The sequence below is a fragment of the Phyllopteryx taeniolatus genome, chromosome 1 (assembly GCF_024500385.1).
Source record: "Phyllopteryx taeniolatus isolate TA_2022b chromosome 1, UOR_Ptae_1.2, whole genome shotgun sequence".
Lineage (NCBI taxonomy): Eukaryota > Metazoa > Chordata > Actinopteri > Syngnathiformes > Syngnathidae > Phyllopteryx > Phyllopteryx taeniolatus.
The window spans coordinates 3,425,761-3,486,708 of NC_084502.1; the positions used below are offsets into that span (position 1 = coordinate 3,425,761).

General features: G+C 42.7%; 2 protein-coding genes across 7 annotated transcripts; one reads left to right on the forward strand and one right to left on the reverse strand.

Moving 5' to 3' along the window:
- Nucleotides 1-31,612: 31,612 nt before the first annotated feature.
- Nucleotides 31,613-41,576, reverse strand: rnf114 (ring finger protein 114). 2 transcript variants are annotated; one of them, XM_061752994.1, is made up of 6 exons: nucleotides 41,389-41,576; nucleotides 38,862-39,012; nucleotides 34,114-34,259; nucleotides 33,252-33,366; nucleotides 33,067-33,174; nucleotides 31,613-32,923 (listed from the first exon to the last, which is right to left on the reverse strand). In XM_061752994.1, the coding sequence occupies exons 1-6, from the start codon at nucleotides 41,523-41,525 to the stop codon at nucleotides 32,858-32,860; spliced, it is 723 nt and encodes a 240-aa protein (XP_061608978.1). In that variant the 5' UTR covers nucleotides 41,526-41,576; the 3' UTR covers nucleotides 31,613-32,857. The 2 variants fall into 2 exon arrangements, with proteins under 2 accessions (XP_061608978.1, XP_061609062.1); XM_061753078.1 differs by having other exon boundaries at nucleotides 34,153-34,259; nucleotides 41,389-41,574.
- Nucleotides 41,577-43,611: 2,035 nt separating this feature from the next.
- On the forward strand, nucleotides 43,612-48,175 carry spata2 (spermatogenesis associated 2). 5 transcript variants are annotated; one of them, XM_061753467.1, is made up of 4 exons: nucleotides 43,612-43,689; nucleotides 44,457-44,549; nucleotides 44,634-45,273; nucleotides 46,370-48,175. In XM_061753467.1, exons 3-4 carry the CDS (start codon nucleotides 44,923-44,925, stop codon nucleotides 47,723-47,725), a joined length of 1,707 nt encoding a protein of 568 aa, XP_061609451.1. In that variant the 5' UTR covers nucleotides 43,612-43,689; nucleotides 44,457-44,549; nucleotides 44,634-44,922; the 3' UTR covers nucleotides 47,726-48,175. The 5 variants fall into 5 exon arrangements, with proteins under 5 accessions (XP_061609451.1, XP_061609196.1, XP_061609370.1 ...); XM_061753386.1 differs by lacking the exon at nucleotides 43,612-43,689 and adding an exon at nucleotides 43,744-44,027; XM_061753550.1 differs by lacking the exon at nucleotides 43,612-43,689 and adding an exon at nucleotides 44,056-44,157.
- The last annotated feature ends 12,773 nt before the right edge of the window (nucleotides 48,176-60,948 follow it).

The window sequence follows — 60,948 nt, forward strand, 5'->3', positions numbered from 1 at the left end:
TTTTTCCATTTGGCCTTTGAACATAAAACTTTATCAGGATAATCAGCAAGAACGCATCAGAAGTAAAGATGAAAGGGTTCTTACACATGGTGATGAAGAATAAACTATTAGTGAATTAAATCTCATATTTGGTAGACAGGGTCCAGCCAGAGGTTAAACCTTTTTGTACAGGTATAGAACCGCAGCACCTCCTGCACTTTTAGTGTGTGTGCGTATGTGTGTGTGGTGTAATAATGGAAAGCTAATTGCCCACCTCCCGTGTCCCTGGACAGCGCCGCAATGTCTGGGTTAGATCTGTGTGTGGGATGGTTCATAGTGGTAATTAGCTTCATACGCGCACACGCGCACAGACAAGATAAATGAAGGCTGGGTGGGTGTCTGTTGTTGGACAGTTGATTGGGCAGGTACTAGAGGAGCGTCTCGGGTCTCCAGAGCATGTCCGCTCTGATAATTGCGCCTGCGCGCGTGTTTGTGTGCGCACAAAGGAGCACTTAGCCCAAATTGCTGTCTCTTGCCTTATTGTCAGAGTGATTATGAAATATTGTTTAATTTACTGGACGGCAGAGCCGTGCGCGATTTTGATGAATCTGAGCTTTTATTGTTTTGTTCACTTTATTGTCTGGTGGTTAAGTGTCATGCGCTCGTGCTCTCGAGCGTGTCGACGAGCTGCATGAACAAAAAGTACTGCATGTTACACGGCAGCACCCTGATAGATATGTATGTAAATTGAGTGGATATTGATCTTTCTGAAGGAATTTGGTGATTCGTTGCACACAAACATTTGTATGAGTAGGCTGGAAGCTGGGGGAAAGAAGGAAACTGTATAGTTTTTGGTGTAAACCAGCGACTTGTCTTCGCAAATTTTTCAAACCCATTTCGGATGGCACACACGTTATTGTGAAGTATAATTAAATTCAGCAATTTTTCTCTTCCGCATAGAGAAGAACCAGATGAGGTGGCTCGGGCATCTGGTTAGGTGGTGGGCACCTCCCACCAGGAGGAGACCCAGGAAACGCTGGATGGACTACGTCTCTCGTCTGCCCTGGGAACGCCGCGGGATACCCTCGGAAGAGGTGGACGAAGTGGCTGGGGACAAGGAAAGTCTGAGCTTCTCTGCTTAAGCTGCTGCACCTGTGACCCGACCTTGGATAAGCGCAAGTAGAGGGACGGGTGGATGAAACTGCAAACTCATCCTTTAAATGGTGCTGATTGGTTGAGATTGGACAGTAGGCATAGGAATCGGTATACAGGAGTATAATGCTAAAATGATGACTGTGGCTGTCCTCCATCGTAGTTTTTTGTTTACGGTCACAAGCTTTGATATCACAATATTTACGTAAATTATATTACTAGCTAGATCAGTGTTTACCATTGCCAAACATTCTGTGGTGAGCTTGAGCTGCACTGCTTGGTGGAAAAAAAAATTGGAAGTGTGTGTGGTAGAAAGTGAGACGGGAGGAAGGTCTTGGCCCACTCACACTGATTATACAGCTATCGACAGGGACCCAGAAAACAGGCACTCTCTTTCCTCTTGATTGAATTAAACACCTTTTATGGGGCAAATCGATGTGATGGAGATGATGAGGGGGCTGGGGGAGTGTGTGTGGGGATGGGGGGGGGGCGTCTGGGCAAGCAGTGGTATAAAACGAGAAGAGAGCCAAGTGTTATGATATGTGGAGGTGAGATTTGTCTTTACCCCCCCCCCCCCAGCATTTACCAAGTCACACTCTCGCAGAGACAGTTGAGAGGTCTGGGTTAGGGTTAGGCAAATCAATGCTTTTAAACCATTTAGCCATGACTTGTGATGAAGTACAGTCAGGGCCCGCCAAGTGTGCATGTCCAAGACCCAAATCAATCAAAATTACAGTGCCAGGCTGGGATGGTGAAGTGAGTGGGCAGAGGGAAGACTGGGCTACAAAGCACATTCACAGCTTTTATGGCGTATAATAAACATGACCGCTCCACAGTTGTCGAGATTTCTTTCAGTAGAAGATCAAACATTTTGTCACACGTTCACATCTACGAAATGTGCCCTCTGCTTTTTACCCATCGCCGCAGGGAAATACGGCAAAAATACACAGCGACACGAACGGCAGCTGAGAACCACTTCCTTTAGTGTCGTTGTCAAGTTGCCCTGTGCGTGTGTCTGTAATCCACAAGCAGTTCAAATCAATTGTAATATTGGTGCGATGAAGAAAGTTGTTTGATTCTCCCGACAGTTGGGTAGGATTGAAAAGAGATTAAAAAATGTCCAGAACCATAGAAAGGGGACACTGTAAAAAATTGTGGGGACTACTTTCTAAGCAGTTCAGAGACATTAAAGTAGCATAACCAAAGCTTGCATCTCGTTATCAACACTCCTCACTCCTTCATAGAGCCTCATACGCCATCAGAATCTGAAAGAGGTTTTAATCAGTAAGTACGCCAAGCTAGCAAAAGCGAGTACAAAAATATATATGTTCAGAGCGCTTCTTCCAAATGGTTAAGAAGCAGAACAATGAGATCAAAGAAGAGCCTGCAAATTTCAAGAAAAAGAAATCCGCATTTAAGAGACAAAATATGGGCAGTCCAATTTAAGGTACAGACTGAAGATTGCTAGTTGGGTTGCATGCACCGAACACCGCTCTGCTTAAAATGTCCAGATGGGCTCGCAAATGAGGCAAAGAAGCCATCAAAACTGCCTCGCCACTTGCAGGCCAAGCACCCAACATTGAAAGACAAGCCTTTAGCACTTTTTTGAAGGAAAAAAAAGATGGCCCCAAGATGGTATTGGCTTATTGAAGAAAAACAAGTGCAGAGCTCCCAATAATTACTACAAACTACATTCAGCATAATGGTGCGCTGCTTATATAATCATTTCTTTTTATCATTTTTTTTGATCCGTTAAAATATGTCTTTACATGATTCAAGTCCATGGCACAAAAAAACTTTTTTGTTTGTTTTTTTTAAATAGCCCACTTAAGCAAATCAACTGTGTCTACCTCATGTTTCTTGCTAAATGGACTTGTTCTTTTCATTATGGCAGAAAATCTGTAGAAAATTTGCAATTTATTTCTTCGTGTTTTATAGGTATTACAAGCATTTTTTCATTGTTGTCGCCAAATCTCTTCTCAATCTAAATTAAACAATCATATTTATATTTGGTTGTCACTGATTTCCATGACTTCTGATAGCAAAGCTCAATTAGTTTTAAAAATATATATATATGTACATAATAAAAGTTAAATATATGGAAGAAAATTTAAAAAAAAGAAAAAATGGAGGAAAAAAAAAGAAAAAGAAATTGGAAAAGAAAATCTGCGGATTCAGCCAGACTGCGAGTATGCGGGCTCCACTATAATAGAAAATTCTAAGTAGCACTTAAAACCTGGTCCTGGAGCTAATAGCAAATCCACTGCGAAACAGGACAAAGTTTCAGCATCCTAACACACTGGCACCATCGCTACCAAGCAGGAGGCAGAATAATCTGAAATCCGTTTTCCTAATTAGCGCACGCTGACCTCCCTTCCGCAGACCCTCACTCGGACAGTATGACCTCATGTTGCCACGGTGCGACCCCCACTCGCCGCCTGTCGAAATCAGCCATTCAGCCCGGACGTAGCGTCCCCTATGACCGCATTAGTCGCCAACAGGGCCGAGCCTAACCCCGCAAACCGCCGCGCTAACGTCGGACCAATCGACACTGCCGTCAACAGCGGCCAAACCAATTCAAGTGTCTAATGAGCGTCTTGTATAACACTAACATGGCCATTAAAGAGCGTTTAAAGAGAGCACCGAGGTATCAGGTGGAGGGCTGCGGGTTATGGTGTCATGCCTTATTAGTATTCAACTTGCGTTTGGCTTCCATTAATGCGCCATTCACCGACGTATGGACCCGACGCATCCGAGACTCTATAAACAGCTTTCACGCTGATGACAACAATCTCCCCTCATAGCGAGAGCACTGTCGATATGCAAGAAAGATAAATAAATACTCCGCATGTGGAGTGCGTTTGAGAAAACTGTGAGTTTGACAGTATTACACAGGCACTCAGTTTAATACCCAGCCATAATATTGCTGAGGGAACAGGCCCAAGGCACTACTTTCTTTTATTAGTCATTCACTGGGATTATGGACACATTGCTTCCATTACCTGAGAGAGAGGAGCAGAAGCCTTGGCCTCTGGGGACGACCAAATAACTCTCTCTCTCTCCACATTAACATACACTCTGGTTTAAACAGATCCCGGCATCCACGCACAGACGCACGCACATGTAATTGCACACAGTCCATCATGAAGACAAACACAGACTTCGATGAAACCTTTTTACCAGCAGGAAGAGAAGAATCAATAGAGCGTTTAAATAAATGGCGACTAAATAGATCCATAATAAAGTTGCTGAAAGACGTTAACTCAAAAAGACTCCACGAATAACCTTTTTGCACGCATGTTCATCGCTGCGTCCTTCGGTGTCCATCATTTTCATGTGTGACTTGATTTGCTCTTAAATCGGCACCTTGCTCCGAGATAGGTGGAGGTTGCTAGGTCAAGTTTGTGCACATATATACACACACACACATCAGTTTTGTCAGCAGTGATGCAATGAGGCTGATGGATGAGCAGCGGGAGAAAGGACGGATGGATGAATTTGATTTGTCTTAATGCAGGGGGGCTGCGAGGCGGCTGCGAGTGTCACCGCGACAGTTGTGAACGTGTGCGGCAAAGTAAACGAATTACAAATCAATAGGTAATTCTGCTATTTGCATAACTCAATCGCCGTTGTTTCCGCCGTCTCTTCGTAGGTCCACCGTCGCTCCCAGCTGCCCGCGAAGCATCATGTTCAGTTCAGAATAATTCTGGCCGCCCACAGCCATTTCTCTTTTTTTTTTTCAAATTTCAACAATCCGTTTTGACTTGATGAATAAAAAGCGAAGTGGATGCAAGACTAAAGGTGCAAGATGAAACTAAAACAAGATGTTGCTACCAGCTAGCAGGGAGTATTCAGTGATTAGACAGAAGTAGCTGTCAAATATTGAATAACTTCACATCATGAGGGTGGGGAAAAAAAGCAACAATGAAAAAAAGTCAGAGCATATTTACAAAACAGAACATTGTACTTTGAAGACAACCACACGCTAACTTGACTTCATGGATTCATAACCTCCTGCACGACTTTAACAATTTCCTATTGTTGCAAAGTCGCAATCCAATTTGATCAACGTTAAGAACAATAAAGCATTGTTTTTGTTAAAATTTTTTTTTTTTTAAAAAGCCCCTGAAAACAGACATTCAGTAATTTAGGGTTTTAAATGCCGTTTCAAAATGAGTTTGGCATGCCACCAAAAGCCTTTTGCTAGCCACGTTCCCCGCTAGCCAGTGGCTGAGCTGCACCGTGTTTGTTTATGGCGTAAACTAGTGACAAGAGCACAAGTGACTAACACTTACTGTCGCTTATAATATGTTCCATGAACCGTGAACTTGGTACGCCTCTGCACTGTAACGAAAGAAGTCAGAATATGAATACGACAACGTAATACTTACGAGCTGTCCGCGCCCCACACAAAATGGGTCCGTGCTCACCACTCACGCAAACTGGAGATAAGAGCACTTTATATGATGGTGGCACTAAACACAATTCAACTCCCTTTACAATAAGCAGCACTTTAACAAATTGTGAACATTTAATGAAAAAATAAATAAAAATTGACAGTCTCGGTTTTAGAACCCTTTTAAGCAACAGGTATTTGAACGCATATGGTGAAACAACACATATAAAGAGCTAATATAACAATACTCACATGCATTTTGTATTCTTCACCTTCAACAAAAAAATTACGGATTTTACAGCATCTTACTGAGCGGAACAACAGCAGAAGAAGAACAAAGGTATTCTTCTTCGTTTGTCTGCATGTGTGTACAGTATTATATGTAGCTACTGCCACCTGATGGCCAAAGCGGGCACAGCAGAAGATGCAGCGCACTCATGGATGAACCACAAACTGCTTCATGCTTTACATTCTCTTATTCTTCTTTTCGCCACAGCGCGTCATCCTTTTCCATGCTTTAACATTCTATTTCATTATTTGATTGCTCTGTGTTTGTATAAAGTACAATATTATCCATCCATCCATATTCCGTACCGCTTCATCCTCACTAGGGCGTGCTGGATCCTATCCCATCCGTCTTCGGGCGAGAGGCGGGGTACACCCTGAACTGGTCGCCATCCAATCGCAGGGTACATATAAACAAACAAACCATTCGCGCACACATTCACACTTACGGGCAATTTTAGAGTCTTCAATCAACCTACCACGCATGTTTTTGGGATGTGGGAGGAAACCGGAGTGCCCGGAGAAAAGCCACGCATGCACGGGGAGAACATGCAAACCCCACACAGGCGGGGCCTGATGATGTGCTCTTTTATTTCCTTTCAATTAATTGTGGCGATTGAAGCTCAACATTTGTCCTTTCATAGTCAGATAGGCTCAGAAAGGGGCAGGACCTTTCTGTTAAGAGCAATTCGGAGAATGAAGGTGTTTTATTCCTGCCAGTGCCTCCATTATGCACTTTGAGTCATTTTGCGTTAATACTTCATGATTGACAGCAAGTTAAAGTGCACCTTCAGTCCATTGCTCATCATGACCTGCGATGTGCGCACATACCGCTGGGCATGCACACATATTATTCATTTTTACTCTCCTGAACACACACAAACACCACCAGGCGCCCACTCTCCTAACACCCAACGTGGGCATAAATTTTTCCACTGCGACTTAAAAGACAAATCGCCAATAAAAACGCCAAGGGTGTCCACGCATGCGTTTCTGGCACAATCGAATCAATTTCATTTAAGTAGCCATAAACATGTTCTCTTGCAAAACGAGTGAGAGGGGTGCCATTATCCCCGGGGCCCCCCTGGGCTACCCCAGCCCAGAGGTCGCTCCATACGGGTCAAGCACCAAGACCTAATCTGTCTCAGTCCGCTAGACTAGGACCTCGGCCACGTCCGAGCCTTCTGATCACAAGACGACGTCCATTAATCAGTAGCGAGAAGCACAGTCACAAAGAGGAGGTCTGGCTGGGGGGCAGTCAGTCAGGGGAGGCACCCCGGTCCTGGTGCAGGGCCCTGGCAATGCTCCAGGGCTACATCAAGGACCAGACAAGGAGTTCTGTTTACGTTTTGCTGTGATTAATTACCAAATGTCACAACTGAGGTTTGAGTTCACAAATCCAATGGACCTTCTACATCTTGGCGGTAAATGCTTATTTTGATTTGCGCCATTGTAATACAATTTCTGCTGAGGCTTCAAGGCGGGTACGTCTCCAATGTGACTGATTGTAATTGTAATTGACTATAACCACTTTTGACATGCAACCGCTATGTAAAATACACCCCCCCCCCCCTCCCCCCCACACACACACACACACTTTTCAGATCTGTCCCCCATTTTCTCCATCGCTTACACTCATGGGAGCTGACACTCAGCTTCTACTAATCCAGTTAATATTCATTGGCTCATTAAAGATTGATAGTGAGCTGAAAAGAGGGAAATCACACACATGTACCAACACAAAATCCCGCCTTTCGCTTGTAATTGTACTTTGCAGAGGAGCTCCAGGCCGGGTTCTCCCTGGGTCCTTGTTAGTGAAGGTTAGGGAGATGTGGACCCGAATGTTGGAGGACAGTGACCTCACCAAAGCAAACCCAAACTCACCGTGTCGGAAACGCTAGGCCAGGGCAACCGGGTGCAGGATTGCCCCCCCGGGGCCTCAGTTCATTTCTACTGCTGAAATATTTAAAAGTCTGTGCCCAAAGAGACCTGAAGTAGGAAATCTTCAACAAAGCCGTGGATATATGCTGGTTGTGGGTGATCCTCACAAATTCTGGTCCATATGAGCTTTGCTGATACTAATTAGACATGCCAATGTAATTTTATGCTCAAAAATAATAATTATTATTGAGACAATTTCCAACCATGTCTTGATTGTTTCCCCTTCTCCACATCTCATTTTTGTCGCGACACCGCCGTTTTCCCAAGAGTCTCGGGCCTGGGAAACACAGCAAACACAATTTTGGTAATGTCGTTTGCCGCGCGGTTGAAGGAGAGAAAGTCGCGGCTGTCAAAAGCACCTCAGCGCTTCAGCGTGGAAAACGTGACCCGACACATGACAGATTCTTAGGTTTGTACGAATGGACATCTCCCCAGCTCCCCTCCGTCTTTGCCCAAACCTTTCACCTCCTCCTTCTGCTAGCCAGGAGTGCTTAATTCTTCTCCCTCCCACTTTTTTTTTTTTTTTTGACTCCCCCATCAAAGCATACGTTGCTCGCTGTCGCTCGTTCACTCTCCTCGTGTCAAGTGGGCAGAAATCACTGCATTATTAAGTGTGCGTGGACAGCCAAGTCATCTCATCAAATCTAATTTAATCATGCTGCCACATGACCCCTTCTTATGGACTTGGTGCAAAAACAAAGTTAAAAAAAATACAAAAAACTCTTGTACGGCTTCTTTTTTTAAACACGTGTAACCTCTAACTAATAGTAAGTGAGCGCATTGTGAGAGAATGAACAGTAAATCCAAGCTTTGATGTATTTTCTTCTTACATCAGCCTTCTCCCGCTGGCATCGTAAAAGAAAGGTAAGACCCTCTCAATCATTGGCTCAATCAATGGAGATGATTGGACCAGTGAACAGGAACACATTGGGTTAACACCACCAACCTGCTCCACACCCGACGTGACTCACAGCCTCCCGGGGTGCGCTCACATCCCATTTGTCACCGCAGTTTTTTTTCCCAGAGCCGGGGCCAAAGATTGAACGGGCCGGCATGGAAATATGATTTTTCAGAAGGCATTGTTAACTCACTGGGGAGAGGGCTTTGCCAAATTCTATCAAAGCGTGCAACTGTGTATTAAATGACTATCAAAAGGCCAGCCCTCATTTTTCATGCCATAACCATGACGTGCCCTGGGACTAACCCTTCTGCAATCACAAGCAGGGCTATTGCTATTGATCCAGCGGCAATGGCTATTGCGGAAGTGTCGACACAGTGTGTAACGGTCCCGCACACACACTAGAGTGGAAAAATGATGGTTTTTCAATAATGTGTTTGTTTTATGTATACGCACATGCGTGGAAGAACTCCGAGTTGCTTTCTTCCCACGCTACGGCCCAAAGTTTGGTGTTTCACCATAGTGATCCATATGGAAGCAGGGGCAGTGAGTGGGCGAAAGGGGGTCCCGGTGAACGGCGGGTCACGGATCTTGGTTGACGAAACATCAGAATCTCCCCGCATCACAGAATGTGATCTTCGGTGTGTAGGAAGAGAGCCGGTTAAAGTTTAACCAGCCCCATCCTGTTCTCCGTAACCCTCCATCAGCCAGGCCAATCGCCACCACCACCCCCACTGACCCCCACCCTGTTAGAGACAGACGTGATGGATCGCTGCTGTCACTGTGCTCTGTGAGGGGACCACAGCAAAGAGGGAGCCGGGCTCCTTGTTAATCTGACCCTCTGAGCCGGAGTGGACGACACATTATGACAACACCCTTCCAAAAAGACACAAAAAAAGAACACATGGCATGTCGCTAAACTCGTCCGCCTACGCGTGACACGCGACATTCTTATCCTTTTTACGTAGTTCAGTTTGACGCTTAACCACAGGACGCCCCCCGAAAAGCTGCAGGCATCCAAGACACCAGAGAAAGTCGGTCAGAAAGAGAAAAATGAGCGACCGAGGAGGAGGGAGAGATGGCGAGCAGCTGTGTGGAGTGACAGCACGCCACGCTCATGACTAATGATGCTGCATGAACTTGTGTTATTGACGAGTGATCAGTCATGTACAGATGCAATCTCTGCCCTCAACCATAAGGTTATGGCACAGGGTGTCTTTTTTTGTTTTTTTGCATTGGGATTGGAAGAAAAAAACAACAACACGATGACAAAACAAGAGGTCGGCAAATGATTGCATGTAAATGACACACAAGTCACCAATCGCAGCAGCCTTGCGATATCGATAATGCTCAATTTTGATTAACATTGTCAGAGATGTATTAATGAAAAAAATATATTATTAATGTTGTTGCATTTTGCAGTGATATACTGTAAGTGACATACTGTAAGCTGTTTTCGCTAGTTTTCCACTTTCAAGTAGCTGAATGTAAAAAAAATATTTTTTTCATATAAATGATTATATTCATCTATCTTCTATCGCAGATTGCAGGTGGGCTGGAGTTGATGCGAGCTGACTTTAGGCGAGAGGTACAACCTGAACTTGTCCCATAAATACATTCCATTATTATTTTAGAAATATCTTATTCGGCTTGTTAAGCTTCAGGACAATGGGCAAATATTTTAAATATTTTCATCATGCACCATCTGTGAATTTTATTATAATGCGGAAGTTTACCGAAAAATATGTAAATTCTTTAAATATTAGAAGGATTCAGAAAGTACATTGAATGTGTGTACCATTCCTATTTAAGATATATTTGCAATCAAATGCATCATTTCCGGTATAGGTGCTGAGTAAACATTTTGTTATTGATTGTATTACCAATAATTCCACATCATAAACCAACAGCAATGACCCGTCGAGCAAAATTACTATTCAAAAGATTAGCAAATGAAAAGAGTGTGACAAAAGAAAGCAAATCAGGCCCTCCGCTTGATTGGGGCACGCTTCCCACGGGATGTGCTTGCAGTTAATTTGACCAGTTTCTTAAGGGAACAAGGTGTCACGCCCTCAGTAGGAAATGTACGGATGTGAAGGACATGGGTCAATTTCACCATTTACTGGGGAAAAAAAAAAAAAAAAAGTGAATCTGTTTTTCACAGGCTCTGCAACAGTGGGGTCAGAGCTCCACCCATTGGGGTCCAGACGTGTTGTCAAGGAGAGCACCGGAGACGAGATCACGGGTGGACATGGCGGGCGTGAGCCTGTGTGTGGGTGGAGTCTTTGACACGCGCGTGCCGCACCTCTCTCAGCTGACGCGTATAATATGTTTGTGTGGGACAAGTCCACCAAGACCCATCCATCAAGCGTGCCCAAATACGGCGTGCGCCACTGTTGACACAAGGTTAACAACTTGACACTGACAGAGGTAGGCGACGCCCGCGGCAAGTCGCAGAAGATGGATTGGACAGTGATAGACATTCAATTTGTAAAATATTTCCGTTTAGCGGAAAATTGAGTACATAATAAAGTGTGCAAGCTGGCGGATGAGGATTTAAACTCAGGCGCTGCTCACTATTATTATCACGCAGTACCGTTCTCTAGTATTTGTTCAATGAAAACAAACATTTGTTTTTCTTTTCATGCACTCTTATCAGACAAGACAATATTACTTGATGTCCGAATAGACAAGCTTGTCAAACAACCTAACGTTACGATTAAATTGCTCCTGAAGACATTTAACTTCCTCTCTGCCTCTCTCGGTAATCACCATACATTATTATGCATTAAACATGCACTAATGTACAACTAATCAATTCTGTGGTATGGCAACAACCAGACAGTGATTACAACTTTTAAGGTGCATTGATTTATAAACTACTTTGTAGGCTTTGTGGGAAAAGTCCAAGCTTCACGGACAGTTTCGAGCATGCCAGGAAAGCTCTGACGGAGGCCAGGGGAGCTGCAGGAGGTGCGGCGGGCGGAGATGTGCAGGTGGAGGAAAACGCCAGGGAAATGTAGCGTAATCTCATCCCCAGCCATGTTATCGGCTGGGCTTTTTAACACAGGGGCCAATTTAATTGCACTTAAAGCAGAATGGCAGAACATCAATCTTGATGAGTGGATCTGCATCACGGTTCTCCCAGGCCAATCTATCACTATCTCGGCCTCTGGGTAGCCCCCCCCCCCCCCCCCCCCCCCCCCCCCCCTAACACAATCGTATGTGTCTGTACACCATCTGCATGTTCCCTTCATGGAGGGCATTTCCTCACGGAATCATGTTGGATGTCTGCTTCAAGTACTTTGGGCAACGTACAGTATAGCGGGTTTATTTTATTTTAAATGTTGCTCTTATAGTTTACTCCATTTTGTCCTGTAAAATTCCACTGAAGGAGTACAAAATAACAGTTGATCTTTCTGTATGTTCTCACCGTTTGCAGTGCTTGTGGCCCAAGTCAGTTAGGGATCACTTGGTGAGCTCTTCAAGATTGCTGTAGTGTTTTAGCAAATGTTATTTATCGCTGGACTGTTAGTGTTATAGGGGCAGAATTGTTGTATATTTACAGCTGTTTGGTGTGTGTATATGAGATTTACTCCTATACGGTATATTGTTTGACATCAGTACAAATAAGCAACACATCAAGCAGTGATATGCTGAAGTTTTTACATCTTCAAACGCTCCACAAACCAAAATGTGTCAGTAGTCGTAAAACAAGCCTTAAAAGCAACAAAAGTGACCTTGCATGAATTGAAGTCAGATGTGTGGCTTGCACAACATACAGTGATGTCATTGGGACAGGCTAAATAATCTATATCACCATAAAATGCCTTTGAATGCAGCCCTATGGGGGGCACAAGCCAGTGCAAACTGTAGGCCGGTCCCAAACCCGGATAAATGCAGAGGGTTGCGTCAGGAAGGGCATCCGGCTTAAAACTTTGCCAAACAAATATGAGCGTTCATCCAAAGAATTCCATACCGGATTGGTCGTGGCACAGGTTAACAACGTCCGCCACTGGCGCCGTCAACCTGCAGGGCGCCGGTGGAAATTCAGCTACTATGGGTCGAAGTCGAAGAAGAAGAAGAGGTGGAAAGCGGGTTCTTCGGCAGAAAGAGAAGAGGAAAGCACAGAGCCTAGAACTGAATGTGGGGACTTTGAATGTTGGGACTATGACAGGAAAATCTCGGGAGTTGTTTGACATGATGATCAGGAGAAAGGTTGATACATTGTGTGTCCAGGAGACCAGGTGGAAAGGCAGTAAGGCTAGAAGTTTAGGGGCAGGGTTTAAATTATTTTACCATGGTGTAGATGGGAAGAGAAATGGAGTCTGTGTTATTTTAAAAGAAGAGTTGGCTAAGAATGTCTTGGAGGTGAAAAGAGTATCAGATCGAGTGATGAGGCTGAAATTTGAAATTGAGGGTGTTATGTATAATGTGATTAGTGGCTATGCCCCACAGGTGGGATGTGACCTAGAGGTGAAAGAGAAATTCTGGAAGGAGCTAGACGAAGTAGTTCTGAGCATCCCAGACAGCGAGAGAGTCGTGATTGGTGCAGATTGTAATGGACATGTTGGTGAAGGAAATAGGGGTGATGAAGAAGTGATGTTTAAGTACAGCATCCAGGAAAGGAACTTGGAGGGACAGATGGTGGTAGACTTTGCAAAAAGGATGCAAATGGCTGTAGTGAACACTTTTTTCCAGAAGAGGCAGGAACATAGGGTGACCTACAAGAGCGGAGGTAGAAGCACGCAGGTGGATTACATCTTGTGCAGACGATGTAATCTGAAGGAGGTTACCGACTGTAAGGTTGTTGGTCGGGGAGAGTGTGGCTAGACAGCATAGGATGGTGGTGTGTACGATGACTCTGGTGTTGGGGAGGAAGATTAGGAAGACAAAGGCAGAGCAGAGAACCATGTGGTGGAAGCTGAGACAGGACGAGCGTTGTGCAGCTTTTTGGGAAGAGGTGAGACAGGCTCTCGGTGGACAGGAGGACCTTCCATAAGACTGGACCACTGCAGCTAAGGTGATCAGAGTCAGGCAGGAGAGTACTCGGTGTATTTTCTGGCAGGAAAGGAGAGAAGGAGACTTGGTGGTGGAACCTCACAGTACAGGAAATCATACAAGGAAAAAGGTTAGCTAAGAAGAAGTGGGACACTGAGAGGACCGAGGAGAGGCGAAAGGAATACATTGCGATGTGACACAGGGCAAAGGTAGAGGTGGCAAAGGCCAAACAAGAGGCATATGATAACATATATGCCAGGTTGGACACGAAAGAAGGAGAAAAGGATCTATACAGGCTGGCCAGACAGAGGGATAGAGATGGGAAGGATGTGCAGCAGGTTAGGGTAATTAAGGATAGAGATGTAAATATTTTGACTGGTGCCAGCAGTGTGCTAGATAGATGGAAAGAATACTTCGAGGAGTTGATGAATGAGGAAAATGAGAGAGAAGGGAGATTAGAAAAGGCAAGTGTGGTGGACCAGGAAGTGGCAATTATTAGTAAGGGGGAAGTTAGAAAGGCATTTAAGAGGATGAAAAATGGAAAGGCAGTTGGTCCGGATGACATTCATGTGGAGGTATGGAAGAATCCAGGAGAGGTGGCTGTGGAGTTTTTGACCAGCTTGTTCCATAGAATTCTAGTGGGTAAGAAGATGCCTGAGGAATGGAGGAAAAGTGTGCTGGTGCCCATTTTTAAGAACAAGGGTGATGTGCAGAGCTGTGGCAACTATAGAGGAATAAAGTTGATGAGCCACGCAATGAAGTTATGGGAAAGAGTAGTGGAGGCTAGATTCAGGACAGAAGTGAGTATTTGCGAGCAACAGTATGGTTTCATGCCTAGAAAAAGTAGCACAGATGCATTAATTGCCTTGAGGATGTTGATGGAAAAGTACAAAGAAGGTCAGAAGGACCTACATTGTGTCTTTGTAGATCTAGAGAAGGCCTATAACAGAGTACCCAGAGAGGAACTGTGGTACTGCAGGCGGAAGTCTGGAGTGGGAGAGAAGTATGTTAGAATAATACAGGACATGTACGAGGGCAGCAGAACAGCGGTGAGGTGTGCGGTAGGTGTGACAGACGAATTAAAGGTGGAGGTGGGACTGCATCAGGGATCAGCCCTGAGTCCCTTCCTGTTTGCAGTGGTGATGGATAGGCTGACAGATGAGGTTAGACTGGAATCCCCCTGGACCGTGATGTTTGCAGATGACATTGTGATCTGCAGTGAAAGCAGGGAGCTGGTGGAGGAACAGTTAGAAAGATGGAGGCATGCACTGGAAAGCAGAGTAATGAAGATTAGCCGAAGTAAGACAGAATATATGTGCATGAATGAGAGGGGTGGTGGGGGAAGAGTGAGGCTGCAGGGAGAAGAGATAGCAAGGGTGGAGAACTTTATATACTTGGGGTCAACCGTCCAGAGCAATGGTGAACGTGGTCAGGAAGTGAAGAAAGGGCCCAAGCAGGTTGTAACGGGTGGAGGAAGGTTTCAGGTGTGTTATGTGACAGAAGAGTCTCTAATAGAATGAAGGGCAAAGTTTATAAAACAGTGGTGAGGCCAGCCATGATGTATGGATTAGAGACAGTGGCACTGAAGAGACAAAAGGAAGCAGAGCTGGAGGTGGCGGAAATGAAGATGTTGAGGTTCGCTCTCGGAGTGACCAGGTTGGATAAAATTAGAAATGAGCTCATCATAGGGTCAGCCAAGGTTCGATGTCTTGGAGACAAAGTTAGAGAGAGCAGACTTCGATGGTTTGGACACGTCCAGAGGAGAAATAGTGAGTATTTTGGTCGAAGGATAATGAGGATGGAGCTGCTAGGCAAGAGAGCTCGAGGAATACCAAAGTGAAGGTTGATGAATGTGGTGAGGGAAGACATGAGGGCAATTGGTGTTCGAGAGGAGGATGCAGGGGATAGACTTAACATGGAAAAGGATGACGCGCTGTGGTGACCCCTAAAGGGACAAGCCGAAAGGGAAAGAAGAAGACCATAAGATGCATTTTAAACAACAAAAGTTTGGAATTTCCTTTGAGCTTCATATTCATTGTATTAAGTTGATATTCTGCTGGTAGAAATGCTAAATATCAAACTATCTGTCAGGGTTTGCGACACAGACCCCAAAGCCGCAAAGGACAAATCTAAAAAAAGAGTTTATTTACAAAAAGCCAAAAGAGACAAACAACAAAATACTTAATTCACAAAAGTCTCAAAAAACAAGGTTCAAATGAATAAAAAACACCAGGCCTAAACTCACCACGGCATAAAACCAAACATGATCCCTCAGGCGGCACTGCATCAAAAACCGACATCAATGTGTAAAGGATATACCCACATGGGCTCAGGAACACTTCAGAAAAAACAATGTCAGTAAATACAGTTTGGCGCTACATCCATAAGTGCAACTTGAAACTCTACTATACAAAGCATAAGCCATTTATCAACAAAACACCCAGAAACACCGCCGTCTTCTCTGGGCCGAGCTCATCTAAGATGGACTGATTCAAAGTGGAAAAGTGTTCTGTGGTCCAACGAGTCCACATTTCATATTGTTTTTGGAAATTGTGGACGTCGTGTCCTTCGGGCCAAAGAAGAAAAGAACCACCTGGACTGTTACGGACGCAAAGTTCAAAAGCCAGCATCTGTGATGGTATGGGGCTGTGTTATTGCCAATGGCATAGGTAACGTACACATCTGTGAAGGCACCATTCATGTTGAAAGGTACATACAGGTTTTGGAGAAACATATGCTGCCATCCAAGCAACGTCTTTTTCATGGGCGCCCCTTCTTATTTCAGCAAGACAATGCCAAACCACATTTTGCACATGTTACAACAGCGTGGCTTCGTAGTAAAAGAGTGCGGGTACTAGACTGGACTGCCTGCAGTCCGGACCTGTCTCCCATTGAAAATGTGTGGCACATTATGAAGAGTAAAATACGACAACGGAGACTCCGGACTGTTGAACAACTGAAGCTGTACATTAAGCAAGAATGGGAAAGAATTCGACCTACAAAGCTTCAACAATTAGTGTCCTCAGTTCCCAAACGTTTATTGAATGTTGTTAAAAGAAAAGGTGATATAACACAGTGGTAAATATGACCCTGTCCCAGCTTTTTTGGAACTTGTTGCAGCCATAAAATTCTAAGTTAATGATTATTTTCTAAAAACAATAAAGTTGATCAGTTTGAACATTAAATATCTTGTCTTTGTAGTGCATTCAATTAAATAGCGGTTGAACATGATTTGCAAATCATTGTATTCTGTTTTTATTTATGTTTAACACAATGTCCCAACTTCATTGGAATTGGGGTTGTATATTATTTGATATTTCACTATGAGTGCGTAGACACGTTTAGCTTGACAACATCCCCGCACCTGATAGAGCTACTGCTAACTAGCAGCTATGCTAACTTGAAGTTGAACTTGTAGAAAACGTTGCCAGGCAGCGTGGAGTACGCATTTATCGGCACCGAGACCTGCTTGATTGATCATCATGATTGATGATGAAAGTAAGCCATTTTAAACTAACAAGAAGCGTTTTGGCAACTGCTTTTTTTTCTGGAGACAAAATGCGCCTGCCGCCCGCTTTCTTACGATGCGACCTCAAAAAAACTGCGAACGGGACTTAAACGGGGGGCTACAGATCATTTTCAAATAATCAAATTGGATTTTTCATTTGTTGGACTATTATTTTGGAATAGTACAAGGAGTGCGAGATCAAATTGATTCGATCATCGCTCGCCAATGACAATACGAATATTGATTGGGGAGTCCGAGCACTAATCAATATGATTACAAATATAGAATATACATTATCAAAGTGACTCATTTTATCAACTTGTTGTGGACAATAAAACCATGTAAAAAGAACGTTTTTTTAAATTTTGTATAATTTAACCTCTTAGCACACACATTGTAGTTAGCAGATATGGCGTTTTATAGTAATATTGACCTAAAAAATAAAAACACATTTAAAAATGTTTTTACCTCCACAGTTAGATAACATCATATGTGTGTCGAGAAAAGGGCATAATGCAGAATATAATGATTTAATTAGCTGGAAACAGTTACTTTCATGGTTATTAAGAGGGTATAAAAACACTCATGATTAAAATGAAGAGAGGACCCCAAGTGCTTTGTGTTCCTTATGTGCGGAAAAGGGGATAAACATTTCTAAGCGCAAACACATCCCGAGTTCCAACAGCCATAGATCACTCAGCAGCCAAGCTACTATTTTGGATTTTGCTGCAATTGTTCTAATTGCATCCTATACTATATCATGCATACTGAAAGCCAAAGCATGGACGCAACGGCAATAGTTCTGTGGTTCGACAATGGTAACTACGTCCTGTACTATAAGCATCTTGAACTCTTAGTGGCTATGGAACGCTTAAATACAGAAAGCTCTGGCCTCATCGAGGCCATAAAGCATAAAGAGGACATATGTAGCATCGAAAGCCAGAGACAGAGCATATAGACGGATAATGATCGCTTAATGCGGTGGCCTCGCTCTCTCTCGTTCCCAACCTCTTGCACTCGTATCCTCCCCGCAGTCCCACTCCATACTGCTACATTAGCGCGGATAATAAATGAGGCTCCGGCAACACAAGCATAAACTTTTTATGACCCACCTAACCGGCCTTATCAAATGTGGATGTGATTACTCCGCCAGGTGACAGACGGAGAGATGGATGGACAGATAAAGGAAGAGGTGGGGTGCATGGAGGAAAAAAAAAGGGTCTCATCCAGGTGGAATTAGATGATTAGTTAGAATGTGAAGGAAGGAGGGCAGGAAAGTAGGAGGGGGATGTGTGAAATTAAAAAGGGGACTGAGAAAATAAGAGGAGGATGAGGAGTGTGAGGGTGGGAGCGTCTTGAGTGCTGCTCTGGGTGGCTCCTCTGAATGGACTGGTTAAGATGGAGTGGACAGGCTGTATGGGCCAAGTGAAAGGCGCCTTTTTCCTCGACATGATAACTTTGATCCCTCCTGTTTCCGCACACCAGTCAGCAATACTGTTAAGCAGCAGTGGGTTAATACTTTAACCAACTCCTGGTGTGCGCTGCCTAAAGAGAGGAAACACGAAACCATGCGCGACTCCTCCTCCTTTTACTTCTCCAAGCCCTTACTGGAGCAATAATAACAATAGTAATCCATCCATCTATATTCCGTACCGCTTATCCTCACTAGGGTTGATATGGGCCAATAAAAAAAATACAACACAAAATACAACAAAGAAAGACTTTTCTTTGAGTTTTGGATTTAAAAAAATAAAACTCACAAAGTTCCTTTCGACTCCATACGGGTTACTTCAATTGGGGAAACTGTGTCATTCGTGACACCAGTCCTGGAACTTTTCAGAATCACCTTGTAGGTAAAAAAAAAAAAAAAAAAAGTTTATGAAACTCAGATTTCATTCAAAATACATCATTGAAATATTAAGGAGAATTATTTATATTAGCTGAGTACTTTAAAGGTGAGAATACACAGTTCTCATTCACTTTACCTACAGTGAATGTTGATTGCTAAACACGTGTGACGTACTGTTTGTTCTGCCTCATTAACAAAAAGTGGGAGTATGAATTTATGAGATTGAGGGCAATTATAATAACAAAAACACACCATAATTCCTAAAGTGGCCGTCATGACACTTTAAATGTAGGAGAATGCCTGCCGCTCCACCTCCTTTTGCTCCCAGTGGCTCCCTTCGGTTCATCCCTCGCTCCAGTTCGGTTGCGGCTGCAGAATCATTAACCGGGCCCTGTGAGAAGGATGTGCTGACAGAACACTCAGCCATTGTGCTTCTTGTCATCTTCAGGAAATCGGGGCTTCCTTGCTGTCAAGGTAAAGCACCAGCGGGTGACGAGCGATGTCAATCTTTCTCTTGGTTCCTCCTTTCGTTTTGTCCACTATATTGATCTCATTCTCTCTATGTCTATCTGAAGAAGAAAAAAAAAACCTGTAAAAAAGGGCTCACTGTAAAAACAAAATCACGGATGGATGTTAAATATTGGGCAAGAGGGAGGAAAAGGTGGACACACCTGCAGGAACAAGTGGTATGAGAACAATCTGCAATCATTCAAATTGCAGTGGGTATCTATATAAAACCTAGATTGCATGTCATTGTCACGTGTTCCTGTTATTTTGGCCACCCCCTGCACGTGTGTGCATGCGCATGTGCACCCTTGAGTAATTGATGGAGTAGGTATGCTCTGTCACGAGTAGCACAGAGTTGACGCGTCCTTTACATGGCAGCTGCGAGGCTCCGGTGATGAATCAGAGTCAGCAAAAAGCATTGATCAGTACCAGGGTTAATCATTGCTCCAGGAACCCAGAGAGGATAGAGGCTGCCTGGGGAGAAGTAAGCCGGGCGAGTGGGCAGCATCACCACAGGACGCCTGCGGCTCTACAGTAAAAGAATGCTGGCTGGAGGACACACAAGCAAACAAAGTTCGACAAAAAAGCTCTATGCATAGAGTTGGGAGCGTACATGGTGGAGCCGCAACGTAATCCCCTCAAATGGACAGACTTCCGAAATGCGAGCAATGGGAAGCCGGAACTGCACTGTGTCCACTCAGCGGTAGCCATTGACTCCCTTGAGCCGGGGGAGTTAATATTTCAAAAGAGAACAGGCGAGAGAGGTTACAGGCCTGAGTGACAATACCCTGAGCGATATGGACCCCAAGCACGTTTGGGAAAGTCGGGGGGAGTCCAGAGGTAGCAACGGTGCAGAATCAAGAAAGGATCATTATTCTGTTTCCTCAACCAAATGGACCCAAGTGGGGCCAAGTGGGGCTATGACTCACCAGATTCAGCAAATTCAGCTTTGTTTTAAATTTTATGTGTGTGGAAGCTCCGAACAACTCACCATACGATATGATTGCCATATTTTGCACGCTATAGCAATTATATAACACAGTATTGCAATTTTGCAACAATCAATATACAGTGGCGCCCTGAGATATGACTGGCCCAACTACGAGCGCTGTAATGGTGGCAGTGAACTCAACTCAACACACTTCACAGCAAGCAGCAGTTTGACAGATTTCAAAAACAATTGTTCAAAAATAAAACATAACAAGAATGTGGCAGCTTATTGCCACTGCTAGTTGAAGTTTACTGTCAAGCTAAAAAAAAGCAAAAAAAAAAAACACGTGCATTTTAAAACAACCATATAGCTTTGCTTTGTGACAGTCCATTTAGCCCAATGCTAATAAACAATGAAAAACACCATAGACAGGCTGACAAATAGCATCTGTGTCGCATTGTTATAACTATTTCAACAACGGACGTTTGACAACAAACGGTGGGACAACTCATGTAGACAATGTTACAACACTCACAGGCATGTATTTTTTATCTTTACGTAGTAAGTTGTGAAACTCTTCTTAATGTGCGTCTCTGTCTGTATTCTACGGCCCACAAGGGGCCAAGGCGCACACAGCAGAAGGAGCATGTCCATTGAATTGAAGCAAAAATTATGGAAAAATATGTTTAACTCTTTACATTCTATTTAATGATGTCACTACTGTAAAGTCAAACATTCTCTTCTTCTTTTCCTTTCGGCTTGTCCCGTTAGGGGTCGCCACAGCGCGTCATCCTTTTCCATGAGAGCCTATCTCCTGCATCCTCCTCTCGAACACCAACTGCCATCATGTCTTCCCTCACGACATCCATCAACCTTCTCTTTGGTCTTCCTCTAGCTCTCTTGCCTGGCAGCTCCATCCTCATCATCCTTCTACCAATATACTCACTCTCTCTCCTCTGGACGTGTCCAAACCATTGAAGTCTGCTCTCTCTAACTTTGTCTCCAAAACATCGAACCTTGGCTGTCCCTCTGATGAGCTCATTTCTAATTTTATCCAACCTGGTCACTCCGAGAGCGAACCTCAACATCTTCATTTCCGCCACCTCCAGCTCTGCTTCCTGTTTTCTCTTCAGTGCCACTGTCTCTAATCCATACATCATGGCTGGCCTCACCACTGTTTTATAAACTTTGCCCTTCATCCTAGCAGAGACTCTTCTGTCACATAACACACCTGACACCTTTCTCCACCCGTTCCAACCTGCTTGGACCCGTTTCTTCACTTCCTGACCACACTCACCATTGCTCTGGACGGTTGACCCCAAGTATTTAAAGTCCTCTACCCTTGCCATCTCTTCTCCCTGTAGCCTCATTCTTCCCCCACCACCCCTCTCATTCATGCACATATATTCTGTTTTACTTCGGCTAATCTTCATTCCTCTTCTTTCCAGTGCATGCCTCCATCTTTCTAACTGTTCCTCCAGCTGCTCCCTACTTTCACTGCAGATCACAATGTCATCTGCAAACATCATGGTCCACGGGGATTCCAGTCTAACCTCATCTGTCAGCCTATCCATCACCACTGCAAAAAGGAAGGGGCTCAGGGCTGATCCCTGATGCAGTCCCACGTCCACCTTAAATTCTTCTGTCACACCGACAGCACACCTCACCGCTGTTCTGCTGCCCTCGTACATGTCCTGTATTATTCTAACATACTTCTCTGCCACTCCAGACTTCCGCATGCAGTACCACAGTTCCTCTCTGGGTACTCTGTCATAGGCTTTCTCTAGATCTACAAAGACACAATGTAGCTCCTTCTGACCTTCTCTGTACTTTTCCATCAACATCCTCAAGGCAAATAATGCATCTGTGGTACTCTTTCTAGGCATGAAACCATACTGTTGCTCGCAAATACTCACTTCTGTCCTGAGTCTAGCCTCCACTACTCTTTCCCATAACTTCATTGTGTGGCTCATCAACTTTATTCCTCTATAGTTGCCACAGCTCTGCACATCACCTTTGTTCTTAAAAATGGGCACCAGTACACTTTTCCTCCATTCCTCAGGCATCTTCTCACGCACTAGAATTCTATTGAACAAGCTGGTCAAAAACTCCACAGCCACCTCTCCTAGATGCTTCCATACCTCCACAGGAATGTCATCAGAACCAACTGCCTTTCCATTTTTCATTCTCTTTAATGCCTTTCTAACTTCCCCCTTACTAATCATTGCCACTTCCTGGTCCACCACACTTGCCTCTTCTACTCTCCCTTCTCTATCATTTTCCTCATTCATCAACTCCTCGAAGTATTCTTTCCATCTACCTAGCACACTGCTGGCACCAGTCAACATATTTCCATCTCTATCCTTAATCACCCTAACCTGCTGCACATCCTTCCCATCTCTATCCCTCTGTCTGGCCAGCCTGTATAGATCCTTTTCTCCTTCTTTAGTGTCCAACCTGCCATACATGTCATCATATGCCTCTTGTTTTGCCTTTGCCACCTCTACCTTTGCCCTGTGTCGCATCTCAATGTATTCCTTTCGCCTCTCCTCGGTCCTCTCAGTGTCCCACTTCTTCTTAGCTAACCGTTTTCCTTGTATGATTTCCTGTACTGTGAGGTTCCACCACCAAGTCTCCTTCTCTCCTTTCCTGCCAGAAGATACACCAAGTACTCTCCTGCCTGCTTCTCTGATCACCTTGGCTGCAGTGGTCCAGTCTTCTGGAAGCTCTTCCCGTCCACCGAGAGCCTGTATCACCTCTTCCCGAAAAGCTGCACAACACTCGTCCTGTCTCAGCTTCCACCACATGGTTCTCTTCTCTGCCTTTGTCTTCCTAATTTTCCTCCCCACCACCAGAGTCATCTTACACACCACCATCCTATGCTGTCTAGCCATACTCTCCCCTACCACTACCTTACAGTTGGTAACCTCCTTCAGATTACATCATCTGCACAAGATGTAATCCACCTGTGTGCTTCTACCTCCGCTCTTGTAGGTCACCCTATGTTCGTGCCTCTTCTGGAAAAAAGTGTTCACTACAGCCATTTGCATCCTTGTTGCAAAGTCTACCACCATCTGTCCCTCCAAGTTCCTTTCCTGGATACCGTACTTACCCATCACTTCTTCATCACCCTTATTACCTTCACCAACATGTCCATTACAATCTGCACCAATTACGACTCTCTCTCTGTCTGGGATGCTCAGAACTACATCATCTAGCTCCTTCCAGAATTTCTCTTTCACCTCTAGGTCACATCCTACCTGTGGGGCATAGCCACTAATCACATTACACATAACACCCTCAATTTCAAATTTCAGCCTCATCACTCGATCTGATACTCTTTTCACCTCCAAGACATTCTTAGCCAACTCTTCTTTTAAAATAACCCCGACTCCATTTCTCTTCCCATCTACACCATGGTAAAATAATTTAAACCCTCCCCCTAAACTTCTAGCCTTACTGCCTTTCCACCTGGTCTCCTGGACACACAATATATCAACCTTTCTCCTAATCATCATGTCAACCAACTCCCGAGATTTTCCTGTCATAGTCCCAACATTCAAAGTCCCCACATTCAGTTCTAGGCTCTGTGTTTTCCTCTTCTCTTTCTGCCGAAGAACCCGCTTTCCACCTCTTCTTCTTCTTCTTCTTTGACTTCGACTTCCACCCACAGTAGCTGAATTTCCAACAGCGCCCTGCAGGTTGACGGCGCCGGTGGCAGACGTTGTTAACCCGGGCCACGACCGATCCGGTATGGAATTCTTTGGATGAACGCTCATATTTGTTTGGCAAGGTTTTAAGCCGGATGCCCTTCCTGACGCAACCCTCTGCATTTATCCGGGCTTGGGACCGGACTACAGTTTGCACTGACTTGTGCCCCCCATAGGGCTGCATTAAAGTCAAACATTATATAGTGCTATTTTCCTTAATAAAACAATTTAAAGATGTTTTTTGGGGAGGTGGAACGGATTAATGGCATTTCCATTCATTTCAGTGGGGATAGATCATTTGAGATGAGTGTTTTAAGTTGTGAGCATGACAGGGAACAAATTGTCACCCTCAACAGGATTGTTTGGACTTGGTGGAGGTCTGTGCTCATCTAAATGCCAGACAGAACTGTGCTGTATTCCTCCTTATACTGTATATCCTAATCAACGGACTCTGCTGCCTCTCCTTTACCTCCTCTCCTCACAGGACATCCCTGTGGGATGAGTCTTCCCCGTGACCCCCCCCCCCCCCCCCCCCCCCCATCCCCCATCACCAGCGTCGGCAGCAGCATCAAAGTCCAGGATGCGTTCTCCAAGACACACAAAAAGTCTCCAAGGGAAGCGCACATGAGCCCGCAAACGCTGATAAACACACAGCAACATGCATAGATACTTGAAGGAATGTCAGATATGCCAGTAGGAAGGATGAGGGGCAATGGGAATACAAAGGGGTCCATCTCCAAAGAGGGGAGGAAAAACAGGGTAATAAAACCGTCACGCAGAGCCAAGAATCTGCTGATGGCACAAATACATATACGCAAGTTCAGAGAGACAAAAGAGAGTCTGTCAAGCAGATAAAGCCGTCACTTCTCCTTTCCATCCCTTGTTTTGTCCACGAGCATCCCCCTTTCACCTCCCTTCTGTCCTGCCGACACTTGTCAGGCGGGAGAGTCATTAATGTTTAGCTGGCCAGTGATGGCAGCGCTGACAGCACTCATCTGTCTAAGGAGACGAGATGAGGGAGAGGGACAGCCCATCAAAGGGTCCCACTTGTAGCGGGAGAAGTGAGGGAGGGGGAAAAGAATAAGCCGGACGGACAGGACAGGGAGCCCTCTTTCTTTTGCAAAGTTAAAGGTTACGTCACATAGGTGGGCCACAAAATGATGCGATTGTCATCCCCAGCCTCCCCTCCTTTTATAGCTTTCTCTACATCCACCTCCACAGTCCCGGTCTCCGCGGCCCTCCACGCCCCTCCGCTTGCTTGTCAGCAGTTTGATTCAGTACCTGCAGGTTAGTTACTCATTGAGCTGAGGCGGTTCTGGATTCAGTGGGCAGCGTTTGACTGACAGATGTGCCGGCGTCGTTCATTCCTGTAAAGACACAAAACACAGGAAGTGGAGGGAGGTAAAATGTTTTTGAATATGAATGGCACACTGCAGGCGCGGTTAATAATTGGGAAGCGTTAGAGTAGTGATTACCAATCACTGAGACACGCACATTAGTTTGCCGTTGAGAGATAATCAGGTGTGGGAAATTATCTATTTGTACTTAAATGGCCCAGAAATGATTATTGATCTATGATAAATAAAGTATCTTTGTTTGTGTATCTCCAGTATCTATGCCAGCGACATATAGTGACACACAGGACAACTGAATGCTCCTCCACTAGATGGCAAAAAGTATAATTAATCTGTTTTCTCTATTAATCATAGAGAGAATGAGATCTGTGCCACCTGTTGCCATTCAAACAACCGAGTCATGGCTTCCTGCAAGTAGATCAGCTTTGCATTCAACCATCAGGCACAGATTTCACACTGAGTGAGTCAATTTGGGAGTAAATTGAGACAGTCGCATTATTTTAAAAAAAAAAATTTTTTTTAAATTGAGTAATTTGAAGTTGATCTGTTTGGAAACAGGGACAGGGAATATTGATAAAACATTATAAAACTACATATATAGTACAAGGTTGTAGAACATTGCTAGTTACCTTCTTAAGTACCTTGTGGATGGTCCCTGAATAAAAACACAAATAATAATAAAAATAGTAACAAAACAGTAAAATCACAACCAACAGGCAGAATTAAAGTGCAATGTGAGACGTCAGCAGATTAGGCAGATTGCAATTTATGAAGGGTTAAGGCTACATCTCTGATTATCCACTAACCAGTTCTTCAGAAGTTTAGAGAATGAGGTGAGGCTTGTGAGGTCACTAACAGCAGTGGGTTATTACATTCCATGAATAGTCTGATCTAACTGAACAGTACACTTTTCGTGACATTCTTGTTTGGCGGTGTGACCAGTGGAGCGGTTTTAGACCAATTTAGTGAGGGGGGGGGGGGGCAACCTGGGTCCAAGTGTTTTCACAGAGGGGCCATAGATTGGCCCACCCCTAGAACTGCCACTGGGTGTGACACAAGATTTTTCTAATGTAACGTATGTGCCTCGATTTGATTTACAGTACATTGGGAAAAACTGTGTTAGATTATGAAACTGAAAGACAATGGCCCAGGTCTGAGGTTCCTATATCTACTCCGCCGGCCTTCCCTTTTTGGGTACGCAGTTACAGGAAGCCATGATGTTTCTCTATTCACCTTCTACGCGCAACACCAACCTACAGTACCCTCAACTTTTTCATGAACTTAGCGTTTCTTTTTTGACAATTCTGCACATTGAAATGCTGCAAATGAGCTTCTCCGTCTTCCATCTTTCTCGATATTACCGCACAGGTTAATGTGAAAGATGCTTTGACAAGTTAAATAGAGGGAGCAGGACCATTGTCTTCCAAATCAGCTGTCAGAGTGTTTCTGCTGTCAGCACTTTGACTCACTACCTGCCTGGTTAATCATCGAGCTACTCTTGAGCTGCGAGCTGCTGGAGGTGCGGGGCCCACCGTCACGGAGCCCCGTCAGCGCCGCGACGGGACAACCTGCGATTGACAGATTAGCGGGCGGCGGCGCTTTTCACAAAGAAAGACAGGGAAAACAGGGTGAAGCGTGCCGATTGGAATTGAAGGAGACTCAATGAGGTGGTGTGCGTAGACTGGATGTGGAGGAATGGAGGTCAACAGCTCTTCTCCAAGCAAATGAAAACATGAAAGACTTGAGGCTGGTTCGAGAAGTTTCGTGATCAGCAGAAATGTGAACAACTCAAGCAGAAAGTGTATGACTGTCGTGTATTGTGCGGTTAGGGTTGCAAAACATATTGGAATTTCAAGAAATTAATGGGAAGAGCATAAATCAAACAAGAATTTCTCCCCTGCGTTGTAGATCCGTCAATCCCATGCACACGACACCCGCATTCACAGATCATTTCTTAAACCCTGCACACAACAGCAGCATCTTTTCAATGCCCTCTATAGTTATCTTCAGTGAAAGAACATAAGTATTGTACTTATATCCATCCATCCATTTTTGTGTACCGCTTATCCTCACTAGGGTCGCGGGCGTGCTGGAGCCTATCCTGGGTATCTTTCGGGCGAGAGGCGGGGTACACCCTGAACTGGTCGCCAGCCAATCACAGGGCACGTATAAACAAACAACGATTCACACTCACATTCACATTCACACCTACGTGCAATTTAGAGTAATCAATCAACCTACCGTGCATGTTTTTGGGATGTGGGAGGAAACCGGAGTGCCCGGAGAAAACCCACACAGGCACGGGGAGAACATCCAAAATCCAAACAGGCGAGGCCGGGATTTAAACCCCGGTCCTCAGAGCTGTGATGCAGATGTGCTAACCAGTCGTCCACCGTGCCGCCTATTGTACTAGTAGTCACAAATAAATCAATGTCATGTAATCTTTCTCAGTCATTTTTCGTCCGACTGAATATTTTCAAAATTCCTCAACTAAACATGCATGGAATGTTTCGAAGAAGGTTCCTGAATATTTATCAAACCAACCACCCTGGACAACGAGGCGACACTTTCTAGCAACGCCAGCGGTTTGCATTTAAAAGGGAAATGGCCTCCCCTGTTGGACATTCCGGCTGCTACAACCAACATTTGCTCAACCCCCTCTTGATGAGGTTATCAGCACTCTCGTCCTCTCCTCTTCCTCTGACTCCCACATGAAGGCCCGCAGAGGTTTGATTTCAAATGGAAAAATTAATGGGAGAATAATAGCTGTGGGGCTCGCTCACTTCCACACACATACAAGCACATCTTGTTGGTCTAAAAGAGGGAGGGGGACTAAAACATTCGCCTCACTTGGCCTGCTATTCCACTGTGACACCCACACGGGACGTTGCCCCCTCCCCACATACCACCACTTTTGTCTACACCCTAGAGGACTCAACTTTCAAATATTAGTACAGCGGCAGTGCTGATCTCAAATAAATAAATAACTCGGTATATAATGATTAGCAATTCTCTTGACAGCTGTATGAATCATTGATGTTCATTTTCACTTCCAGGAGAACATTTCTGCAGTGCCTAGGATTTTCGGAAACTCTTTAAGCACCTAAACCCGCCCCCCACAGAAGTTTCCAAAAGTCAAATTGTAATTCTTTATCTGGAAGGATGTTTTAAATGATAGGACAATAAGAACACTCCGAGTAGTACTTGCCATTCTGTATATCCCTGACATGCTATTGACACAAATCAACATTTGAGTGGCCACAAAAACGTAATGCAAACACACACACAAGTTGCACTTCGGCTGATACAGGGCAAATTTGGTTGCAGGCCAGTTTCAATTAAAGTTAGGACCGGCTGCTTGTGGGTTAACAAACAGTAAATGCGCTTGTGGTTGAGGCAGGGGGGTAGCCTGTTAAGAGTTTAAAAAAGCGGAAGAGGAGTTGGTGCCGATCCAGTATTGAAGTCGGGGAAGCCACTGGCACTTTCTGTTCAAACATTTGAGAGGAGCAACTTGCCTTGCTGCAACGCCCGGGTAGCAGGATTCCCGCGCTTCCTGTTTCTCCTGACTTTGAGGAATTTTGCGGTGAACGAACTCCCAGCGCTCCTCGTAACAGATACCTGCTCAGCAAAATTACAAGGAGCGAGAGAACTTTCTGGCATTTGAAGAGAGTCTACTTCTTGTCACAATCTCTGCAGTTTATAGAGCAGGGGTGGGCAAAGTATGGCCTGCGGGCCACATAGGGCTCGCTATGTTCTTTAATCTGGCCTACCAAGCGTTTATGTTATCTATAGCCCTGGAATATTTGTTGTATTAATGTTTCCACTTTCCCCTACAAATGTTTAATTAAAATGCCATATATTTATCTGTTTTCTACACCGGTAAGCCTGTTCAGAGTTACGGGGAGCTGGAGCCCATCACACCGTCACTGCGTGGAGACTGAAGCAACGCCAATTGAGCATGTTTTTTTTTTTTTTCCCCCCAGAGGTGCGTATCAAACTGGTAGCCCTTATCATTAATGAGTACCCAAAAACAGCTCTCAGGTTCAAAAAGGTATGTGACCCCTGATTGACCTTGTGGAAAATTTGGTAACCTATCAGCACCCCTTTATTAAAAAAACAAAAAACATTTAGTTTAGTTGAAGTACTGTCAACTAGTGAGGAATCAAGAATTTTAACATTGTCTGATATAAAATATTATGCCATGATAGATACCATGCATCAAAAAATATTGAACAAAAACTGAGGTCACCAGCACATTCCAGGTATTATAATCACAGGAGGAAAGATTTAAAAGGAGGCGCATGTGACAACAAAAGGTCGGTGCTGGGTGTCTTGATGTGGAGTGACGGTGCGACACACTAACAAAAAAAAAACTAAAAGAATACACGCTTCTCACAGCAGGCCTCTGGCTACATGTAGCATTAATTGCTGCCTCTACGCAGCCTGCAGACTCCACACAGTAGCTAAGGCTTGCATCAAAGACAGCGCACACTGAACTTTATGAAATTTTTATTCATTGTGTTCACTTCTCTTCCTTTTTTCCCATCTTTCTTCCTATTCCCTACCTTGCCCCCCTTCTCCATTTTTAGCTCCGCCACCAAACAGACAAGAAAGACTTCTCGCTGCCATGTTTTTCAGCTCCACTTCCTTCCTGCCCAGGAGCGCTGGTGTATCTCGTTAGTTCTCTCACAGCTAACGTCTCCCCTCGATCTGCCGAGAGCAAAACTAGAAAGGGGGGCTACATCAAGAAGTTTGCCGGGTGAGATTCTCTGCAGAGCTAGGTGAGAAAGTGTAATATCATTTAGCCGAGATAATTGCATAGAATAGAATAGAGATGAGAGGGTTTCCTCTCCCCATAGACAATAAACATCAAAGGGCTTCAGTTGCATCATAAGTTTAGCACAACTGCATGCAATAAATACAGTGCAACATATTTGTTGTTGTGACAGCAGTACCCTGAGTTCTATTAGGGCTTGTCTGACGCAGTTAGGTAAAGAGGGCTGAATTTTTATGATTCTAACTTTTGACCGTGCCACAATGGATTTGAAATGAAACAATCATGGTGTGATGAAAGACTTTAAAATATGTAATTCAATCAGGAATTACAGCTGTTTCTGGGGACCTAAAAGTATTTGGACAAAGTGAGATGAATATGAGTGATATAGTAATACTTGAGAAATAACTCGTGTATGATTTGAGTTTCCAACTCTGGAAATGCATTCACTGTAGCCAAACTTCAATGTTGTCTTGTGGCCTTCAATAAAGTGAAAAGCACTCTGTTGGATTGAGATGAGGAAACAGATTTTGCCATTGGAGATTTCTTGATAGTTAATAGGCAAAAATGGGCAAACTATACCTTAATATCATTGTCATATTATCTAACCGTTCACATACAATCATCGTTTTCCCCTCCCATCCAGCCCACACACATCACTTGGTACACAAGTGTCAATTACGTCTTATTTCTGCAGCCAGTTTGAATGATTGAAAGTGATTAGAATTTTCGATTTAACAACATTATAGAAGAAAATGTGCTAAAACCAATCAGCCACAACATTATGACTATGCACTTTGCACAATCCAGTGATACCCAAACCAAGACCTGGATATAAAAAATTAAAAAAAATTCTTAATTTGTTCATTATTGTGCTTAAGAGTTTGCATCATACTCAGAGATCCCTCATTTAGCTACATGACAATCAAAGGACTAAGAGAAAGTACACCCAATGACCAGTAAAATTCTACGCAACTCCAAACTACACCAGCATTTACACATACATTTATGAAATTACCTCTGGTGTTGTCAATCGAAGCTGAGCTTTAATTATTACCCTTGCAAATACAAAATTCTTGGATGTCATCAGATTGTACAAGTAGTTGTATATTGCAGTGTGAAAGTGATAATGGTGGCTGTGGACTCCAAAGAATAGCGATGGCGTTAGCCAAATGGAGAATCAAATAAATAAAATGGAACATGTTGCGATTGGTGTATTGAAAGGGTCATTAAACATATTTTTTTTAAAAAAGCAAACTTAATACAGATTTGACTGGGAGACTGCCAACAAAGCCTATCAAGTCATTAAATGCATGAAGCTAGACAGCTACTTCATCTGGGTTTATTGTGCAGTGTGCAGAGTGACAACAACCTCTTGATAGATTAGTTCATAATACAAGTAATTGGGGAACATTAGCGTATGGCAAAGAAAAGAAACACAGAAACATCATTATTGACATCAGGTGACAAATTAAACTGAAGTAGTTGTGGAATAATCTGCTGCCACATTTTTGGAAGCACAAGACTGGCCGTTTGTCTGTCTTGCTTGTTTACAATTTCCTAGGTCAGTCAGCAGTGAAGAAGTGTGAACCAAGCAACTAAGACGGTGAACATGACAAAACAACCCTAAACAGTAAGATACATTTGATATCAAGTGTACAAGCGAAGCGATTGTTATTCTGCTAGACTATGACCAATAACTGCACGTATATGTATGCTGTAGTCAGACTAATTCAATATAAATCATTTGAGCAGCAGCAGTAGAGCACATTTAAGTACAGTACACTGTATAACTGTCCTCTGGCATTGAAATATCGGTTGTTCGGTGTGAAACGCTACTGCCCTCCAGTGGCCGAAACACACGCACGAGAAGTCTCCATACGAAAATACGTGAGGTGGCTGCAGTACAGCACACTTGCATTAGTTTGTCGAGTGAACCATTAGCCCTATGACTTTGGGAACTGAGAAAAATAAAAGATCTACAATCAGGCACAACGACAAGGGAGACAGTCAATGAATGTTATGTCACATTATTCCTTTTCCAGAACACACAAAACCCCATAAATAAAAAAATAAAATACTAAGATTCTTCCTCTACACTCTGAACCACCCTTAGTGTGAAACCCCACACAATTATTAACATTGCGCTTCAGTGAAGTCAGGTTTGCTTTCAAGTTAGCCTTCTACTGGAAGTACCTTACCCTATTAACGACAAAAGGGAATGTGATTTGCAACTTGGATGTGTTCGGGGCTTCATGACACTATTCCACTAACTAGCGAATTGCTCTCTTGGTGAGTAAATATTCAACAGGCTGCACTGGAGAAGAAGATATGAGACGATCACACCAGCAACACACCTAAATCAGACAATATGCTCTTCAACTGTGTTGCATGGTTTATTTCTGTCATAATAAACTTCTAAACTCATTTGTACAATCTCTTGTGAAAGTCATTAGCCATCCACCATTTTCATGACTAATAAATGACGATACAAGCGTGCTGTTCTGCCTTCTTAAGACATCACATCTCCATCCTCCCTCTCTTTTTCTCCTCGGGAATGTTCTTCACACATCAGTTGTCCAGAAGGGAGCGCTGTAGAGCCTCCTGGATCATTGTGTGCTCATCTGTAGAATAATCCTGTGCAAAACATGAGCGAGCATGTTAATTTGATTGGAGATGACGTGACATTATCTGCCACTGACGACTATAGAAGTCAAATATCCATGTTAATTGGCAGGGCTGGCAGTGAATGAGTTAACATGGTGAAAGCATGAACTTACAACAAAAGTATCATAAGAAAAGGTGTGTCTAATCTTTAGGTGCTGGAAGAAGTCAGTACTCCTGTAGTTGGGGTCCCCCCATGGCATGGAGGCACAGATGGGGCAAACCTAGACAGACGCGAATGATAAATCGTGTTTCAGCCGTGCATCGGCGGTTGTGCGGCAGTGCGAAGAGGACTTCTCACCACTTGCCGTGCGTCGCGGGCATGCTGGGTAGTGCAGTGCTCGACCAGGCCGTCTTGATCAAGGTTCTGGCAGTTGCAGTAAGGGCAGGTAAAAGTGTAACGATTTGGCACTGGACTGTAAAGACACAAAACACTATTTAGATCACACACTGCTTGTTCTTCTTAAGGTCTGCTAGCTTAATACTAAACACAGAATGCAACACTCCATTGACGGGCTTACGAACAGCAATCAGTGTGGCGGTGTTATAAACCTTTTCGCAACCGATATTTGAACACAAATGGATAAGCAACACATGGAGACATATTTCAATACTCACAGGTATATATTATTTATCCTCTGCAAAGAATGACTAATATTACTGCAGCTTACTGAGAAGCTGAGACCTCTCCATGTATGGGTACCGCATGTCTATACTGGTCCCAGGTGGCCAATGAGTGTGCACCAAACGGAGCAGACCTCATCACCACCCTAGTGAGGATAAAACTGTACGTAAAATGGATGGATGGATGAGTTCCGGGCATGGTCACGGAATGAGTTATCTTGAGGCAACACTGTAAATTGTATTGTATTACTTTTATCTTTAGGTACAAGGAAGTAGAACACGTCAGTGAGACTTATCAGTAAAATGAAGCAGCATAATACATATAGCAGCATAATACATATTCTTTAATACTTCCGGTTTTTGTTTCTATAAAAAGTCTTTGTATCAAACTGTCAACATTCACCCAACGGAATGATTTGTTTTTGCTCAGCAGCCCATGTGTCGAATCTCGAATTTACCTAATGGGGGTTTAATTTGGTCATGGCGGGTTATAGTTAATCCAGTTTCTGATTAAACGTTGTTTTATCAATTTACTACACCTTAGAGTTATTTGACACAGTTCTGTGTTATTTCGTGACCTGATGATAGCAGGCTGGCTCTGGGCAGTGGTCCTAACACCTTCCTCAATGTACTCCTGGTATTTTGGGCAAGCGCCTGTGTGGATTCTCATCTGAGAAAGGCCAACCTGAAGAGTAAGAAAACACATTTAGAACCAACCCAGGCACTGCTTCATTAGAAAAATACCCAAGTCTAGACTAATTTGTCACATTATGTAGTTATGATATGTACCTTTTCTGTCTCCTGTGAAGTCGTACAATTTAGAAAATGTTCAGGGAATGCCTCTAAAGCAGTGATCTCAACTAGTGGGTCGCAGACAACAAGCAAAACCAATTACAGCGGGTCTTCGCTTTACGATGGTTACGGGTAGGAATGTCCCGATCCCATCACTTGATCGAAAATCTGGGTCAATCACGTGATGTTCGGCTGATCGAGTGAAAAAGATCGGTTTCATTCATTTTCTGAAATTTTAAATGTCACAAAGTGATCAAAAAAATAATCCAAAGGTACAAAGATCTCGCCAAAGGGAACTGTAACAACTTTGTTTTATATTAAACAATGTAACTTTTCGGGGTATTTTTAGTACCAGTATAATAGAAGTGACTAAAAATGTTTGTGCATAACACACACACACACACCTGCCCTCCCTGAGCGTGCTTTAAACTGTTTAATGACACCCCAGGCGCAGTTTACCGTTAAACTAAACACCTAATAAAAATAATTACACATTGTATATTTAAATACAAGACATGATCGTTTTAGAAATCGCCAGCTTAAAGCTTACCGTCAATGGAGTTAGCTAGAATTAGCATTAGATTACGGGTGGAATTTACCTTCAAATACATAAACTCCGTCGTAACACACACAGACAGGTAACATAACAATACTCAAATGCATATTATCTTCATACTCTGTGAAGAACGAGTTAAATTAATGTTTTATCACAACCTTCTTCTGTTCTTTTTTTACTTCATACGTGTAGCTCCATGGGTTCATTACACCACACTGCCCCCAAGAGGCCAAGGTGCGCACAGCAGGAACAGCAGATAGTCATAATTTTCCCATTTCACTTAAAATCAGATTGACATCTTCCTGTTTTAGCTCAATTAGGATGACCAAAATGATTTCTATTTGCTAATTATATATTGTTTTATTTCTACTTTTTATTATTACTGAACTTGTTATGAATTTATTTTTGGTTGTTCTTTTAAATATTTAACCTGAGTATTGGTAGTTAGACACACACACACACACACACACGCGCGCACACACACACACACACACACGTGTATCGGATCGGGACTCGATCGGCAGATACTTAAAAATGTGCTCGAGACATCCCTAGTTACGGGTGAACTTGTCTGCATCTACAACCCCACTCCAACGAAGTTGGGACGTTGTGTTATACATACATAAAAACAGAATACAATGATTTGCAAATCATGTTCAACCTATATTTTATTGAATATACTACAAAGACAAGATATTTAAAGTTCAAACTGATGAACTTTATTGTTTTTAGCAAATAATCATTAACTTGGAATTTTATGGCTGCAACACATTCCAAAAAAGCTGGGACAGGAGGCAAAAAAGACTGAGAAAGTTGAGGAATGCTCATCAAACACCTGTTTGCAACATCCCACCTGTGAACAGGTGGGTGCCATGATTGGGTATAAAAGGAGCTTCCCTGAATTGCTCAGTCATTCACAAGCAAAGATGGGGCGAGGTTCACCTCTTTGTGAATAAGTGCGTGAGAAAATAGTCGAACAGTTTAAGGGCAATGTTCCTCAACGTACAATTGCAAGGAATTTAGGGATTTCGTCATCTGCGGTCCATAATATCATCAAAAGGTTCAAAGAATCTGGAGAAATCACTGCATGTAAGCGGCAAGGCCGAAAACCAACATTGAATGCCGTGACCTTCGATCCCTCAGGCGGCACTGCATCAAAAACCGACATCAATGTGTAAAGGAGATCACCACGTGGGCTCAGGAACACTTCAGAAAATCAATGTCAGTAAATAGTTTGGCGCCACATCCGTAAGTGCAACTTGAAACTCTACTATGCAAAGCAAAAGCCATTTAACAACAACACCCAGAAACACCGCCGGCTTCTCTGGGCCCGAGTTCATCTAAGATGGACTGACGCAAAGTGGAAAAGTGTTCTGTGGTCCGACGAGTCCACATTTCAAATTGTTTTGGGAAATTGTGGACGTAGTGTCCTCCGGGCCAAAGAGAAAAAGAACCACTCGGACTGTTAAGGACGCAAAGTTCAAAAGCCAGCATCTGTGATGGCATGGGGCTGTGTCAGTGCCAATGGCATGGATAACTTACACATCTGTGAAGGCACCATTAATGCATACAGGTTTTGGAGAAACATATGCTGCCATCCAAGCAACGTCTTTTTCATGGACACCCCTGCTTATTTCAGCAAGACAATGCCAAACCACATTCTCTACGTGTTACAACAGCGTGGCTTTGTAGTAAAAGAGTGCAGGTACTAGACTGGCCTGCCTGCAGTCCAGACCTGTCCCTCATTGAAAATGTGTGGCTGGCGCATTATGAAGCGTAAAATACGACAACGCAGACCCCGGACTGTTGAACACCTGAAGCTGTACATCAAGCAAGAATTCCACCTACAAAGCTTCAACAATTAGTGTCTTCAGTTCCCAAATGTTTATTGAATGTTGTTAAAAGTAAAGGTGATGCAACACTGGTGTAAACATGACCCTGTCCCAGCTTTTTTGGAACGTGTTGTAGCCATAAAATTCTAAGTTAATGATTATTTACGAAAAACAATAGTTTCAGTTTGAACATTAAATATCTTGTCTTTGTAGTGTATTCAATTAAATATAGGTTGAACATGAGTTTCAAATCATTCTGTTTTTATTCATGTTTAACACAACGTCCCAACTTCATTGGAATTGGGATTGTATTTCCTAAAAAGAAGACAAACTAATACATGCAGATGTCATGGTCATCTTAGTTTATTAATAAGGTGCTCTAAAAGCCACTTTGAACATGAAAGCATGTGAAATTGTGTCAAGTGTTTTCAAAGGTTATTTTTTTTAACAATGCATTTTCTGTATTTTTCTCAGCTCGGGGAAATTTTATTTTTATTTATTTTTTTTTTTTTAAAGGGGTCAGCTACAAAAATAGGCAGACACAAAATCTGTGCGGCATCGTCCATGTTTTCCACGCCGACATTTCTTGCAGACGCACGCAGTGTTGGAATAACGTGCTCAGCCACAGACTACCACACATTGTGGGATCATTATTTTGAATTCAAAACTGGCACAAATAAAGTCCTATGCAATTACCACAAAGCGGAGCTGGTACACCACAGCAGCACTTCTACTATGATCCAACATCTAAACAATAAACACGCATGTGTGTGTGTGTGTGTGTGTGTGTGTGTGTGTGTGTTCGCGCGCGTGCTGCGCGTTGACCCACTTGCAGCTGTAAATATTCAACTTTCAAAGTGCAGCTCACGGTAGCGGTAAAACTTAAAATCATTAGAACGAGCGTAGTGGTCAAAGTTGAAAAATTGACGGAATCTCCAGTATGAATTGATATTGGTCACTTTTGAATACCACAACAAGGGAGGGAAAAGTTGACTGTTGACCCGTCTGCATTCTGCAAGCGGTGCTTCAAAACTGTTCCCATAGTACTGTACGTCCCGAAGGCCCGACACAGTACGTCCGTCCCATCACTACTTTACTGGAGTAAATTATTCACAAAATCTTAAAACTCATCTCAGTGCCTATTGAAGCTTCTTTAGACTGCTCAGTTTACCATAGCTTGCTCTGTGAAGAAAGACACGTCCGTTTTCAACATATCACTTAACTAAGAAGAGCTGGAGTGGGCATGCAAAGTGGCGTGATTATCGGGGGAAAGTGTGTAAAAAATATATATATATTTTTTAAGGATATGAAAGCATTACGACCAAGGTTCTCCTTTGCTCATATCCTTAGATAACCTACAATAATATAGCCTTAGCCTACAATAATGGTTAATGCTGCAAATACACAAATGTATATGAAAATATTTACTTTGGAGCATAAGTGTTAATAACTTAGTGATATTTAGTCTTAAACAGTACCAAATAAACATTTTGCAATACACTGCAATGCAAAATAAAATTTCATCCAATTGTTCAAGCTCAAGATTTTTTATTGTTACTGTACAAGATATAACGCAATTCAGGTGCACTCAAATCAAATAAGTACAATATAAAAGAGAAGTAAAAGTACTTCGGTTCACGTTCAAATAACATTCCGCATGCTGCATATATACCATACATTTTGTCCCAATGTATGCAGTTGTAGGATGCAGTTGTAGGAAAAAAGTCCATTCCTCATAAAAAGAAACAAACAAACAAACACACTTTTGGGGGGGATTATTCCATGAAATCTATAGGATAAGCAATTCTAACAAGATTTCATAGTGACAGCCCTAATCTTAATTTATTAAGAATTTATTTAAAAGTGGGTCGCGATTTGATGACGACAAGAAAATGCGGGTCTCGGGTTAACAACATTTGAGCAGCACTGCTCTCGTCACACAGAAAAGTTCAGAAATCGAACCTTCGTCATTCATGACACAGCTCAACAAGTTTCAAAGGATCCGTTGTGGGGCTAAGTTTGGTTTTTCTTAGTTCATTCTTTGTTACACAGCATACCAGTAAGCCCATATTTTAAAGCGTGAAGTCATAATTTAACCAAAGCATACCTGTGCTCCACACCCTTTGCACGCAGCCACAGATGATTGGATCAGCGCCTCGAGCTCCACAGCTTTAGTGCAATGGCCGAGCGCCGCCCGGCACACGGCACACGCGGGCTTCTGTGGACGCAAACATTTCTGCAAACAACTCTGACAGAACCTGAGGGGGGAGGAAAGAAAAAGATGAGTAAAAAGGAGGGCAAAAATTGGCAGTTCCACATACTTTGTCTTTTCTGGAGTGATCTCTCAACTCTCAAGTTACAAATCTGCACATTCCTGCAGTAACTGATTCTGTGCTTCCCTCTCAGAATTAATATATTCATTTATATTTATAAAATGTGCCTGTACCCAAATCATTAGGAGACCCATAAATCAATACCAAGCTCAAAATAAACTTGACTTGTCCATTTCACCTAAAAAATATTTGAGATTTTCCACTGAACTTCAGATTTATTGTATTAAGTAGACATTATGCTGTTTAAAAACGCATATTGGTCAAGTTCCCACAGCAAAACATGTGCACTTGCTGAGAGGGGTGGACACTTTTGGCCAATGATTTTGTAACTTTTCCGGTTCCTTTGTTGATAAGCTCGTGGAGGCAAGTCAACGATCAGACCTAGGGGAGAGTTCAATTATGTATTAAACAAATAGCAGCATCATAGAACCAATTTATTTACAGCACACTGGAGATCATTCAACAAGTCAAGCAGCATCTCCTTTCTCGCCAGATGATCTGGTCATCTTCCGGCTTCTCTTTTTTTTTTTTTTACATTATCAGTCTCTCACTGCCCACAAAGTGTGGGGAATTTCCATCTGTTATCTCGGTAGCATAGCTTGCAGTCAGGAGGTGCCCGATACATTTGCAACATTTGATAGTACAAAATGTGATGATTGTCGCTAAAGCGTGATAAAAGACTCCTATAAACATCAATTGAGCGAAGGTAAAAAAAATATATATAACATTTGCTAGCATTTAATGAGCACATGGTGGACATTCACTTAGCAACATGATTCAGTTAGCAAGCTGACTTTGTTCTGTTGAACAAATAGCTCAAATTTCTAAAATGTTTTTTTTTTTTTTTTTTTTTTCCCCACACACAGCATGATGAAAATCATCCATCCATCCATTTTCTGAACCGCTTATCATCAGAAGGGTCGCGGGAGTGCTGGAGCCGATCCCAGCTATTATCGGTCAGGAGGCGGGGTACACCCTGAACTGGTTGCCAGCCAATCGCAGGGCTAATACAAACAAACAACCATTCCCACTCACATTCACACCTAATTTAGAGTCCTCAATTAACCTACCATGCATGTTTTTGGGATATATGCAAACTCCACACAGGCTGGGACGGGGATTGAAACCCGGTCCTCAGAACTGTGAGGAATATTTATATTCTGTAATTAATAGCCAGCATTTTAGCCTCCAAAAACATCAGAGGGTTGCAGGTACCCCATGATGGCACGGTGCATAGCAATTTCAGGGACACAAGTGAAACAATCAATATGATCATGAGCATAATAAATATACATTATTAAAATTCCTTGTTTTTAAATCAAATAAATTGTTGTCGACAGTAAAACCATGTACTTTGTCTTAAAAATGTTCGTATTATTTAACCACTTATGACACACACTGTAGTTAGCGGAGCAATGTGTGGCATATGCCAAAATCATTTACATGATCCCTAAAAAAAAAAAATTACACCACATTTTAAGAGACTTGCGATTGTACCCATGTGTGCAAATGCTTGGCAACTTCTAAGACCCTAGAGTGTCATTATTCTTCTACATTTTCATAGTAACTGAGTGATTCTGATGAGGACACCAAAGGCACTTCATAGTGATATTGACCCAATAACCACAATGATGTTAAGCATCATAGGAGTCAGTTTCGATTTTTAACATTTTAAAAAAATAGTTTACTTTTGTTTTTTTGTTTCATGGTAAGTGAGTACAATTGCAGTACTGTCATCAACAGCACTCACAATGGTAGCGGAAGTTGATGGCACAGACGTGTAGTCTTTTGAACGGTTTACGTAATCTACACAGTGGCGAAAAGGACTACAACTCCCATGCTAGGTCTGTTTGATGTAAACAAAACTGATACCGATGCTGGTGGGGCAAACTAGCAGCGATTTTGCTTCATAACCAAGACGGCGTACAGACAAAGAAAGGACATATAAGTCGATGTGTTCTAACGCTAGTCCCAAGAAAGGAAGACATGGTAGCATTAGTTATTTCACTCATTGTTTACTCCGTGACACATATTGGCGTAGAGTTTGTTTATTTATTTAAAAAAAAAAAAAAAAAAAAAACGAGGACGGAAGACAAATGTTAACCAGTCACGCACGTCAGCACTGTGCAACAAGGCCTTCAAAGAGAAATAAAAGCTTCCAACAAAAGTAAAGGGCAAAACGAGTTGTTAAGTTGACTGAACCACATTTTTCTTTTCGAATCGTTTCATTAAATGACGCGTCGCTAATAATGGTAGACGACGTCAAAGAGCCTTGCCGCCAAAGCGGGACCAAGTACTTACGTGTGGCCGCATTGTGTTGTGACGGGACTGTCGAAAATCTCGAGACAAACGGGACAGAGGAACTCGGACACGTCGCTGTTGGTGTCGGAGGCGTTTTTCTTGTGCTGTGCCGAGCTGAAGCCTCCGAGCATCGCCATTTCTTTCTCTTCGCTGTGTTGCTTCGGTTCCCACTGGCCACGTGATCACGTCATATGGGCTCCTGCGAGGGGGCGGAGCAAAAATAAAAAAATAAAAAATAAAAAAAATTAAAAAAGGGAGACAAGCGTCACAAACGAGCCGACAAGTCATAGTCATCAATAAGCCTTAAATGAAAATAACAATTATTTTATATTATATATTTGATAGGCTATATTACATTATTAATCTATTAGATATATTTGATAGGCTATATTACATTATTAATCTATTAAAGATATCGCAAAGGAATTTTGAGCGATCCATGTGTTATTCCTTTGAATTGATTGTATCTGTTACAGCTCTTTTGTAAATCATGGTTTGACAGATGCCAGTTGCTTTAATATTTTTCAAAAGTGACGATTCTGTTCACGAATTATCTCTATAAATCCCTAGTCTTACTTGAAAATGTAAAGAATATGTAATGTATAGGCAATTTTGTATAGTTGTGATCTCCCTAACATTTTGTTTCTCAATTCATTCATGTATTAATTTATATTCTTGAATATATAAAATATTAATATATTCAAGATATCACAAATGAATTTGAATTGCTCCCCATATATCTTCAATCCTTTTACTTTATTGTATATGTTACAGGCAGTGTATTATTTCTAGCCTGGTGATTGGCAGTTGCGATGTCATGCAAGACGATAAAGCAAAGGAACAAATGAACTTTTCAGATGAAAGCGCAAAAAAGGAATTTTTAGTGAGCCATGTAATTTTCTTTTTTTACTTTGTTGTAGCTCTTACAGCTCTCGTGTATGTTAGATCATGATTGACATAAGACAGTTGTTTGTTTAAATAAAATATTTGAATAAAAATGTGACAATAATTTCTCTCACAGTGATTCCCTAGCCTGACTTAAAAAATACAAAGAATGTAAAATTATACATCATTTTGTGTCGTATTTGTGATCTTCCTAACATTAGACGATAATTATATAGTCCTTATTTGTTTATTTACCCTGTTTAATCTTGATAAGTATTATTGATCGATTCTAGATATTGTAAATGAATTTGTATTGATCCATGTATTATTCTTTGAACTTTATTGTACAGGTACAGCTCTCTTATGTTATATTATTTGACATGTATATTCGTTTAAATAAAGTATTTCTTTTTAAAAGGTAGTTGTGATCTATTCTATCCTTTTACTTTATTCTCTTGTGTATCTGCTACAGCTCTCATCATGTATAGTTAGAACATTGTTTGGCTTAAAATGTAAACTGTTAAATAAAGTAAAAAATAAAGTATTATATATATATATATATATATATATATATATATATATATATATATATATATATATATATATATATATATGAAACTCAAAATGAATGCCTGCACATTGTGCTTCTGCTCCATACGGTTGCACACAAAGCCATACAGTACCATCACAACAAGGTAACTGTGAATAATCTTTCCATCCATCTATTTTCTGAGCTGCTTCTCCTCACTAGGGTCGCGGGCGTTCTGGAGCCTATCCCAGCTGTCATCGGGCAGGAGGCGGGGTACACCCTGAACTGGTTGCCAGCCAATCGCAGGGCACATAGAAACTAACAACCATTCGCACTCACAGTCATGCCTATGGGCAATTTAGAGTCTCCAATTAATGCATGTTTTGTGGGAGGAAACCGGAGTGCCCGGAGAAAACCCACGCAGGCACGGGGAGAACATGCAAACTCCACACAGGCGGGGACGGGGATTGAACCCCGCACCTCAGAACTGTGAGGCTGACGCTCTAACCAGTCGGTCACCGTGCCGCTGAATAATCTTTCCCAGGTAAAAATATATTTAGGCTATTTTTACTAATGTTTTAAATTAATAGCTCACGCTTTGGCTTTGATTTAAAAAAAAAAACAAAACAAAAAAAAAAAAAAAGCTATCTCATGAAAATTAGCTGCGAAAGGAGCAAGTTATGGCTTCTATTCAATGTACATGCGTTGCCCCCACCAACATGGCCACCACGTAGGCACGTCGGTTAGCTAGGATGCTACAGCGCGCTGGCGTATCTGTGAATACCGAGCAGATATGACGCTGCAGTGTCGCGCATGCGTGTTGAGATGATGGGAATGTCCAACAGCCGAGCACTGGCTTCGCTAGCTACGGCTAGCACTTGTCAAAGGTAAGCTGTGCTGCTTTTGTGTCTTTCTCGTTATGAAACGTTGCGAGTGTCAACTGAGCCGGAATTGAGCATGATCATACATGTGCTGCCATATACTGATGCTAAAGTGATGCGCGAGTTGAAACAAAAATGTATTTAGATGTAACGATTACCCTGGTAGCTAAAGCTAAGCAGCTCGGGTGAAATGGGCGTTCACTGATTTTGCTCATTTGGGGGCCCTTGCCACACACTATGTGGTCATTTCGGGTTTGAGATAAATGAATAAATGCACGCCGTTTAAATTTCATTTGTCAGGGTGTCAGAATAGATGGAGCAACGATGCGGAATGATGGCGTGTGGTAATGCTAGTTTACGATTTTGCTTTGCCTCGCTATTTGACGTCAGTTCATGGTCGGTCGGTCGGTTTGGTGTGTTTGTGGACTGGAGAAACCAGATAAAACTAGCCAGTGCCCCCTTCCCGTTGTACAGGTATTCGGACGCAAATTGCGTTTAAAATTGACCCTCTTAATTCTAGCAAATGCAGAAGATTGGCTTTGCTAGAACAACCAATTTATGGCCCACTTAGTTCTGTTTATCATCCCACTAAGACATTTTACGGGAAATGATCGTAATGACGCATGTGCACAGCTTACTCTTGAATGAACATTATCTTTTGAATGTATTTTCCTTTATATTAACACTGATTGTAGCACTCCAAATAATTTCGAATTTCCTGCTGACTTCAGTGTGTTTGTGTGTCATTGAAATGTTCCCGTGTGTCATTACAGCATTGGAGCTGGCTCAGGACAATCACACCATTGGGACTCTTGACTTGATGAGTCCCAGTGACATTGGATCACTGCGCATGCTGCTGCCAACGGGTGGGCAATAATGTTATATTAACAGTGAAGCAAAATCCCATCCTGACCTCATCTGAAACAACATTGGCTGGTATGTCAAGTCAGGTTTTGAGCCACAATCAAAGCGCGATGCCCGTACGGAGACGACCGTGGAGCGTGCGGCTGACCAACAACAATTGAAAGCGCCATCTCGTGTGTAGAGGATGTGCTGCTGAGTCTTGTTTCTCCTTCATCCAACTCCCCACATTATCAACACTGACTGTGTGCTGCTGCACTAAGGGAATTTCGGTGCCCCGAAATGATGCTTCAATGTGACGTCCTTGTCCAGATTATGCAACGGGGGTGATGCTCTCTCCAAAAAGCAAAACAGCTGACTGTTAGTCTGCTGCATATTATGGATGCAAAGTTAAAAGAAGACCTGTTCCGGAGATATGTGGGGGCACTGGAGCGTCGCCTTCAAGATGGAGGGGAAAAATATGGGATGGCAAACTCGCACGAGGGGGACAATGGGAGGCACAGGGACAGCGAGGCCCTACTTTCTACAGCCACAGCGCTACTTGGGGCATACCAGCCAGATCCAGGACAGCGTTTCCGCATGGTGCGCTTTTATGAAGTGGTTGAAGGTTCGCTCCGCTGCCAAAGAGGAGGCAACCTCAGGAGCCTGGAGAGAGCGTTCCACACCCTGGAAACCATATGCACCAATCTCTTACTCTTCCCCTGGAAGAAAGAGTTTAGATGTATAAAGGTAAGTTCATGGTTTAAGGTTGTTTTGCTGCTCAGATTTAAGCCTCAAACTATTATGATCGTAACAGTTACTAGTTTCAAAGTAGGCATGGGTTTGACGGTAGACCGTCCTTTTAAAACGTCACGGTTTCAAAACCGCTAAAACCTTTAACCACGACCGTCTGCTCGTGTCCACTCTCAAATTACTCCACAAAGCGGAGAAAAGCGACTCCTTTTCTTTTCACAGATTAGCATTAGCCAACAACCCTGTCCACGTTAGCATCTCATTAACAGGCGCGTGCTCGATTGTTCTGCAAAGTTGTCGACCGGGTGTGTTTGTTTGGCAAAGTGTCCGCTGCATGCGACGCATGTACGGATATTCATGCTAATTGAAAAGTGTAATTTGTAAAACTCCGATTCAGGGCGCTCTTCGGTTCCACCCCTGGTCGTTATAGTAACACGAAGTTGTACTCGGGATGGCACACCCTGTTTAGCACTGGCTCATTTATGAAACTCGACCGCCCCCCTCCCTCCCCCCCCGCAAAGCTGACCGCTAGAGCTGTGCAATATGGACACAATTTTATATATATATCGATATATTTTTCCTCAAAATTACATGAAATTAAGGGCAAGTCGCTAACCTTTACATTACATTTATATGCTGTAGACCACACAATTAAATGAATAAAAGATGAATAAAAAATGAAATGGTATCCAGTATTCAAGAATATCTGGGGGTGAAACCACTTTTCAAGGAATGCAGTAAAGTGCAAAGAATTAAAATGAATACAACACAGTAACAAGTAACATGTAAGCGGAGGAAAAGAAATGGTAGGATTCCCTCAGTAGCGGCAAGGTAACTCTAATGGTATAAACACTAGAGGGTTAGATCATTCGCTAGACGTTTTATATCGTATCTACGATACACATCGTTACATGGCGCGCTACACACTAGGACTGCGTGATGTTTTGTTTGAGCATCGTCATTGCGATGTACGTATGCGAAAATAGTCACATCGCAGGGTCTGCTGCGACGTTGGTGTTCTGGAATACACAGTGAATCAACTGTAATATTAAAAGTTAAAATAAAAACTTTTTTTTTTTTTTCCCTCTTTCAGGCTTTCACTGGCCCGTATGTGTACCATCTTAAGTCTGCCATTTCTGAGGCCGAGCTTCGATCGCTAATGCGCACAATCGGCTACACGTGCGACCACGACTCTCAGTTTTATTTCCAGGAGCATCCAGGGGGCTCGGGTCATCTCCGCCAGTTGGCTTTCGAGCTCTTCCTGGCCCAGGCCGAGTGTCGTCTTCTGGGAGAGGTAGTGGCTCTGGCCCGCGGTTCGGCTTCCGAGTCGGAGGCTCTGGAACTCCGCAGGGGCTGCAGAGATGACGCGGCCGGTTGCGCCGAGGCGCTCCGCAGACGCGACAGCCTCGGGGCGGATATGGCTCGTCTGTCTGTGCAGCCGCTGGATATCGAGAGGCCCCACGCTCACCACCTGAGGCGAGGTAGCCGACCGTCCAAGTCTGTGGATGTGACAGATGGGGCGGGTCACTGGCACACGGCGGCTAGCAAACCCATCCTGAAAGCCTCATTGAGTTTGAGGAAGGAGCCTCTATTTGTGGATGCCGAGGAGGATATGAAGGATGAGATCATCAGGCCCAGCACCTCCGCATCTCTTTTCTCTGTGGCAGCACCCCCCTCGTATAGCCCCGTTGCCGATTTCTTCCCCACACAGTCGCCTCCTCCAGCTGACGCTTACACATCCTACCACCTTTCGTCTTTGGACGAGATCGACTTGTACACGGAGAGGGGCGGGGGCGGCACTGGTGGAAGGCAAACGCCCTCGCGGCCACCGTCCAGAGAGCCCCGAGATGCCCGAGACGGGTGGCTGCTGAAATCCCACGGTAGCGTGAAGTGTCAGGGCTGCGGGCTGGGCTGCTCCACAATGGGGTCCTGCCAGAGGTGCGACGTGGTCCTGTGCTCCTCCTGTCACGATGTCGAGCCCTCCCCGTGCTGTACCCTGCAGGACTACCACCCGAAATCCACACGGCCGATCGACGGGTACGTTCCCGTCAAGGAGAAGCTTTCCGTCTACTCGAACACGCACTCCCACTCGCATCTGCACCCGCACCCCCTCACCCTGACCCATTCGCACACCCACTCCCACCCTCACCCGCACATGGCGGACAAACCGTTGTTGTCCACCAAGCTGTTCCCAAGCAAGTCGGTTGCCTTGACTACGCCGAAGGGAAGCAGCAGCGAGCGCATAAGCACGGGCGGATCGCGATGCGGCTTCTGCAACAAGCCGGGCGCGTCTCACACCTGCGTGAACTGCTCCAAGGTGTCGTGCGACTCGTGCATGGGCTTGTACGGCAAGGATATGTGCACGCGGAAGAATCCCCAGCACATGTTTGTGCCCAATCATCAGCTCAACTTCAAATCTGGCACCATATCGCACATGGTGTACCGATGATCCAGGTAGACTGAGGGTTTGGTACTCGGCTTTCAGTCCCCTCCTTTAAACGACAGCGTCGCCGTGCACTGTTGCTTAAGCCCTGCTGCCCTTTTTCACAAGTCACTCACAAACTGACAAGTCCTTTTGAACTCCATATAGTAAATAGTACATTTTCTCACACTGTTGGTAGGGCCACATTGTCTGCTTTAAGTTATGGCCTTTTATCTAATGTACGACTGCTACATTTTGCCTTGCTACCTGCTCTTGACTAGTCATGTGATATTGTAGTGCTTTCCCAGTTCTTCCACCTTTTGTCCTCTAAAAGGGAGCCGGGAGTTATAAAGTTGAATTACTTCTCATTGAAACTCATGTCCAGAATGATATCTACTTGTAAGCTTAAAAAAAAAAAAAAAATCTAATATTATAGATATATACATAAAATATATCATGTGCGTGTGTGTGCCTGCACGTATGTGTGTGTGTGTGTGTGCAGAAAATACTTCAAAAACTTGAAAAGTAGTGAGAAAAGATACACTGGAAATTAGTAACATAATAGTATATATTTTTTAAAACTCGATTCTGGAGAACAATGTGAGACTTTTAAATAGATTAAAAAAAAAAAAAAAAAAAGACATTCAGGCTATAGGTGGGAAGTACTGTATCTCAAAGGGACTCATTGAGACAATGATCAGATGCCATATTCTATTTATATAGTCATGCCTTGTAAATGACCCTCCACATCCCTCCGAGGTTTCCAGCCGGCTGCTGTTGTAATGCTGCTGTTGACTTGAGAGGTTGGCATTGTTAGATATTAACTTCTTCCTAGTTCACAGCTTGTTCATGTGCGTGCGTGTGTGTGTGTGTGTGTGTGTGCGTGTGTGTGTGTGTGTTTCGAGCCCATTGTACCCCCATGTGAAATCTCTGAACCTCTGTGGCCCAGGATGCTGCAGTTGCCCCTCACTCGATCAGAGGTTCCCTGTCAAGTCTCAGGCGGAGTCACAGCAAGTGTCTGGGCCACAAATCAAATGCATGCAGATTCTCTTCAAGCATATGAACTTCGTTGTTTTACACAGTATATCATGTGAAAGTGTTCTGTCATGCTTTCTGTCTACCTCAAACCTCAAGCCAGTGTGACTTTCCAGACTTTTAAACTCCCTGAAATGTTAGATTTGTTATATTGACCACATATCCCGAGCAAACTGTCTAGTAGGATAATTTCAAAACCGTGCAAGTTTCCCATTTTGACCGAACATTCTTCTTGCATCTATAGTGGTTATAGTCAAAACGGTGCACGTGAACAAACCTGTAAATGTAATGCAGTAAAATGTTGCAGTCGCAGAGGCTTTGTGACGCCTGAAATGGCGCACGTGGTTGGCAGTTGAATGATCATCATCGTTTTTAGCCCAGGGTTCGATGGCTGACCGTGTTCGTTATAGCTCAGAACATTTTTCGCTTCGGAACAAACTACCACTGACGCCATGTTTAGTTCAATGTGAGTTAAGAGTGTTTAATGCATGCTTTGTTGTTTGTTGTGACTTGGGGTTAGGATCACTAAGGCTCTTATCATATACAAATCTGCAGTTGAGTTCACCACATGTAGGAACTTTAATTTTAAAATTGTGCGCCAATTTATTTTATTTTTTTCAGTCTGGAAATATGCATAACAGATATGCCGCCCACTAACTACATATTAATTGTCACTTACTTGCTGCTGATCTACACTAGAAAGAAAAAAAAAAAAGGTCACTTGAGGGACATTTGAGTTTGTTTACAGTTTTATGGTAAAGGCAACTCCAAAGTGGCATCTTTGGAGTCCGGTCATGGGGATGCTGCAGTTTGCTGAGCTGCTGAGAAATGGCAACATTCCCCCATACTAATGTGAAATATAGTTTTTGTAATGTTGGATACCTACCTGAATTTGTTCCCATGGCCTGTGTGATGTCCCTTGTCTACTTTTTGTTAAATGAAAAAATAATAATCATAATAAAAAAAGTACATACTATTAACGTGAGCAGGAATCTAAGCACAGTATAGCGTCACAAATGTCGCGCAACAGTTGTGTGCTTCTGCCGTTCGTTGCAAGCGTGAGTAAGTTTAGTGGTTTGAGGCTCGTGCACAGCAGCTTGGGGACAGCTAGGGTCCCCTGTTGCAAGTCGTGTGCCACACTGAGGCAATTCTAATCAATTGATTTCCCTCCAAAAGCCTGTTTGTATCATCATACATTTTTAGTTTTCACATTTAAATGTGAAAGTGTTAAAGTGGTGCAGCTGACATTGTTGACCCTGCCCTGGCAATTATGTTCCATGTAGTCAGTTAACTCATTGCCTTATGTTCATAGCTGCCATTTGCGTAAACTAATTACTTCCTGTTGTGTACTTTAATGGGAATGCCTGCAAGTATTTCTTGAGGGGGCTCTTGGTGGTCATTCTTTTCTTGATGTTGGAAAGAAGTCAGGTGTGATTTATCAAGTCTTTGTTTACCATAGTTTGGTTTTCGGGCATGTTGGATCTAACACACTTTGTATTTTATTTCTGGCTTTCAAAAACTCAACTTTCCTGTTGTCGTCTTTGTAAAACCAACTTAAAGGAGATGTTCTGCCTCAGCTTTTGAGATTCATTTGAGAACAAATCTGTAATTATCATCAGCAGACGCAAGCTTGTTTATCTCTGACGTCTCCAGTGACCATAAGGTGTGCAATCATCCCCCCCAATATAACCAAGCATTTTAAATGCTTCAAATAGTTATCAAATATATTTCCACACATGCACATATGTTTAGAAGTTCAACTCTTATAGTGAGTCATACCAGCAGCAGAGGTGACTTAGAAGTATTGCAAACGTGATGATAATGCCAAATGAAGAACAAACGATAAAAGGATAAAATCCCTGGTTGTCTTATCATTGTTTCATTTAGGAAATAATATGGTTTTGCTCAAGTATAGACCTGTCTGTAACCGTTAAACCTTTTCGTAGCGAACCAATCTGTGTCACCATCTTGTGCGAATCTGAACAGCAGACTGCTCATTTAGGTCACTAAAGGGCTAAACAGTTTTCAGGGCTGCTGCTGGGTTGGAAGATGGAAAATAATCTATTTTACATTTAGCACGGGACATGAGTTAGTGATTTTGGACAGACGAAGAGGTTTATTTCATGGCATGGAATATTGCATCGGGCCGCTTGAACGCTATTGATTGGAGGTCGACACTCCCTTTATGTGTGGTTGTCTTCATTATAAAGTAAGAAGTATGGCGTTAGAGTCAGGCTGTCTTACCCATTCCCAGTGCTCCTGACCCACTCTTGGCGTGCTCTCCACAGGGGCCAGACACCCCCCCGCCCCCCAGCCCCCACCCCACCCCTCATATGAGCGCTCACAACCCTCCACCCTTTTCTCCCCCGTTGCACAATGTCTTGGTGTATGCGATGGAGCTTATACGATCAATGTGTGGCCACACATGGTGTTGGAAAGGGAAAATAGCCAAAATTGTTAATCGGTGAAAATATATATGTAAATGTCTAAAACAAATGTAAATGATATTTTATAAGATAATTTAAGGAATAAAACCCTGGGGAGAAAATGTGGAACTTGTTTCTTTATTTGTCTGAGTTTGGATGGAATGTATGCAGAGACCTATTTAATTGGTTCATTGTATATTTTGCCACTTAAGTGATGTTTTTATAAAACAGTGGAGGGCAATTAATAGGAATTGCTGTAACTTTCTTTAAGACCTTCAGATGGCGCCAAATGCACATGGGCTCGGGCAACGTGAACTGCAAAACAGTACTGTACCAATTCTGCTCAGAAATGTTTTAATAGATGTCAACAACAGCGGTAGTGAACGCTTTTAAAAGCCACTAAATGCAGTCAAGCAAATGTGAACGTAAACTCATTCTATTGCAGTATAAATAGTCAAAAGACGAGCTGCTACTGTAGAGTGGACAAGACGAAATGTGAAAATAATATGACAATGAGCAAAATTTATAATTGCAATCATTTCATATAGATGATTCCTCACTGGTTCTGTGACCGACTTACACGGCAGGTCTCATCTAGTGCAAGATGTTTCTTTTGAAATGATAAACATGCAGGTGCTTTTTTTTTTTTTTTTCTTTTTTTTTTTTAAGCTCACTGTGTCAAAGCAAATTAGATGCTGGGAGTTCTCATGGACTGCATATTCACATTTGCAACAAACTAGGTCAAGAACTCAACCCTTGTCTTCCTCTGACAGAATCATTACATCTGCCAAGTCAGGTTCTTTTTTTTTTTTTTTTAAAACACTGGCCTTAGTGAATGAAGATCGTTGCCCCTCACAGTGTTCGTTGTGGCATGATGCAGCTGTAATTAATAGTATCTGCAAGTGCAACTGTCACAACTGTGTCACAACTGTGCTGACAAACAGCCCGGAGGGAGGCTGATGCGTACAACGGAAAGGGGACAAATCGAGTGTAGGGCTGGAATGAAAAGTAATAACTAATGGCACATTGCTTGGACTTTTAATCAAAGTATCATTATAATAAGCCCAATACACACATACAGTAAGGCCTTGACTTCCAATTTTAATTTGTTCCGCAACCATGCTCCTAACAAAATATGATCTAACATTATAATTTCCCATTGAAATGTTTGGAAATGCCAATCATGTGCCCCATTACAGACCAACAAAACATTTTTTGTAACATTTTGGTAACAAATAAGAAAAATGCCACTCTACAGTGTTGTGCGTTATGAAGACTAATAGTGATAACATCATTAGATGTGCTAGTTTTTGTTGTGCCTGGTGGATTGAACGTTAGCTGTAAAATACAGAATAAAGAACAATTTAAATGTGTCTGTGGACCTCACTGACCTAGATCCCCTCTGACAATAGAGCTTATGTTGCCATTTTTCAAATGTAACTAATATTATAATCATGGGAATTTCCAAAAGCAACTTTAATTGGATTACACATTCCCCCCCCCCCCACCAGTAATGTAATTGATTGCAACTAAACAGATAATCTATTACGACAGATTGTCAAACGTACGGCCCGCGGGGATGATGAGCACAACACATTCATTGCTATCGTTCAATAAAAGTAACTGTTCTTGCTAATTTGGTCCACACAAGAGTGCATTGACGACACTTGAATGACGTTAATGCCCCTTTTAAGGCTAAAAGACGTTTCAGGAGCACACCAAAATAAAATGCTGTGGCACCTTTGCTCTGCATTTATATGAAAATAAATAGCTCCTGGAAAAATATTTTAGGACATTGAATATTGAAAATTTTCGGCCAAAAGATCCAGTTCAAAAGAGGTTGGTTTGGTGGAACCGTTTTTCTTTTTCATACACTGCCACAACTCGTATTTTTTATATAAACATTTGAAAAGGATGGATAACTGAATGGTGCACGGTCACTGATTCATACTATTGTTGAAATTGCAATTGCTTTTTGTTAAAGATTTCAGATTGCTCATATGATGAGCAACATTTGCAACAAAATAAGCAATAAATGTGAGTATTTTCTGTATTGTAATTATTTGCACCAAAACAATGGGAAATGGAATTATTGCTATTTATAGCTTTTTACCCCACAAATATATGCCTCCAGCCCACTGGAGATCAAATCGGGGTGAATGTGGCCCGTGAACAAAAATGAGTTTGACACTCCTGTTAAGATACTCTTTCGGGCCGTCACACAATCTGGTCTTTGTTGGCTTAGGCAAGAATGTTGGAACTGGGCTCAAAATTGGCCAGAACCGGGCTTTGCAGTGAAGGATTTCACTGGAGGGTGATTTCAAGGAATGCAGCTCCCCTCAGGCTTTAAAATCAAATCAATCATGCTTTTTTAGATGCATTCCAAACTAGATTAGTTGATTTCTTCTGCGTCGTTTATTTATTTTTCCCCCTTTCCCTTTGTTGTAATCACAAATTCCATCATTTATCGAGCAGTCCTAAGAGCTTAATTGAATTTTGAGTACATGGATTGTATCCGGTGGCACGGTGGACGACTTGGTTAGAGCGTCTGTCTCACAGTTCTGAGGACCGGGATTCAATCCCCGGCCCCGCCTGTGTGGAGTTTGCATGTTCTCCCCGTGCCTGGGTGGGTTTTCTCCGGGTACTCCTTTTTCCTCCCACATCCCAAAAACATGCACGTTAATTGAAAACTTTAAATTGCCCGTAGGTGTGAATGTGAGTGCGAATGGTTGTTTGTTTGTATGTGGCTTGCAATTGGCTGGCAACCAGTTCAGGGTGTACCCCGCCTCCTGCCCGATGATAGCTGGGATAGGCTCCAGATCGAATCCTCGTTCCGGCCTACTCGTGTGGCTTTTTTTCATGTTTCCCCCATGCTTATGTTGGTTTTTTCCCCCCCAAATTATGCATGTCATGCTAATTGAGACTGTGGTAAGCGACGCCTGGCCTTCCCCCCAAAAAATGAAAGAAGCAAAGGAAGTACGAGAAATAGATACCTTATAATAAGTACACTCCAGCATATTGATCAGCTGTTAAGGGGTGATGTGACTGAAGGGCAACAAAACGGAGTTTCCTTGAAAGTCATGGAGTCACTAGGAAGGCTATTCAGTAACGACGAGGATAACATCTCGAGGCGTTTTGTCTAAAGTTTGAATACATTTTTAGCAAAAAGACTACTGCCAGATTACGTGCGAGATCTCAGTGGACCATCTTTCAACCATTCGTTGCTTTATTGATGAGGCGGTGAAGTCAAACCTTGTGCATATTCAAAGTATGGATTTGAGCCAAGAGGAAAAGGCCTCTTTTCCTAATCCCTGCCCAAACTTTGATGAAATCCATAACACACTATGTCAGCACAGTAAATTATTTTGCACAGCAAGTTGTTTCTTCAATCAAATTGTCCTTTTAAATATGGACCACATTAAAAAGAATCATCCAAACATGCCAAGAATTTCTAATACATTTAGATCCCTTAATGAATCCCTCATGTATGTTTTAGAAGTTTGTGAGGAGACCAGAGTCCCCGCAGATATGACACACACACACACACACACACACACACAGAAGGTCAGAGGTCACTGTGAGGTAGACAGGCTTGGCACATTCCACCATAGCTTACCTTAATCATAACCTTAGTCCACTTTTTGGTCCTTTCAATAGTTTCTCTTAGTTGCTTGTTTGCAGAGGGTGGGTTCAGTTCATATAAAAACTGCAAACACACAGTATTGAATTCGTTAACTGTCATTTTAAGGTTAAGACTGTGCTTCAAACTATATCATGCACACACACACACACACAGAAGGTCAGAGGTCACTGTGAGGCAGACAGGCTTGGCACATTCCACCATAGCTTACCTTAATCATAACCTTAGTCCACTTTTTGGTCCTTTCAATAGTTTCTCTGAGTTGCTTGTTTGCAGAGGGTGGGTTCAGTTCATATAAAAACTGCAAACACACAGTATTGAATTCGTTAACTGTCATTTTAAGGTTAAGACTGTGCTTCAAACTATGTCATGCACACACACACACACACACACACACACAAATGCAATGAAAGGCAAACAGAACACATGGCAATGCATTTCCCCACACCCACTGCACTGCCTTTAGAAAGATTACGATAATACAAATGATGTCACACACATGCTGCTGAGTGCTCCTGAGTGACCTTGAGATGAATCTGTGACATCTTAAATTCTATATTCATTTAGTCTCCTGCATTTTCATGAACCTGGTGCCCTCACTTTAGACCTGAACGCATGACATGTATGACCTGTGTTCAAAAACCTTTTTGCGTCTACCGTAAAATAGTTTGCTGGCTTTTGAGAGCGATTTCTAGAGTTCATTCCATTCCTTTCTGCTTTTTTTTTCTTTCGAAATATAGTGAACCATGCAAAAACCTTTTCTAAAATCACGGGCCCTGCTCTAACAGATGACCTGCAGTGGCTTGCACTGCAGTCATGCTTGAGTTTTGCGCTTTAGTTTTTTTTTTTTTAATGTGATTAGTTATGTCTTGAACAGACACCATTATGAATGGGTAGCATTTAATACATTAATAATAGTCATCCTTATTAGGTCTTTAATCAACCACCGTTCAGAATGTGGCCTTGCATTTCCAGTCATCGTATCGTACTCAATGCTTTTGTTCAGAGGTTTGTGTGAAGAATTATATATTTGAATAGTTCTGAGTGCAACTAAAGAGTAATATTTTCATCATAACGCAACTGTTGTGGATTAAAAACACAGAGACCAGGGTTTTCAAACTCATTTTTGTCGCTGGCCACATTGTAGTTATTGTTTTCTTCAAAGGGCCGTCGTGACTCTGAAACCATGTTTCATCGCCTCGTCATATTATTACATATACACAACTAATTTAAGGCTAACTATTTTTGAAATCATAAGTCAAGGATAATGTTTTTTTTTTTTCAGGTTACTGGTTAAAGGTGTTTGGTAACAAACAAACAAAAAATGCTTGAAATATTGCTTTTGTGGGCCACATAAAAATGTGGTGTGCCGGATCTGGCAATGGTGGATGCAGTTGCAGCCTAAATCAAAGTACCAGGATTTTGACATTCCATCATCAAAAATATGTGTGTCTATGGATTAATTCACCTTGGCCAATTCTGTTTTAAACCCTGGTAACAAAACAAACAAATAAAATAAAAAACGCAAGGCTATTAAAGTAGATTCATTAGATCCGATCTCAAACATCAAAATTAAAACTCAGCACTATACACTGGAACAAAAAAAAAGTCCTTTGAATTTACTTAACTCGAACATGTACATCAGTTGCAGATGATGAAAATGTGTTAAAATTACAATTTACCCCTCTTCTAAAATGTTTTTATTTTAACACATTTTCATCATGTGCAACTGATGTACATGTTCTATCCATCCATCCATCCATTTTTTGAGCCGCATCTCCTCACTAGGGTCGCTGGAGCCTATCCCAGCTGTCATCGGGCAGGAGGTGGGGTACACCCTGAACTGGTTGACAGCCAATCGCAGGGCACATAGAAACAAACAACCATTCGCACTCACAGTCATGCCTACAGGCAATTTAGAGTCTCCAATTAATGCATGTTTTTGGGATGTGGGAGGAAACCGGAGTGCCCGGAGAAAACCCACGCAGGCACGGGGAGAACATGCAAACTCCACACAGGCGGGGACGGGGATTGAACCCCGCACCTCAGAACTGTGAGGCTCACGCTCTAACCAGTCGTCCACCGTGCAGCATGTTAGTATTAAAAAATATATATATATATTTTTTTTAAATACACCATCTGACCGGCGTGCAATTTTATTACACCCCCTCAGCTGCCAATCAGCGGTGGCGAAAGTTCTCTTTACAGCCGGTGTCAATGCATTGTAAGTCACTGCTCATCGCCTCCATGGTAGCGAATAAGCTACACTTCTTAACATGCTTCTTGCAAAAGTTTCACAAAGGTATGACAAGGCGTGGATAATCGATGTCAAAGCCATGCTAATTGCTAAGCTACCGTTACAAGCAGTCGCAAAACGTGAAACAATACACTTCTCACATAGGTCTGGCTGCAACTGCGTTTTCGCAGAGAGTACAGTAACCAACTTTGAACAACAAAAAAACAGGCCAATTAATACGTTTATGGTTTATAAATATAAAATAATACACATCTACACAGGACGGTGCGTCTGAACAAGAAATGAATTACGATGTCACTGCAGGTTGGTGGGCAGGTTCAAAGTATATTATTATTAATAAATATTTGTAAGATAAGATAACCACAATGGGGAAATTTGCATCGTTTCAGCAGCAATTGTGGATATAGGTAATATGAATATATAATATAAATAGCGTGCAAGAGAAGACATAATTATATTTCTTCTTCTACACGTACATTGCATAAAATAGAAACCAAAACTATTGTCTATGCATGAACTATCCAATTCAGTCTAGCGTTTGCAAAAAAAAAAAGAGTCCTTTGAATTTACTTAATTAGAACATGTACAGGTGGCACAGTAGCCGACTGGTTAGAGCGTCAGCCTCACAGTTCTGAGGTGCAGGGTTCAATCCCCGTCCCCACCTGTGTGGAGTTTGCATGTTCTCTCCGTGCCTGTGTGTGCGTCCGTTTGTGCGCTAAACATCTACAGTGGTCTAATTGTTCCGAACAAAGCAAATTGTTTCTGGCCGGCGCAAATATGCTTTTATTTCTAAATTTTTTTGCATCATGGCAGAAATTTTTGCATCGACCAATTTTTGTGCTTGAATCAGCTGAGTTAGCCGATTTTTATTTTTTTATTTTTTTTTTACACTGCACCATTGTACAGAGCAATATGCTCCCATTCCATCCATTTTCTGAGCCGCTTCTCCTCACTAGCTGTCATCGGGCAGGAGGCGGGGTACACCCTGAACTGGTTGCCAGCCAATCGCAGGGCACATAGAAACTAACAACCATTTACACTCACAGTCATGCCTACGGGCAATTTAGAGTCTCCAATTAATGCATGTTTTTGGGATGTGGGAGGAAACCGGAGTGCCCAGAGAAAACCCACGCAGGCACGGGGAGCACATGCAAACTCCACACAGGCGGGGACGGGGATTGAACCCCGCACCTCAGAACTGTGAGGCTGACGCTCTAACCAGTCGGCCAGCGTGCCGCGCAATATGCTCCCTTCCAGTGATATTCAGTCGCAGTGTAAGTACCTGACCTAAACCAGGATATGTGGAATATTTTCTGATTTCTTTGAATTAGATTCATCACATTGCACGTACCAGATTCATCTATCTGCATATACTGTTCCCAAAAGGCCAAAATGTACAACGTAGCAATGTTGGCCTTTTGTGCTGCAACCGGAGACTAACTTTAACGCAAAAATGGTAATACAAACACACACGCACACGCTCAAAGTGCATGTTATCTCTATACTTTTTGTTTTGTTTTGAGAAAATACATGCCACCTTATTCGTGACTACACTGAGTGGAAATAAGCCTTGTTTCCTTCACCGTTTCCGTTGAACACATCCCGCACAATGAAATCATCGTGGCGCTTTGTTCAGGCTGCTGTTGCATGAAGTCGCAGCGGGAACATGACCTTGGAAAATTACAGTGACATAAGATGAACATGTTAATTCCACATCACGGCACAGAGTAGAACAGCTGGTTGGTGCGATGAATACTGGGCTGATTGTGATAAATGATACAAAGACAGGGTAATGTTTTGTAATTGGTTATATAACGGGAGAATGATGTAAGAGCTACAGGGGAGCACATATGTTACATGTTAGCGTTCTCCTCTGGAGACGAAGAACTGAAAGCGTCGGGAGTGTTAGAGGATCAGCGCATGTGAACATGAGAAGCACGGTGAATCTGTGTGAGGCAGCGTTGGGTTTTGGCTGACTTGATGAAATGAGGTGATGAGAAATGATGAGAAGTGTAGTGATGAGGATCATTAAACCTGGGCAGCGCACAAGCTTAAACGGCTGATTGATTAACACAAATGGACTAAGAATCAGACACATCTGATGGCAGCGAGCAGGATGAGCTGTGACAGCGACCGAGGCAGAGTGACTAAGAGAATCGGGGGGCAGAGGGGAGAAACGAGCGGTTGGAACACGAAGGAAGAGAGAAAGAGGCAAGGCTGAGGAGAGCTAAACCTTGTGGCGGTCTCTCCGGTCGGACTTGCAGCTGAGTCATCAAGCGTGAAAACAGACAAATAAAAATGTTGCCTGGCACTTTGCTTCAACTCAATGTCACCCACAACATTATACGTTACCACGACGTAAAAACAATTCAATGTGTACTCAAACCTCATTTCGAAGGGAGAGGACACAGGCGGTGACATTGTGTTCACTGTGGGAGGATAAGGAAGAAGACCACCCAGAACTGAAAACATTTGAGTGTACAGATCACAACATGCAGGATTTGGAACATGAAATGATCCATTTTAATAGCAGACGCCTTTATGCAACTATCAGTCATATTAAGAAATATCGATCACATGTTTCTCCATCATTTGGTGTACTATTTGCAATTTGCAATATCTGATAGATATGGAGAAACTGAAACACATCTAGATGTTATATTGGTTCTCACGTTGCATGTTTTGAAAATACATAACCATCTTAAATTATGCTTCCCTTCTCTTAATTTAAAAGTATTGACTACAATCTGGAAGGTGTTCGCTCTTGACGCGAAAAATAATTTCTAATGTTTTCATATGCACCATAAACACGTTTTAGTATAAGACTATGAATATTGGGTTAGTCATGTCAAGGTAAACTGCTTTGTTTATTATTATATTAGCTCCAAAATTTTGTTCCATATATTCTATCGATTTCAGATCCAATTTAACTTCAATTAAATTTCACTCTCACCCGTCCTACCACCAAACACCATGAATTAAGTTTTGTGTTCATTTTGTGACAATTTATTTAAATCAAACCATTTCTTGAACATTATCGATTCCCTTTACAAGGTTGTCAGTATTTCTTTGATGTCCTCCCCTGAACACAGTCAATTTGTGTCTTCTGCAAACATAACACATTTCCAAATATTAGATACTTTACAAATATCATAAAATACTGTTATATAAAGTATAAATAACCTTGGGTAACACTGCTGAACTGGATTACATTTCAGTCTCTAAGAACATGTTTCAATGTTGCTGGACGCACTTGTGGACCATAAAAGTGTTTGACGTGCATCATTAGTTAGGAATGAAGACATGAATTTCCCATTCTACATAAATAATTCTCAAATAAATGAGCTCATTCTGAACAGTTTCTCTTTTTTATTGTGAGCAGTTTTTCTTTGAATCTTCTCGTATTTCATGTGCTGTGTGGCCTCAGGGGAAAAGGGATTATAAGGATGGACGTTCCCGATGAAAAGCAGATAAATGTCTTGGTGGAACATGAGTAGAGTGATTAGGACCGGGAATCTTTTCTCCATGCAAGTGACAGAAACGCAGAGTTATGGAAACTAAATCTCTAGATGTGAGAGATCTGATCTGATGACAGCTGGACATCGCATTAGATGACTATAGCATAATAATTAGGAGATCATTTCTGCTGACTGCAATGAGTCATCTGGTACTAAGGCAATGGTACAACACAACACAATCTTACAAGAATGAAGCAGGGTAAAGAATGAAAAATTAACAAGCTGTTTGAACTGGACAATTTTCTTGTAGCATGAGCTCAGGAAATCAGAGTACTCCTTCGCATTTCATTTTATGGCTACTGAGATGTCATGTGTGAACACATTACTGTTTCTCATAAGATTTACGGTGAAAAATAATTATCATAATTACTCTG

Excerpts from the sequence above, each read along its gene's own strand:
- rnf114 (XM_061752994.1), bottom strand. The coding sequence starts at position 41,525 with ATGGCGATGCTCGGAGGCTTCAGCTCGGCACAGCACAAGAAAAACGCC. Across the intron at positions 39,013-41,388 it reads ACAACACAATGCGGCCACAC|GTTCTGTCAGAGTTGTTTGC; the intron begins GTAAGTACTTGG and ends CTCCCCCCTCAG. Across the intron at positions 34,260-38,861 it reads GCAAAGGGTGTGGAGCACAG|GTTGGCCTTTCTCAGATGAG; the intron begins GTATGCTTTGGT and ends CTTACTCTTCAG.
- spata2 (XM_061753212.1), top strand. The coding sequence starts at position 44,923 with ATGGATGCAAAGTTAAAAGAAGACCTGTTCCGGAGATATGTGGGGGCA. Across the intron at positions 45,274-46,369 it reads AAGAGTTTAGATGTATAAAG|GCTTTCACTGGCCCGTATGT; the intron begins GTAAGTTCATGG and ends TCCCTCTTTCAG.